At 34.0% G+C, this 66,645-nt stretch overlaps 8 protein-coding genes and 1 non-coding gene across 11 annotated transcripts in view; 6 read left to right on the top strand and 3 right to left on the bottom strand.

Moving 5' to 3' along the window:
* Nucleotides 1-10,111: 10,111 nt before the first annotated feature.
* Nucleotides 10,112-15,285, top strand: LOC124920071 (NAC domain-containing protein 60-like). Its single transcript, XM_047460476.1, has 4 exons — nt 10,112-10,292; nt 14,424-14,674; nt 14,769-14,984; nt 15,061-15,285. Exons 1-4 carry the CDS (start codon nt 10,112-10,114, stop codon nt 15,283-15,285), a joined length of 873 nt encoding a protein of 290 aa, XP_047316432.1.
* Nucleotides 15,286-24,577: 9,292 nt separating this feature from the next.
* Nucleotides 24,578-29,882, top strand: LOC124920060 (NAC domain-containing protein 89-like). The gene is made up of 3 exons (XM_047460465.1): nt 24,578-24,773; nt 28,869-29,124; nt 29,243-29,882. Exons 1-3 carry the CDS (start codon nt 24,578-24,580, stop codon nt 29,880-29,882), a joined length of 1,092 nt encoding a protein of 363 aa, XP_047316421.1.
* A 297-nt stretch (nt 29,883-30,179) lies between these two features.
* Nucleotides 30,180-31,626, top strand: LOC124921828. The gene is made up of 3 exons (XM_047462526.1): nt 30,180-30,340; nt 30,514-30,698; nt 31,430-31,626. Exons 2-3 carry the CDS (start codon nt 30,537-30,539, stop codon nt 31,589-31,591), a joined length of 324 nt encoding a protein of 107 aa, XP_047318482.1. The 5' UTR covers nt 30,180-30,340; nt 30,514-30,536; the 3' UTR covers nt 31,592-31,626.
* Nucleotides 31,627-32,159: 533 nt separating this feature from the next.
* Nucleotides 32,160-32,232, bottom strand: TRNAK-UUU. The gene has a single exon. It is a non-coding gene; the product is annotated as a tRNA-Lys (tRNA).
* A 1,467-nt stretch (nt 32,233-33,699) lies between these two features.
* Nucleotides 33,700-34,833, top strand: LOC124921506 (probable CCR4-associated factor 1 homolog 11). Of its 2 annotated transcripts, XM_047462178.1 has the most exons (2): nt 33,700-34,329; nt 34,438-34,833. In XM_047462178.1, the coding sequence occupies exons 1-2, from the start codon at nt 33,871-33,873 to the stop codon at nt 34,681-34,683; spliced, it is 705 nt and encodes a 234-aa protein (XP_047318134.1). In that variant the 5' UTR covers nt 33,700-33,870; the 3' UTR covers nt 34,684-34,833. The 2 variants fall into 2 exon arrangements, with proteins under 2 accessions (XP_047318134.1, XP_047318133.1); XM_047462177.1 differs by having other exon boundaries at nt 33,712-34,833.
* A 491-nt stretch (nt 34,834-35,324) lies between these two features.
* On the bottom strand, nt 35,325-41,150 carry LOC124922181 (transcription factor E2FB-like). Its single transcript, XM_047462917.1, has 14 exons — nt 40,598-41,150; nt 38,688-38,880; nt 38,377-38,436; nt 38,162-38,247; nt 37,944-38,032; nt 37,807-37,861; nt 36,919-36,971; nt 36,773-36,823; nt 36,596-36,644; nt 36,439-36,504; nt 36,274-36,350; nt 35,947-36,178; nt 35,726-35,792; nt 35,325-35,651 (listed from the first exon to the last, which is right to left on the bottom strand). Exons 1-14 carry the CDS (start codon nt 40,808-40,810, stop codon nt 35,524-35,526), a joined length of 1,419 nt encoding a protein of 472 aa, XP_047318873.1. The 5' UTR covers nt 40,811-41,150; the 3' UTR covers nt 35,325-35,523.
* Nucleotides 41,151-60,034: 18,884 nt separating this feature from the next.
* LOC124920189 (MA3 DOMAIN-CONTAINING TRANSLATION REGULATORY FACTOR 2) lies at nt 60,035-63,071 on the top strand. Its single transcript, XM_047460618.1, has 4 exons — nt 60,035-60,300; nt 60,615-60,821; nt 60,887-61,020; nt 61,101-63,071. The coding sequence occupies exons 3-4, from the start codon at nt 60,967-60,969 to the stop codon at nt 62,904-62,906; spliced, it is 1,860 nt and encodes a 619-aa protein (XP_047316574.1). The 5' UTR covers nt 60,035-60,300; nt 60,615-60,821; nt 60,887-60,966; the 3' UTR covers nt 62,907-63,071.
* A 151-nt stretch (nt 63,072-63,222) lies between these two features.
* LOC124920032 (embryogenesis-like protein) lies at nt 63,223-63,687 on the top strand. Its single transcript, XM_047460424.1, has one exon. It carries the CDS (start codon nt 63,223-63,225, stop codon nt 63,685-63,687), a length of 465 nt encoding a protein of 154 aa, XP_047316380.1.
* A 558-nt stretch (nt 63,688-64,245) lies between these two features.
* LOC124920187 (serine/threonine-protein kinase Nek5-like) overlaps nt 64,246-66,645 on the bottom strand; it is a 6,186-nt gene continuing 3,786 nt past the window's right edge. Inside the window, exons 13-14 of one of the 2 annotated variants that reach the window (XM_047460616.1) lie at nt 66,225-66,645; nt 64,246-66,163 (exon numbers count right to left, since the gene is read on the bottom strand). The exon at nt 66,225-66,645 is cut by the window's right edge and continues 137 nt beyond it. In XM_047460616.1, coding sequence (XP_047316572.1) covers nt 64,508-66,163; nt 66,225-66,645 — 2,077 coding nt within the window. In that variant the 3' untranslated portion in view covers nt 64,246-64,507. The remainder of the gene's footprint in view (nt 66,164-66,224) is intronic. The other variant, XM_047460617.1, reaches the window with a different exon arrangement.

Here is a 66,645-nt window from a genome sequence, read left to right as displayed (position 1 = left end):
GGTTATTAAACCCTAGATCGATAAGAGGGGTTGACTAAGTCATGCACATGAAAAAAGATATATAGTATTAGCCCTATTAATTTAGGGTCAATATCTATTCCATTGTAATCTGATTTCTTAGCCAAATTTGATTGGATCTTCAAGATTTATCTCATATTATATGGTCAATTAGTTGTTTTTATTTACTCGATGAAATTTGACTTGTTCTAGTTTACATGTTTACAAGTATATCCGTCATACAACCGAACCTTGAGCAGTTCTACTTCTCTATCCTTGACAAGAAGTATCCGGAAGAATCTCCAAGTGCGACAACTACTCAATCTGGTTATTGGAAAGCTTCGGGAAAAGAATGCAATGTAACGTATGCCTCAGAAATTATTGGTAAAAAGAGGACTTGTTTTTCTACATCGGTCAGGCACTTAGGGGGAGAAAACTGGCTGGTTCATGTATGAACTTTCTTGCATTGACATACAGGTCAGGTTTACATTGATAATTTTGAGTACTGTGATCCAGTTTTTGTCAAAATTCTTTTTTTCTTAATTTGTAAATTAACCTCAAACCAATTACAGAAGCTCTTTGTTATTTGTCGCCTGCGAAGGATCAACGGGGAGATGATAGATACAAGACTGTCACAGTTTTGGGAAGAATGGCAAATTATTGAGCAGAGTGGTGAACCGGAGGAACAATCAGTATGAGAAAGAGACGGGAGGGGATCATTTGTTCTTAGACAACAAATATTAAAAATGAAAGTAATGAATACTTGGGTCGGATAATTAATTCCGTTTATATAATTTTATTATTATTAATAATATATATATATATATATAATATATATATATATATATAATACTTAATTTTTAAAGTGTTAGGATTACTGAATGAATCTGTGGTTAATTTGAATATATATGTGAAAGTAAATGAATACTTGGGTTGGATTGTGGATTGACCTGTCAATAAACTTAAAATTAACTTAAAATGGTTAAAAATAAAATTATAAATGTTTTAGGTATGTTTCGAATTTGCAACATAACAAAATAATTACAACTTTTTAACCAAGTGTGATTGGGATGTGGTTTGTCGATGGATAATTGGCCGATATCAACTGAAAGTGGTTAAAAAAATATGAATTAAATATTTGATTGATCAAATTGAAAGTGTAAGGTCACGAGAATAGATGTTCATTCTGAAAAAAAATATGTGATGAGATATGTGAGAAAATAAGTTGTTTTACTAAAGTGATTAATATGTGGAATGAGAGCGTTTTATTTTTTATTTTAATATATTATTCGTGATTTATTAAAAATTTTAAACATTGAATACATATTATTTTTATTTAATTTATATTTTTATTTGTATGAATCACACGAGAATCTTCCTAGTATTGTATAAATAATGTCACGCGGATATTCTCTTAAACCGAATGGGACGACCAAATGGGACGAAAATGATAAATGCATTTTCCGCCCGGTATTAACTTCTTGTCTACCCCTCTTTTCTTATATCTATGTCTATTGCCAAATGAGATCAGAACTCACTTTGTTTATGCACCTAGGTAAACAAAATAAATTCGAAAAATTAATAAATTTTTGATTTTTTTTTTCACTTTTAATAAATTAGCACAACTTTATTTTTTTTTAGAGATTAACTAGACTATTAATCATGTTCTTATTTTCATTTAAGATATTTTTTTGTTAGTAAGTATGAAACTTACAAATTTGTTCTAAAATATTTTAGGTAAGATTTTTGACCCTTGAATAATTAATAATTTTTTTTTTTACATAATCTAATAAGTTATGATTGTGGATTAGAAAAATTTTGAATTATGAAAAATTAACTATTTAAATTAAAGTCTTAAATGTAAATGTAACAGGTTAATGGTTACTAAGTTTTCTCTAATATTTTTATCTGAAAATACAATATGTTATATAGAGAAGCTATTTTGTAAGGTTATATATTTTTTAAATTATGTAAAAAAAATTAATATTATTTTTCATACAAAATTATTTTATAATTAAAATTTTAATTTATGAAAATTTTATATTATAGTATTTACCAAATAAATAATAGCAGTTTTAGATTAACTGTGATTTGAACAATAAGTTCATGAACTTGTTCTAAATCTCAATTATTTAAATAAATAATAATATTATTATTATTATTATTTTTAATTTAAATTTAAATACACTATGACAGTTATTTTATTTATTAAACAAAAGACAAAGTACATTGAAAAAAATAATTTTAAATGATCATTAAAGATCAAATTTTCTATAACCCTAAGAAGTTTACTATCGGGAATCGTGCAGTAGTGGTAAGGTTAAATGCATTTTAACATTGATTTGCGTATCAGTTATCTTATCTTTTTTTAAATAAAACATTATTTTAAAATATTTTAAAAATACTTGAGAGTTTTTGAAATTGATCATGTAAAATTAATTAATTTTATTTAAATTTTAATAATTCAGAGATTTGTTATAATTAAATGATAACTTGATTTGAAATCCACTTTAAATTAATTAAACATACTTAATCTAAGAAAAAATATTTATTTGAAAATAGAGCCGTCAAATATTTTTTTAAAAATCAGTAAAACATACGTATATAAGCGTACTTTATACTAGAGTTTCCAAAAGGGGTTCGTTATTTGGTTACGCTCGGGAAAGAGATTTCGCGCTAAATCCTACGCGCCCAATCAAAGACGGTTTATTTATAAAGCATAATTATGTGGCTAGCATAAGTTTAATTTATAACATTTATTTCCTTTAATTAGTAATTTGGGCTCCTAAACAATGATACGTTTAGATTGCGTAAAAAATTGTAAAAAATTATTTAGAAGGGCGTACCTCTAATTGCGTTGATATAAGATTAAGTATAATACATGAAAATATCAGAAAAGTGTTAGAATTAAAATAAATTCTAAACGGGGCCTTAGTCAAAATATTTGTTCAGGAAATATCCCAAAAATATATTAAAATAAATTTCTGACCTTTCAGAATTATTTGAAAATGGATTGGGGTTCCAAAATTACAAAAATAATTTTGGATTTTGAAAAGTGGAACGAAACAGGCCTTATGACCTGAGTCTTAGGGCTTGGGTCTATTTTTCCCGATCTAGGTTCGGATGGGCTAGGTCTAGACCGAGAGTGGTCTAGATCGGGGCTCATGCCACTCGGTCAAGGGACTAGAGGGTTCGGCCCTGGAGTTCGGGAGGCTCAATCCTGAACTCGAATTGTTCGGTCCTAGGTCTAGGAGGCTCGGTCCCAAATCTAACTTCCTCGGTCGTGATTGCAGGTTTGTATGTTTTAATACAGATCATGAAAACATGATATGTAAGTTGTAAACAACTCATATGGATATAGGGATCATAATCCCTAACCCTAAACACGATCAATCGAGCTCTAGGTCGATCAATTTCTTAACCCGATTTCTAGAGCAAGAATTTGAGAAGTTTTGATTTAGGTTATCTAATGGCCTAATTCTTGTTCCAATAGCATTGAAATGATGTTTATAGTGGAACACAACTAAAACAAGAACATCAATCAAGCTCTGTAACAATTTTAAAATTGAAATTCAAACTTATTTTTTAGAAAAATTCAATTGGAACAAACACGATCGGGATGTTGATTTTATAATTTGGAAAACATCCTAACATGTTTACAAATATGTTAGGCAACTAATTGAATCAAAATTTTCAAGATTAAAAGCTTAAGAACACCAAATTCAAAATTTTCATATTTTCAAATCAAATTTGGGTTTTTTTTGATTAATGTGAATTGATGAATTCTCTTTCGACATAAAGCTTAGAAATCATTTAGGCCTTGTTCTCTTTGGGTATTTTACAAAATTCATCCAAAATCAATTTTCCAATCAATCACTTCTTCACAATCAAATCACTCATTTCATTAACCAAAATATTAAAATACCCTCAAATTTAAATTATCATTTTTTATTTTATTCACATATATCAATACACCCTTTAGGTCTTTTTATCAAAAATAATCATCAACTCCTCAAAATCATCAGCAATCATTACTTTTTTCTCTTTAAAAACCCCAATCCGAACAAGCCCTTAGGGATTGATTTTGACTATAGAAAAACAAAATCTAGCCCTAAAAATGATCAACCCGATCGAACATGAAAAAATCCAATTTTGAATCACAATTTGAATTTCAGATGAACTAGAAGCTTACTAGTGATTGGAGAACACTCCAATGATGTGTAGGGAAGCTTTCCCAAGTCCTAGATTGAAGATTAGATCGCTAGAGCAGTTCTTCAAAAAACTAGTCGCCGAAGTTCTTTATAGATCTCTTCAACCAGGCTATAAATTATGATGTTTGTTTTATGGATTGGAAGATTCACCTAGAGACTATTTATACCCGATCTAAGTCGGTTCCATGGACAAATTCAACTTCAATTTCTTTTCTGAAATTATTCTTAAATGTTCTTGTTTTGTCCTTACCAACCTAGGTTAGAGTAGCTTTTGAATTCCAACCTTAGGGGTAATGATGACGAGGGAGAGATGTGCTTATGGGTGGATTCTCGAAGGATAAGGACAAAAGATGGCGGATATAAGATTTCTAGAAGGTCGTCGGCGTTGATCGCAGGCTTCCGACGTTCGCGAAGAAGAACAAAACGACGCCGTTTTGTTTTAAATGAACGCTCTATTATGTTCCATTGACGGCTCGTCAACGATCGGGTGATCATGCTAACGGGGTTAGCGTCCCATTAGTTGATCCTATGTGGACCCGAGCGCGCACGTGTTTGGCTACAACCGGCATGCATGGCTCCTTCCTGGGCGCTGACTAGAATTTCTGCTGCAACATTTAAACAAAATTTCTACCACACATTATTATTATATTTTATTTTTAATACAAGGGTTATTTAAAATCGAATTTTTAACCCTTTTTCGTTTTCTTCACCAAATTAATACACAAAAATATTTTTTGACAACATAATAAAAATTATGTTAATTTATTTTATTTTTGGGTATATTGGGGTATTTATTTAATTGTTTTAAGCCATAAATTACCAAAATTAAATAATTTCAACCTCTTTTTGAGTTTATTTTGGGTAAAATAAATACAATATTTTAACCTCAAATTAATTTTAATTATTTAATTTAATTTTTCTAATTAGGATTTAATTATTACAATAATTAACCTCAATTTGATCTTAATTATCTTCTCTTTGGATTATTTTAAATTAAAAAATTCAAAATATTATTTTAATATTATTATTATAAATTGGGGTAGGTTAAATTTTCATGTTTATAATTTTGCTTATTTACGTATTATTAATTTGTTTTATACAAAATTTTGGATAATTTTAACCATCAAATTAATATTTTTATAAACAAATATATAATTTAATAAAATCCCTCAAAGAAGAAACATACCTCCGGTTAGCTTAAGCCACAAGGAAAATTTAATAAAATAAGTTTAAATCAATTCCTATTTTTTTAAAATTTTAATTTACTGTTCAATATTTATTTAATTTTTTTCTTTTATTTTTCAACCCTATTCTAAATATTTTTAAGCCCACTCTAACTCCAAATTATGATTCAGGTCCATATTTAGTCCATCCAAGCATTCTCTCCATATTTTGTATCCATGTCAACAAATTCTCCCATGTTTCAACTCTAAAATTCAACAAAAACTTGGAATAAAAATTAAAAAGTTAATGAACAAGGATAGCCTTTCAATCTCATCATTCTTCTTCTCTTTGCATTGCTTTGCACTTGTAATATTCGTTTATATTTTTATATTATTAATTATCTAATGAAGAAAAAACTTAACTCAATACTATTTAATTTGTGTAAGTTTATCTTATTACAATAAATTAAATTACTTAAAATGAAAATTACACTAGTGGAAATGTATCATTAGCGACGACATAAACCGTCGCTAAAAGTCATAATGTCGTCACTAATAAATATTGTCGGCGAACAAAATCGTCGCCATTCGTCATTAAAAGACAATGGCGATAGGCCGACGTTGATAATTAATATATCAGTGACGGCGAATGGTGAATTTCGTCAATGATAATTTTAAAATATAGCGATGACATTATGCTTACGTTGTCGCTTATGTATTGACCAATAGCGACGACATCGTCGTTTATATTTTAATTAATAACGATGAAATTCTCTCTTCGTCGTCGCTGATAGTCCTTGCTCTCAGGTTTTTGGCACATTTCTGATTCTCTTATTGTTAGTTATCAACGTCGGCATTCCCTAATACCGTCGTTGATATTGTTAATTATGATCGTCGGCATTCCCCTAATGTTGTCGCTGATAATTCTTGCTCTCGGGTTTTTGGGACATTTTTATTCTTATTAAACTTGTTTGATATTTTGTTATACTACTATTAGCAAAAAAACCATTCATAAATAAAAATCAATTCTAAATTACAAAAATCTCAAATCGTATTAATACAAAAATGTCAATCAATGTACTACTGATCGGGTGGGAGAAGGCATCCTAGACATAAGCGCCTGTAGAGCCTCTTATTCTGTGTGCATTTGTGATTGTAGAGCCTCTTGTTGTGTGCGCATCTACGCCTTTAGATCCTCTTGTTGTGCTCGCATCTCTTCCATCTCACGTCCCTGTTGTGCGCGCATCTCCTCCATCATACGTCCCTACTGCACCACCTCATCTCGCAGGGTCCTATTCTCCTCGTGCAGCGCTTGCATCTCTTGACGTTGTGACACTCGTGCTCTATTGACGCTCGAGGAAGAACTTCTCCACTGATTCGATCTGAAGTGTGTTGGACCTACTCTGGATCTCATATCGGTCACCCTCCCGTGTCCATGTGCTCCAAAAGTAGCTTCAAACACTTCAAACGACGTCATATCAAGGTTTGCTTCAAGTCGCTCGTGCATCACAGTCTACCATCACTTACAACACTATTAGTAATTTTAAATTTAGACATGCAAACTAAAATGATAGAAATGATTAAAACTTACTATGACCTGTTAAACATGTGGAGAAGCCATGGGAGTTAGATCATCACTAGTCGCTCTCATTGTATGAGTATGTAGGAAGATTTCTGCATAATTAGGGGTGTGTTCAATATCCCTCTCCTGTATAAATAATATACATATGTTAGATATTATAAAAATTAATACTCTTACTAAAACTTACTATATGTCGCTCCACTTGCAAAAATGGTCTACTACCGGTGTGGTGGGTGTATACGACTTTTGCTTTGTTACTGGAATTGGTCGTATTTTTTTCTACAATTATAAGACAGTCATAGTTGTTAGTTAATAGTCGATTAAACATATAATGAATATAAAATGACTATTATACCTAAAATGAAGTTGTGAAGTAGTGATGGTCAAGGATATAATTATAATCATCGTATTCGTTCATGAGGAGGGTTTAATTTGATTATCTCCTCGTTGCCATCATGTGGTTGGATGTAGTTCCTTTTGTTCGAATATCTCCACATATCCCATGTTTTCTTCACATGTGTCAACGTTCTATCTCTTTAGGTGTCAATGTGATAGGGTGAAGACTCGAAAAGATATTGAAAAATAACAACAGATTTTAGGATTGTGAAAGCTTCAAATTATAAGATAACACGTTAAAAAATATCAAACTCACAGAGATGAACCTCCATATATGGTCTAACTGGGCATGTGATAGATCGACTAATTTACTAGACGATGTGGCACCACCGTGGGATCCCGGACAATGGTGCAAATATGCCTTGAGTAGTAGGTGTAGTTATTGCAAGTGGGCTTACCATCCATCTCTCTAAACTCTAAGTGCATCTTCTGTCCTATTGGTAGTTTCTCGAGAACAGTGTTTTTGTTCGTCCATCGTCCTCTACTCCTCGATGAAGACCCTACAAAATAATAGTGAAACAACATTTTTAAAATTTATATAATCATTTAAATATCACGTATAAGTTGTACATGTAGTCTCGGAAATAGGGGAATCCTTCTCCGGGGTGACAGACACCTCGAGAATGGTAGAATCTGGATCATCTAGTCCCTTAATGTCCGAAAGTGATCCCATAAAGCTCGTAGGATCATCGGATTGTACGTCATTTATACGAGCTCGGAGCTCGTCTAAATGTCTCAATATGGCTCGTTTTGTAGCTTGTTTAGGTGCCATGATATCTGCAAGAAAAATAAAGTTGAAATTTTAAAGAGGTCATCCTATTTGACACAAATAAAACATGTCTAAATGATTGAATAATGGGGATTTATCTTTGTGACTTTCCATCCATGTCTAGATGACATATCTGTAACGTAAAAAACTTGTTGTTCTTGACTTGCTATTACAAACGGATCATGAATCTGAGTTCTTAATGTCTTGTTCACATTAACACTTGCAAACCCCATATTTATCTACTTTTTATCATAGTCCTTGGAATGTACATCAAACCATCTACACTTAAAAAGAATTACTCGGTTACAACCATACTAAACTTCTATAATATATGTGAGTACTCCGTAGTAATTTATCGTTTCGACTTCATTGTTGTCAATTACTAAGACACCACTATTTTGCGTGGTTAACCCTTCGTCATGCTTCTCGGTATTGAACTTGTACTCGTTTATTTTACAAGAGTTATACTTCTTAGCATAAATTGTTTGGCCACTCCCAAAAATCTTTAAACTCAAAGTTCGATCTGATTCACCAGTCAATTGGCCCACTTTCGTCTTGAAAAACTTTATGTAAAGTTTACCGCGTTCAAGATTAGAAAGATTGAGTCACCCTGTATCGGTCAACTCTTGTGTGAATTCGCAGCATATAATGAAATTTAGTTGTAATTAGTTAATTACAAAATTCATACTTAATCACTAATCAACTTATGAACTCTTACTTGTAATATTATTCGACTTCGAGACAATTTTTCAAAATGTATACATGAGCACGCTTCCGATCACCCGATTCGTATGTGTAAAGTGTTGCAATTGATAAATTTTTCATTGTCAAGAATATAGAAAATGTTAAAGTTGGTTGTATCGATATCTTTATTGACTCGTGATATTCTAAATATCGAGCACATAAATTCATAATCTCGTGCAAAATATAACTCTCACTAATTGACCATGCATTAAAGTTTTTATTTCAAAGGTACTTTTTCAAGGTATCCATATATTGTTCAATTTAATACATCCATCGATATTGGACAACCCTTAACAAAGCCTCAAAGGCCAAATTTAATATCATTGTGAATGACTAATTTTATTTAGGTATCGCATATAATTTTTAGGCATGGTGAATAACTAATTTTACTTAGGTATATTCCTAGCTATGTCGGGGGAAATTTGTTGCCGAATAAGAAAATCGATATTGAAATTCGTGTGAGGTCGTTATTATTCTATCTCAATTTTATATATTGAGAAACATTTTTAAATTTGAAGATAAATTAGATAAAAATTAGTGATCTGAACCGACTTTAAAAAAATGTTTGTAATGTCTATACAATTTTACATTGATATGGATGTGTAGATTAAGGGTAATTAAGTTTGTTTATTGTCAATAGCTTATTCAACTTGTTTACATAAACATTTGATAGTATTCAATTTGTACTCATTTATTCATTCAAGTTTATTTGTAAATGATTAATTGTGTTTGATTATAATTTTTTTTTGTCAAATTATTATACAAAATTATTATAGCAGATTATTATGCCAACACTGTACACTCCTATTAAACACGAATCAAGCACAATTAATGATGTGTCTTCTCATCTCCCTTCTCTAGAAATAATTTGTTTATTAACTTTTTTTTTTCTTTTTTTTTTTAATATCAACTAGTTATCCTAATGATGACAAAAAAAAAAAAAAAACACTTTAAATTTTATTTATGTATAATCTCATATAGACGTTAATATCAAATTCTTAGGAGGGGTGAGGGAGGTCAGTTGCGGCCGAGATTTGTGTACCGCCCTCTGCATGACAACTGTTTTGCCTCGACTGCATATTCCTCTAATGCATAGACACGTAATCACACCATCAGGGCGGCGATACCACAAGCTGCTTGTCATCATAGATATGTGTCCTTTTTTTACCCTTATAACATTATATATATACACACATACTTTTAGGGTTTACTTCTATTCTCAGTCTCTTCTTTTCTCTCTGTTGTTACCATGGCTGCGCAGACGCCTATACAGAAGCTTAAATGGTTGACATCGTTACCATCTGTTTTCACAGGTTTTAGATCCTCGCCGACTGACGGGGATTTAGTTAATTACTATCTCGACGAGAAGATCCAGGGCTCCGAGAGGAGCGTTTATGTCATTCCTGAAGTTGAGTCTAAGGCTTTGCCAGGTGAAGTTCAAAATCCAAACTTTTTCTTTCTCTCTCTCTTTCATAGATGAATAGATATATTATATATATGGAAGAACAACAGTACCTTCTTCTCATATGGTATCTTTCCTTTTCAATTTTATTCAACTATTATTGTTTATCTCTCTAAAAAATTGACCTTATTTTGTATCTAGGGCATACATATGTACCCCATTTTTATATATATATATATATATATACTCCTTCCAATCCATGTAACCCTTCTTTTTTCCTTTCTATAACTTATTAAAACTCCTTGTTTTCTTTAATTAACAGATTAATTTCTCTATTTCTCTGCAATAAATTTCTCAATTAGGTTTTGTTCAGATCTATCTGTTTACTTATGTCTAGGGCTAGTCTTCGCGTTTTCAGGTCAGATCTATATATGGAATCAAATTAATCATAGATCGAGGCTTACAGATTAATTTATCTCCTTAATCAGTAAGATCCTCTCCAAACGGACTGACTATCAACTAACCTGATTGATTTTCTTCAAGTCTTTAAGTAAGTATCTTGGAAAGGCTAGGGTTCTTAAGTACTATTCCAGACAAGGGTTCAGATTGAGCACCTTGACAAGTTTTACTTATTTTTAGTGAATGAGGTGAGGATGATCTTACTTAAGAGGAAGTCTCTTCTAATTCCTTTCCTTTAATTTGGTTCAAGATCCAGGGACTCATCCCTGCAGGAAGATATTATGGAGAGAAATTTTACTAAAGACTTGTGTTTTTGGACCTTTGATGAAGATATCAAACAAATCGATTCATATTTGAGCTATATCGAAAAATACTCTCTAATGAAATTAAATGATTCTTTGTATTTATTTGTAATTTGCTTCCACATGGAGCAGTACGGGAGACTTGAGCAGATTTGATTTCAACAAAAATTTGTGTAGTTTTATTTGTGGTAAATGAAGCTCCTAATAGTCTCCTAAATTAGTCATATTCCATGGCATGTACAAAAGTTGCAGCATCTAATTCATACTTTGGTTTAAAGTGTGACAATGGCTTGTTTTTTCAAGTTCCATTAAATATGATTATTTTCTAAAAAGAATCCAAAATCTGTAAACTTTTTCTATCATCAACGTCGACTTCCCAAAAATATGACAATCACTAGACCCACCCGACCCACCCACCTTGAGTTTTAAGTGACTAGTGGACAAATAGTACATTCCGTAATCAATTGTTCCTCTTTATACTTTTCAAAATTTTCAAACTTACAATACTCTTAAAAAGAATTGAATTCATTGTTTCTCTATCTTCAAACTTTTACAATTCAATGTCATATTCTATGGGTGTGTTCATGGGAATACTACCAAACATGTGAAATTGAAAATGTCAGTCACATACCTTTCTTGAGATATGATAATACATAGTTCAATTTATTTTACTATTCTAAGCCTAACAGTATGACTTGAGTCCCATGTTGAGTCCTTTCAAACATAATCCCTTTGAATTCGTCAAAGAAGTTTTTGTTGTTACCTATAAAAATATGATCCTTCACATAAAGACAAATAATGAATTATCATCATTATCATTATCATTTGACTTTACATAAGAGTATACTCAATTTGGCAAAAACAACAAATAGATTGATACTTACTTCTACCCATATAAGGTATTCTTCAATTTTAAAACTTTATTTTGTCCCCTTTTGTTATGAAGTCTAAGATTTGTTCAATATAAGCATCTAAAACATGTCTATTTAAGAATACCTACTTCATATCAGACTTATAAATTTCCCACTTCCTTCATGTCAAAATGAGATTAGTAATCAAATACTCTGCATGTGTGCCATGATAGTGCATACACTTCATCATAGTCTACTCCATACTTTTTATTTATTCATTTTTGTCACACTTTAACTCTAATGGTCATTTAGAAGCATAATCAGTTCTCAATATAGTTCTTAGATTTCAAGTACATTCATTACCTGGGCTGTTTCTATCTTTTGTCTTTAGGCATAATCAAAAGTTATGACTTGCATATACAAAAAATGTACAATTCAATAGTATCAAAATAACTTATCATGTAAACTCTTCATTGTTTTGTTATCTTTATCAACATTACATAGAGATTATTGGTGTAGTTAAATCTTGAGTTAATAATACAAACTCTACATTTTCTCTATTAAAACAAGGAAGAAAGAACTCATAATCTATTTCTTGTTTTATATCCCAATTCCATGTACTTAATCTACAGAATTTAATTGGGTTGTCGAGTTAATTAAAATTAGTAGGAAATATCTCACATCAAGCAAGACCCATGTCAAGTCTTTAGGGTAAAGTCATCATTAAAAGTGAGGAGTAGGATGTAGCTTGTACTAATTCAAGGGGATGGTTGCTCTTGATGTAACTTATTTAGGAAAACTGTTATATCTTTTCTAAGTAGTCATATTTCAAATGGATTAATTCAAGGGGATGGTTGCTCTTGATGGATTAATTGGGACATCACTTTAACCATCACTTCCTCATTCATAAGTTTAAGAGCATAAAAGTTCAAATGGTCATCTGATTATGTGCCAAAAACATGTTCAAAGATGATATATTTTTACCTAATTATTCATTCTTTCTCTTTGTCTTTTTCCTTACCCATGCCCATGCCCGTTATATGTTTTTTTTTCATATCTCTTCTTAATTTTTGTTTTGTGAACTTAGAGTGAAAACTCCAAATATTTTATGTTCTAAAACAAAGATATTGTGATTCCTCAATTACACATAACATATAATTTAATTTTGGGTGTTAAAAATCAAATAATCCTTTTCATGACACATACATCTTCATATATTTTCATTATAAACATCCTTCACCCAAACAATATTTTGATATCAAAACGAAATTCTTCATTTTCAAGGATTTGAAAACACCACAGGAATTGGAGAATCAAATTATTCACTTTGACAACAAAACCAAAAGATTTTGCTAAATTCTTCCAAAACATCTTTTGAGGTGCTACTGTAGGCTTCTCAAACATGGAATCATCCAAACAAGGATGATGGTAAGGGCTTGTTAATCCATATTTTTTTGTCTTTCAAAACATTTTTTTCTCATTTAGATGCAAAGAAGTTTAATTTAACTTTGCACAACCATACCCCAAACAAATCGAGTTCTTTAAGTAGAGTAAGTTAGTAGGTTAATGAGTTAGTAGTTTATACATAGGGGATTATGTAATATTTGTAGTAATTAATAAATGAAATAGTTATTGTATATGGATTATCTCTCTCAAAGGCTTAAGTCATTCTTGTCTTATCTAAAATTCTTCTAAAAACCCTAGATATCTAAGTTGGTATGTGACATCATTTTGAACTGCAAAATACATTCTAAATACATATTAATTAATTTATTTCAACAAATCAATGATAGGTGTGCTTTTAATTAAGATGGTCTCTTTTGCAGGTGATCTACTATCAATTTCACCTATATATAAGGAAAAGATTTAAAGAATTTCCTTCTGTCAGAATTTGTCTTAATGTTAATCAACTTTTGGCTAGAAGTTTATGGTTGATTACTAAGTTTGAAAAGACAAATATATTGATCAAATTCAAGTATTTGGCAGATTTTGTTTCTGATTTGGTCGTTTAGGTCATGATTATATGAATTGTGATAATGAATCTCTTAATCTAGGAAAGCTAGATTATGGAAAGTTAGTTGAAGAGATTTCAAAGGAGGAAAGACATGTATTCCAAGGGTGGAAGAGATTGACACTAATCAACACACTATTTTAAACACAAGTATTCTTCTATGAACTGTTTGGGTTTGGGACTTTCCATGACAAATCAAGCATAGAGTTGGTATGATTGTCAGACATTTGTAGTTTGATAGATAGATGGTTGGAATAGTATCCAGTTGATATTAATTTTGATCTGATATGAAATAGTTAAAGGTTATTAAACCCTAGATCGATAAGAGGGGTTGACGGTTTAGAAGTCATGCACATGCAAAAAAGATATATCGTATTAGCCCTATTAATTTAGGGTCAATATTTATTCCATTGTCATCTGATTTCTTAGCCAAATTTGATTGGATCTTCTTCAAGTTTTATCTCATATTATATGGTCAATTAGTTGAGTTTATTTACTGGATGAAATTTGACTAGTTCTAGTTTACATGTTTACAGGTATATCCGTCATACAATCGAACCTTGAGCAGTTCTACTTCTCTACCCTTGATAAGAAGTATCCGGAAGAATCTCTAAGTGCGACAACTAATCAATCTGGTTATTGGAAAGCTTCGGGAAAAGAATGCAATGTAACGTATGCCTCCGAAATTATTGGTAAAAAGAGGACTCTGTTTTTCTACGTCGGTCAGGCACCAGGGGGGGAGAAAACTGGCTGGTTCATGTATGAACTTTCTTCCATTGAAAAACAGGTCAGGTTTACTTTGATAATTTTGAGTACTGTGATCCAATTTTTGTCAAATTTCTTTTTTGTTAATTTGTAAATTAACCTCAAACCAATTACAGAAGCCCTTTGTTATTTGTCGCCTGCGAAGGAGCAACGGGGAGATGATAGATACAAGACTGTCACAGTTTGGGGAAGAATGGAAAATTATTGAGCATAGTGGTGAACCGGAGGAGCAAAATCAGAATGAGAAAGAGACGGAAGGGGGTCATTTGTTCTTAGACAACATTAACATCGACCATACTTCAAACCAACTAGCTTCAAACACGGCAGAAAATGTAAGCTAGAGCAAAAATATAAGTATATCAGTTTCTTGCTTCAACTTTTCTTAATTTATATTTTTTCACAAAGCAGAGCCCTGCGAGTAGTAGCAAAAGCCCAAAAAGGAAAAATTCCGCATCACATTCAAAAAGATCGGATGGTTGGAACTTTGATATGACGAATGTGCCCGATGAGGTTAGATGGTTACTAGCTGATGCAAAAAATGACAAGTGGTGTGCATCTATTGACGATGAAATTGTACCAAAATCAACAACTCTTGCTTGGCAAGCTTATTGTTTCAATGCCGCTAACCAATAGAGGTGAGTTCAAACTACTCTAAAATCTTCTATCAATGTTTTTTTGTTTTTACTCCATTGGACCACCATCATATTAGACTTTCTTCCTATAATCTTTCTTAGTTCAATAATGAATCCTTACAAGACTTAATGTCTTAATTTCTCTTGTAATTTGATTTTCTTAAGATTGACAAAGTTGGGTGTTTATTTATTATTTGTTTGATTTGGATAGTGATATATTGCATCTGAATTGTTTTTAACATGGTTTTTTCTTATTATTATTAAAATGAATTTGATTGTTTAAGCTTCTTGTCAAACCCTCTATACTTACATATATGTCTATTGTATATATAGTCAAACCAGATCTCTCATTTTGTTTGTGCTCATACATAAGTCACAAAAATGAAAGCCAATTTTGGGATTATCCTTATTTAGAAATAATTTATAAGCTTTTGAATTTTATTTTTTATTTTTTACAAGATTAGCACTAAATGATATTTTGAATGAGAATTGAATAAGTTAAAAGACATATTTTTTAAGATATTTTATGTAAGACACTTGCCCTTGAATAATTAATAAATGTTTGGACATAATCTAATAAGTCAGGTATTGATTTTAAAACTTTTCTATGTATGTTTTTTTCTAAATTAGACAGTACGTAGCATGCAAATGAGGATTTGAGTTGAAAAAATAACTATTTAGGTTAATAATGAAAAAAATACTTATATAGTATATGTTATATTTTCTAATCTTGTTGTGTGGATGATTTGAATTATATGATTGATGAAAATAAATTAAAAAAAAAATTGTATATTAATAAGTCTTGTGCTGATTGGATTATTTAAATAATCTTTCAATGAATTGCCGTTTTATGCTTATTTTAATATATGAATTAAGTTGTATGAATGTCCTATTTTTAAAGAAAATAATATTTGTTTATTATATACTAATATTTTTTTTTAATGTATTTTCACCTAAAATAATTTTATTTTCAAAACTTTAACAGGAACATGATTATTAAATAATTCTAATCGTAAGAAGGCTTTAAAGAAACGTAGCAACAAATAATAATATTGACAACAATTATATCCACTAATAACTAATTCAATATGTCAATAATATTAATATCAACTTATAACTAAAAAATAGGTTTAATCTTTAATTTTTCAAGTTTAAAATATTATAAATGTTTTTTTAAGTATATATATATGGTTTAGATCAAAGTTGTTCTTCTGAAAATATGCTAGTTATATAGAGAAGTTATTGTAAGGTTATATATTCTTTAAAAATGATGTAAAAAATTAAATATTTTTTTATACAAAATTATTATATAATTAAAATATAAATTTATAAAAATTTTAAATTATAGTTATGCCAGATAAGAACCGTTTAATATTCAATGTGCTTTGACAAATTGGTTTATTAGCTTTATTTGTTATGAACTTATTCTAAATCTCAACTATTTAAACAAATTATATTAAATATTAATTTAAATTTAAATAAACTATTCATATGACCATTAAAATAAAATAAGACAATCATTTTATTTATTAAACAAAATTCAAAGTACAATATACTGAAAACACTACTCGTTTGGTTAAGTGTTATCAATTTATTTTATACAAAGTCTTGGACTATTTAACTCAAACTAATATTTTCATATAAAACTATATAATTTAATAAAACCCCTTCAAGCATTCCCTGAAAACTTGGAATAAAAATTGAAAACAAAGAATTTTATAATATTTCTTCTTCTTTCTCATTATTATAATTTTTATTTTTATTTTTTTGATTATTTAATAAAAAAAACTTAACTCGTAATATTTTCTGTTTTTTTTTTATATTCTATATATTACAATAAATTAAATTACTTAAAGTTAAAAACAATAAAAACATATAAATGAAATAACATTTATTCATTATAATTATTAATAAATTAGTCAAATAATAAAAGAAGATTCAGCCAGTTTTTATTTTATTTTTATTTGTTCGCAATTATTGGTTACCTACCTTCAAAAAAATCTATTCAATAATTTATCACAAAAAAAGTTAAATCAATTAAATAATAAATATCATTGGAGAAATGTGTCAAAGTATTTTATTTATCATTATTTTATCAAAATATCGTGTTATGTAGTTTTAATTTGGAATTAAGTGTAAAAAATATTGAAAATAAAGATAAAACAAAGTGTAGGGTCAAAATTGAACAAAAATAAGTTTCTGGACTGTTTAGTTAGAGCATTGGTTAATTTGTCCCGTGGTAGAAGAGAATGGCTAAACATAATTTTATTATATTAGTGATTACCTACACCTCTTAGGGCCTCATCGGTCCAAGAACCCGGGCGCTGCTAACCGGGTTCCAATCGAATAGAGCGTAGAGACAACAAGTTTAGCCGACAACTTCCGTCGTGGAAGGAACGTTCTGTTTTGTCGAGTAAAGATGGTCACCTTTGTATTCAATATTACAAAATACTAGGAAAAATTGAATGAAAATAAGGTTTATTTGTTTGGAGCAGAGACCAATAGGAAAGGCAAGGGCTTAAATATGCTTCAGCTGCACTATAATTAAAAGAATAAAAGAACTAAAGTTGTTCTAATTTTTTTTGGGTAGTTTTTTCCTTGTCCAAATCAAGCGTTTTAGAGTTTAATAATTTGTCTAGATCTTGTTGGGTTTTGGGCTCATATTTTATTAGAGTTTATATATTGTAATGGACTTTAAACTTTATTGGGCTTAGGAGTAGTAGTTTAGTTTTTTTGGCTTTTGATGTATTCATATAAATAGAGACATTGTAACATAGGGTTACTTAAACCATTATTTCATATAAAATCAATAGAATGGATGACTCCCCGAGGATGTAGACATTGTTGGTCGAACCTCGTTATATCTTGTGTTCTTTACTATTTTTACCACTTTATTTATATATCTTCTTTTATCGTGTGTTTAGATTAGATTTTTTCTCAACAAGTGGTATCAGAGCATGTTTTGAGAATATTTATCATAATCTATTTATGAAGATATGATAGAAACTCTAACCTCCATTGAAGAAGTTGTTGGATATTTGTGATTTTGTTGAAAATTGTTGGTTATTCGAGAAAACGACATTAGTTGCAGAAGAATTAGTTGTTGTGAAGATTTGAGTCGAAATATTCAGTTGTTAAGGAGATGTAAACGGTCGTTAAATTATTTATTAGTTTTGGGTGACACTATCTTGAGAAGAAGAGAGAAGAAGACAGTGGATCTTTTTTTATTCTCGAAGGCGCTAATGAGTGCAGATGATGAAAACTCGTCATGCAGATAGTAACACCGGAATGAAGAATACGAGTTATATGTTTTTGACTTATTTTAATTTGGGACATGTGTTCTATTAAAATATAAAATATATATATATATTATAGTTTGATATAATATATATAGGGAGAGAAAAAATCCAACAAGAATCTTTGAAGCGGTCAACAACTAAGACTTTTTCTTTTAGTCTCGTTTAATTTCACAAAATAGGTTTTACAAGTCTATTTGATTTCAATTTTCGCAAGTAAAGTCTTGTTAGATTTTAATCAAGTTCTTAAAACATTGTTTTCTTTGATCTTGGATTTGTATTGAGACTTATTTAACTTAAATTTATCAAAGATGGAGATTTGTGATTTATCTCATAAGAGATTTGATATTCGTCAATATGGAGATTGAAAATTGAAGTTGAAAAAAAAGGTGGAGTGCTTATTCGATATTGCAGATTGTGGAAGACAGTTGATGTAACATGTAAAAGGTTTTCTAATTAAAGCGGGTGACTTTAATGTTTGTTTGTAAGTGTGTGGTTTTGATATGTGTGTATAAGAGCCGGATTTGGATTTGCATCAAACATTGTGAGTAGGTTTTGATTGGAAATCCCTGGTAAGTGTTGGTGCGAATTTGTCAAGTGGGTGTTAATGCCTCAAGGGTTCTACAAAGAATGATAATTTCTAAGGTATGAGTTGATGGTGCACTAATTATATACATGGTTTGTTATATTCTTTATATGTAGGATTTGGCTAGAAGAATGTGGAAAACAAACGATACATCTTCATGCTTGTAGAAAATTAGTTGGAAGTTTTATAACCGATTGTTGTCTTGACACATGACTTGAAGAAATTTTCGGGTAAAATGAGTTTGGAGAGATTTTTCTTTGGAAAAGGTTATTAAAAGAGTCAAAAAAAAGATGTAGAGAGAAAATCTAGCAGTAGATTTTCGCCTATATTCGTACATGGTTTATCAAACTGATGATCGGAGATTCAAACGGAGTCCGATTGAGATGAGATTTTTGTCGAGAGGTTGGTAACTCGTTCCTCTACATTTTCAACGGTCGGTTCAAGGTTTGAACGTCTCGAAGTTTGATTTTCTGGGGCTTAAAATTTTTGTCTAGTTTAAGTTTTATTGGACTTGTTTGAGACCAAAAAGTTTGTATCTTTGTAGTTATGACCTTTTATCTCATTGGAAGAGCTAATCAAGATGAAAACAGTGGTGAAATTATGTGTTTTATACTTGACAAAAACATGATCGAGTGTTGAAAGTTGTTATCAAAATGGTGTTTACCGATGACAACATTGTCGACATGTTGATAGAGCAATCATTTAGGCCAAATTGCAAGATTACATTGAGTTGCCAGGTGATTAATGATTGACACAATTCCAGTTAACACAAAATATAAATGAAAGACTATGAAGAGGAGAAGACTAGTGAAAAACACTTATAAGTTGAGGTGGAGACATCTTGAGAGTAACTCTCAAACGAACCAAGAAGGAATCATTACATTATCTTTTAATGTGAGAAGATAAATAAAACCTTGAGTAAGATTCCTAGTCATGAAAAAGGAGCTAAATGGGAGACTCAGTTAATTCGAAGGTGATGATTTTGTTACTTCTTTTGTTCAATCTTAATAGTCTATACATTGTGGATCATAATTTAGATGAATGAGATGATTGATTTGTCATCTTATTGAGGAGATGATTGAGACCCTGAATGGGATTCCTAGTCATGAAAAAGGGGATAGATGGGAGGTTCGATCAATTCAAATGAAAGAATATTCAATTTCTTTTAGAGAAACTATAGATGATCATTTGAAACATTGGTGAAGACAATTGAAGAGAGATAGTGAATCTTGAAAGGCTATTCTTAAATTGCTAGTCGTTTTTGGATTAAAAAAAACTAGTAGATTGCAAATTAATTTGTTCAAGGATAAGTGTGAGGCTCAAGTTTGTTGAGTATGCAACGTTCAATGCAATATGAGTGACACATGTTTTGTCAAATCTTGAGCTTGAGAAAAGAGATGTCAAGATAACCTAATTTATTTTTTATGAAGTAGATGATAAAAGTTCATCTTGGGTCTTTTCTCTTTCGATCAATATCTTATTTTGAGGAAGTAGACGGTGGAAGTTTGTTTTGAGTGTCCTTAGTTTTCGATAGATATCTGATTTTTGAAAAAGTAGACGATGAAAGTTCTTCTTGGGTTTAATCGGTATTTTGGTTTTAGTCATTTGATGGACTTGAAAAATAAGTCACTTCGTTTGTGGCAAGCAAATGTAAAGATTATTTTGACATAATAAAGAATTATTAATTCTAGTTTCCGCATATGTCAATGGGTATGAACAAATATTCGAAAGAGTTGTTGAATGTCTTTCGTCGTTGAAATAATGTGGTTACCCAAATTTACTTTGTGTTATAAACTCTATGATTTTATCTTATAAGGACTTTTGAGCAGAAGTGAAGGTATAATGATTTATCTCGTGAATGGCTCGAGCAATGAAGATTGATGTGTGACTCATAACCTTTTGATGGCGCGATATACGTGATGGTGGAGATTGTCATTCTTCTAAGGGCTCTTAAATTGAAGTAGATGTACGAAAAGTTATCTCATGAATGGCTCGAGAAAATGTGAAGATTAAAATGTTGAACCCACTTATTTCTTGATGGCTTGACTTTTGTCAATGTGGAAATTGATGGGTACGACTCATGTATTTTTTAAGGGACGTGAAATTCGTCAATGTGGAGATTGTTGAATTTATTATTTATTCATCACATCTCAATAAGCGCGATATTCGCCAAAGGTGGAGATTTTTTGCTCATATTTTATTAGAGTTTATATATTGTAATGGACTTTAATTCTTTATTGGGTTTAAGAGTAGTAGTTTAATCTTTTTAGTTTTTTATGTACTCCTATAAATAGAGACATTATAACCTAGGGTTACTTGGACCATTATTTCATGGAAAATCAATAGAATTGACGACTTCCCAAGGATGTAGGCATTGTTGGTCGAACCTCGTTATATCTTGTATTTTTTATTATTCTTTACCACTTCATTTCTATATATGTTTTTTATCGTATGTTTAGATTAGATCTTTTTTAACAGATCTGGAATAAAAGTTGCACCCTGGATTTGAAGGATCCTAATTATTCAATAAATGAATTGATTGGTTGAGTAATGAGCGAGTTATCTCTTTATGATATTTTTGGATCTTAGGATTTCTGACAATGAATCCTAAGATCCAAACTTTACTTTTTAAATAATTGTCGAATTTTTAAAAACTTTACTTTTTAAAAATTCGACAATTATTTAAAAAGTAAAGTTTTGACATGAATGGTAGATGTTTCGTGCCTTATTTTGCTCTTGAATCGAGAAAAGAAGACGAGGAGCCAAAATAAAAGGCTTGACTCGAGTTCGCTTGAAAACAGTTTTGTCGAAAGACATACTTAGATTTTTTAAAGTTCCCACCTAATTTACTTTTTAAAAAATTAGTAAACAAGACAATTTTCAAAAATTCGTTTCAATACTCCTATGATGATGGATAAGGAAGATTTATTAGGCTTAAACCTCACTTTAAGTTTCACGTGATTCTCTAATTTCCTTCAATCTCATACCTCCTATGCCTTTCGCTGTCACTTCTTCAACTTCGGCCAACTACAATCCTCAAATATCCTCATGGATGGAGACATTCTCTTCGTCAATCGATATTCTCTATTCTAGATCTTTAAGCTCTACATGTTCTTATCCAAATCATAGATCAGTTGTGGGCGGCGACGATGATTAGGACGACGAAGATGAAGAAGGCGACGTCGACGGTTCTAGTCGATGAACCAGATCCAACAGATACAAATAAAACTCTACCACTTCCAGCTCCCGGGATCCGTAATAGCCTCCCCTCCTTTCGCCTTATCCTCCTACTTCTATAGCCTTTGCAAGAAATCAAGTATTCTTCTTCATCATCTTTACCATCGCACACTTCAGATCTGTGCATATAGTAATACAATTTAGAGATCTATATACAAATTAGAAAATAAATACACTACATAAATTAAGAATAACAGAGAAGACAGAATGAAGAGAAAGAAGAGAGAATGAGAGAGGAAGAAAGAGATCAAGTTGGGCGGCTGTAATTTGGGCAAAATTTACGTTTTTACCGAGAGTAAACCTCTGCTCTTGGTTATACTCATAATTTTTACCGAGAATAACTCTTTGCTCTCTCTGATATTAATATCGCCGAGAGCATTCTTTCGCACTCGGCGATCATTCTCGATTATTGTGCATTTTTTACTAGTGTTCATATAATGCATTAAAAATTTTAAGAATTTTTCAAATACTTTAAAAATATATTCGACTTTTTTAGTGTCATAAGAAGGCTCCAATGCTTTGAAATTCTCAACGAGAATTTTCTTACACTCGTGGATTCCTTTTCTACTTTGATCTATAGTCTCGTTTTCAATCAATAAACATGTACATTTTTTACTTCACGTTTGTGTTCTTTTCGTGCTTAGAACGCATTTGTATCTCTTTTATCTCAAGCTTGTCTAAACCTAATGAACATGTAAAGTCGTCTCTAAACAATGAATAGGGTTAACCCATTATTTAGATGTAGGTTAATTAGGATAATTATAGGAGCAAAAGAGTCTTGAACTCAGAGCACACGTGTTAAAATCCTTTCAAACATCAAACGACCAACTATTTTTTAGTAGAGACGGATTAGATTTAGACTTGTTTAGACTTAATAATTTTTTTTGTCTTATTGAAAATTAAAATAAGAGAAAAAACATAGAGATAATTATATTGTCGTTGGGTGCGAAAAAAATGTTACAAGCTCGATGATTTAAGTCGATGGGAAAAAGTTGATTTTGTGAGAAACGTGTTATGAATTTTGAAGTGATAATTTCATTGCATAATTTTTATCATATAGAGTTTGGAGACATTATGAATGACGATTTTATTTGGGTATATTTCTATGTCGGGAGTAATTTGTTGCCGAATAAAAAAACCGATATTGAAAACCTTGAGAAGTTGTTCTCAATTTAATATATCTCAAATATCTTTTTTATGGGTATGTTGTATATTTTTTATAATTTAAAATAAATTAGTTAAAAAATAGTGTTATCTAAACCAACTTTGAAAAATGTTATTATATTTTCAATTTTACACTTTATTTTTTGATTGGTAGATTAATGTGCATCTTCTCATCTACCTCCTCTACAAATCATTTGTTTATAGAATTTTCTTTGTAATTATTTTTAAAATGATCAATTAGTTAGCCTAGTTACGATCAATATATATTTAATGATATAAATACATTTTTTTTATCAAGATTTATTGAATCAAAGTGTTATCAAGGGATCATAATTAAAGATATTGAATATCAAATTCTCAAAATACAGTTAACATCTTATTAGATTTAAGTTATTTAAAATTAATATCAAAATTTTATAATCCTTTCATTAATCACAACATTTAATTAAATAATATAATAAAACAGTAAAATATATATTCTTTTAACTATATAATTACCTCAAATAACCCACAAACAAACAAGTCCTGAAGTGGTTTCAATATTATTTTGTTTTTTTTTTTGCTTAATTTGTATATATACATAATAAAATAAAATGGGTATATATAATAGTAGTAGTCGGAAAGCAACAAATCGAACCGACTGGATGCATGGGGGTTTGGGGTTTGGAAGTAAGCGGAAACCCTTAAAGAAGAGGGAGGGAGGGAGGGAGGTTTTAGTTTAACGTTTGATAACTGCTAATATGAGATTTAGATTAAGGAAATCCGGTCAGTTTACGCCGAGATTAGTCTGCCGCCCTCTGCATGACAACTGTTATGCCTCGACTGCATATTCCTCTAATGCATAGACACGTAATCACTCCACTATCAGGGCGGCGATACCACAAGATGCTTGTCATCGTAGGTATGTGTCCTTTTTTACCCTTATAACATTATATATATACACACATATTCTAGGGTTTATCATCTATTCTCAGTTTCTTTCATTTCTCTCTCTGTTGTTAGTTGTTACCATGGCTGCGCAAACGCCTATACAGAAGCTTAAATGGTTGGTACCCTTACCATCTATTTTCCCAGGTTTTAGATTCTCGCCGACTGACGGGGAACTGGTTCATTACTATCTCAACAAGAAGATCCAGGGCTTGGAGAGGAGCGTTTATGTCATTCCTGAGATTGACTTTAACAAATTCGAACCCTGGGATTTGCCAGGTGAAGTTCAAGATCTAAACTTTTTCTTTCTCTCTCTCTTTCATATAGATATGAATAAATAAATCATATATATATACATGGAAGAAGAACAGTACCTTCTCATATGGCTATATTTCCTTTTCAATTTTATTCAACTCATCCATAAGTCCGTACTGCTTTTTGAACAAGATATTCATATTTATTCAACTTATTCTTCTTTCCCTCTCTCTAAAAATTTGACCTTATTGTGTGCCTAGGGCTTACATATGTACCGGGTACATATATGTGTGTAATTTCTCCTTCCAATCCATGTAACCCTTCTCTTTTCCCTTCTATAACCTATTAAAACTTGTAGTTTTCTTTAATTAGCAAATTAATTTCTCTATTTAGGTTTTGTTATCTCAGGATCTATATGTTTTACTTATGTTTAAGGCTAGTCTTCGCGTTTTCAGGTCAGATCTATATAGATCGAGGCTTACAAATTAATTTGTCTCCTTAATTAGTAAGATCCTCTCCAAACCGACTAACTAATAACCTGATTGATTTTCTTGAAGCCTTAATTTAAGTAAGTATCTTTGAAAGGCTAGGGTTCTTTAGTACTATTCAAGACAAGGGTTCAGATTGAGCACCTTGAAAAGGTTTACCTATTCTCAGTGAGGATTATCATACTTTAGAGAAAGTCTCTTCTAATTCCTCTCTTTTAATTTGGGTCAAGATGTATGGACTCGATCATTGCGGGAAGGTTGATCATGTTGAAGAAGAAAGGATGGGAAGATATTATGGAGAGAAAATTTCACTAAAAACTTGTGTTTTGGTGAAAGATATCAAACAAATTGATTCATATTTGAGCTATCACAATATGCCCTCTAATGAAATGAAAGGATACTTTATATTTATGTTTAATTTGCTTCTATCATGCATACATGGAGCATTACTGGAGACTTGAGCAGATTTGATTTCAACAAAAATCTGTGTAGCTTCATTTGTGGTAAATGAAGCTCCTCTAATAGTCTCCTTATTTAGTCACATGCCATGGCATGTAGATAAGTTGCATCCACATATTCTATTTCATACTTTGGTTTAAAGTGTGACAATGGCTTGTTTTTTCAAGTCCATTAAATATTATTATTTTCTAAGAATCCAAAATCTGTAAATTTTTATATCATAAATGTCTTCACAAAAATATCACAATCACTAGATCCATCCACCTTGAGTATTAAGTGACTAGTGGACAAAGTAGTACATTCCATAATCAATTGTACCTTCTTATACTTTTCAAAATTTTTAAACTTACAGAACTATTTAAAAAAATTGAACTCATTGTTTCTCTATACATCTTCAAAATTTTACAATTCAATGTCATATTCTATGAGTGTGCTCATGGGAATATAACCGATCATGTGAAATTGAAAATGTTATTCACATACCTTTCTTGAGATATGATAATACCTACTTTAATTTGTTTTACTTCTAAGCCTAAATAGTATAACTTGAGTCCCATGTTGGTCCATTCAAACATATTCCCTTTGAATTAGTCAAAACAGATTTAGTTTTTACCTATGAAAAATATAAAATCCTTCACATAAAGACAAATAATCAAAATGTCATTATTATCATTTGACTTTACATAAAGAGTATACTCACTTAGGGAAAAAACTAATAGATTGGTACTTTCTTCTACCCATATAAGGTATTCTTCAATCTTAGAACTTTATTTCTAAGATTCAAGACTAGCGTAGCTACTTCACATCAAAGTTATAAATTTCCCACTTCCTTCAAGGCATAATGAGATTAGTAATTAGTCTTCATCTGAGTCAAATGTGCATAGACTTCATCATAGTCTACTCCATATTCTTGATTATAACATTTTACAATAAGCATTTTTTTTATTAGTTTTGTATTGTGCACTTTAACTCTAATGGTTTTATGTTCATTTAGAAGTAGAATTAGTTCTCAATATAGTTCTTAAATTTCAAATACATTTATCTCATGTTTTTTGAGCTGTCTCTATCTCCTATCTTTATGCATATTCAATATATAGTTATGATTTACATATACAAGAAAGGTACAATTCAATTGTATCAAAATAACTTCATGTAAACTCTTCATTTTTTTTGTCTTTCCATTGATTTATCTTGGGATGATTTGTGTAGTTATATCTTGAGTTAATATCACAATCTCATCATTTTTTCTATTAAAATAAGGAAGAAATAACTCATAATCTTTTTCTTGTTTTATATCCCAATTCCATGCACTTGACCTACATAATTTAATTGGGTTGTCGGTTACTTAAAATTAGTAGGAAATAACTCACATCAAGCAAGACCCATGTCAAGCCTTTAGGGTAAAGTCATCATTAAATAGTGAGGATGGTACTAATCCAAGAGGATGGTTGCTCTTGATGTAGCTTATTTGGGAAAACTTTGTCATATGTTTTCTGAGGAGTCATATTTCACATTATTGATTGTGATGGATTAATTGGGACATCTCTTTCACTGTCACTTTCTCATTCATAAGTTTGAGAGTATCAAAGCTCAAATAGTCATCTAATTACGTGCCAAAACCATGTTAAAGATAGGTTTTTTACCTAATTATTTCTTCTTTCTCTTTGTTAGGGTTTCCTTGCCCATGCCTGTTTTCTGTTTTTATTCTTCATCATGCCCTCCAATTATTTTGTGTTCTAAAACCAAGATATTGTGATTCATCAATTACACATAACATATAATTGAATTTTGGGTGTTAAAATCAAACAATCTTTTTCATGACACATACATCTTCTATTTTATCTTCATATATTTTCATTTGGTTAAACCACCTTAATTACCCAAACAATATTTCGATATCAAACAAAATTCTTCGGATTTGAAAACACCACATAGGGATTGGGGTATCAGATTATTCACTTTGTCAATACATCCAAAAAATTTTGCTAAAATCTTCCAAAACTTCTTTTGAGGTGGTACTGTAGGCTTCTCAAACATGGAATCATCCAAACAAGGATGATGGTAAGGGCTTGTTACTCCTTTTTTTTGTCTTTTGAAACGTTTTATTCTCATTGAAAACAAATCAAGACCTTTAAGTAGAGTAAGTTAGTGGGTTAATGAGTTAGTAGCTTGTAAATAGGAGATTATATATGTAATATTTGTAGTAATTAATAAATGAAATAGTTATTGTATATGGATTATCTCTCTCAAAGACTTAGGTCATTCTTGTCTTATCTAAAATTCTTCTAAAAACCCTAGATATCTAAGTTGGTATGTGTTGCATCATTTTGAAACTGCATGCAAAAGACATTCTAAAATGTTAAATACAAATTAATTTATTTCAACAAATCAATTGTAAGTAATTTCAAGAATTTACTTCTGTCAAAATTAGTTCTTAATATTAATCAACATGTGTCTAGAAGTTTATGGTTAATTACTAAGGTCGAAAAGACAAATGTATTGATTAAATTCAAGTATATGGAAGATTTTTTTTCTGTTTTGGTTCTTTAGGTCATATGATTATATGAATTGTGATAATGGCTCTCTTAATCTAGGAAAGCTAGATTATGGAAAGTTAGTTGAGGAGATCTCAAAGGAGGGGAAGACATATATTCTAAGATTCTAAGAGTACTTGAAGAGATTTACACTAATCAACCCACCCTTTGAAACAAATATTTTCTTATGAACTGTTAGGGTTTGGGACTTTCCATAACAAATCAAGCTTAGGGCCCCCTAGTAGATTTGGTATGATTGTCAGGAATTTGTAGTTTGATAGATAGTTGTTGGAATAGAATCCAATTGATATTTGTTTTAATTTGATATGAAATAGGGAAAGGTTATTAATCCCTAGATCGATGAGAAGGGTTGATTGTTTAGAAGTCATGCACATGCAAAAATATGTATGGTTTAGAATATAGTATTAGCCTATAAATTTAGGGTCAATATAAATTCCCTAATCTTCTCAAAGGTTCTTAATTATGAAAGTACTCCTTAGAAGTCACAGTCCATTGTCATCTAATTCTTAGCCAAATTTGATTGGATCTTCAAGTTTTATCTTGTATTATATGTTTAATTAGTTGTTTTTGTTTCATGGATGAAATTTGACTAGTTCTAGTTTACATGCTGTTCACAGATATGACTGTCATGCAATCGAACCTTGAGTGGTTCTTCTTCACTACCCGTGGTAATAGCTATCTGAAAGGATCTCAAAGTGCGAGAACAACGCAATGTGGCTATTGGAAAACATTGGGAAAGGAAAGCAATGTGAAATATGCCTCCAAAATTATTGGTAAAAAGAGTACTTTGTTTTTCTATATCGGCCATCCACCAAGAGGGCAGAAAACTGGGTGGTTCATGCATGAATTCTCTTCCGTTGACAAACAGGTCAGGTTTATTTTGATAATTTTGAGTACTGTGATCCAATGTTTTGTCAAATTTGTGTTTAATAATTTGTAAATTAACCTCAAACCAATTACAGAAGCACTCGGTTATTTGTCGCGTGCGAAGGACCAATGGAGAGATGATAGATACAAGGCTGCCACACTTTGGGGAAGAATGGAGAATTAATGAGCACCCAAAACTACCTTTAGCTCTTGTGCAAAAACTTGCTCTTAGTAATAATAATAATATTACTAATAAAGGTAAAGGATTTATGATGATACATAATTCTGAATCAGAGCCAGAAGAAGCAGTTCATCAGATAGTTGCTGTAGAGAATCCCATGTCTAAATCCAAGCAAGTTGCTTACTATGATGATGATGATGAATTCTGTTTTGACAATGTAATGACAGATGATTTCATGAATCTTTTTAATGATGAGTCTTCACTGATGCCTAACACAAACAGCTTGCCATTTGCATCTTATGCAAATGAGTTTGAAGGAATTATTAATGGGAAAATGGAGTCCATGGGAACTTTCCAAATTCCTTCACAGGATGCAGCAGCCATAGTTGATAATTGGTATGACCTTGAAGGATGGCCGAGTGTTGAACCAGAGCAGCAGAAACAGTATCAGAAAAAGACAGGAGGTGGAGGAGGGGATAATATGTTCCTAGACAACATGAACATCAACACCAATATCGATTATGGCTTTGGATCTATGATGGTGGTAATTCTTTTTGTTTTTGTTTTAGGAAGAAGTCTATAACATCACTATATACAACTTAACTAAATTAATAAAACATAAAAATTGATTTGGGGGGTGTTTTAGAATCTTTATGGGTTTCTTCCAAAAATAATATTTTTGATAAAAAAAAAATTATGTAACTTGTGATTTGTGTTGAGATAAATTAGTAAAGTAAAAATTGCTAGGTAATAGTTTGTATTTAATTTGGAATATGGGGTTTGTTCCCATTGCAAAGTTTGGTGAGTTTTGTGTTTATTTGGATTGGTCTTTGATAATTTTATCAAAGTCAAAACAAGGCCTTATTAATAATATTAATATTAATCAGGAGGAGGAGAAGGATCTGATGATGATGAATTCAGAAATTACAAATAATCAACTTTTCTCAGACCTGTCTCCGATCATCACAAGCACTTCCGTCCTTCCCGATCAACTCTGCGAGCCACTGGATTTCACCTTTGAAGACCTCCTCTGATCGCCTGGTAGGTGTTATATACTCTTCTATTTTCCCCCTTCCCTAGAATAGAATCATTGATCCGATTCATTCTGCTACTTCAAAATTTGAGTTTGTTTTAGGGTTTTCCTTCCTAAGATTCCATTTTGTTGTTAGGGTTTATGATGAATTGGTCCAATTTTGAGATCTATTTTGTTACAGGTGCGGTGAGGGGAGAGACTTTCATGATGTCAAGACCTATGCTACTTGTGTTTCTTTTAATTATTATGATAGTAACTTCACAGTTTGAATGGAAGCAACCACTTGTCAATGATATTGAGGCAACACCTAGTTTGTCTCAGAAACAATTGCAAATCACTAAGAGGGAAGAAGCTGTTAAGGAGAAGGTGGGAAAAATATAACGTTTTGTATAATAATCTACTGTTTGTGTTTGCTGTGATTTGCTTTGCTTTGCTTTGCTGCAGTACTTTGAATTGTGTTGTAGATATATGTGTTATGTTGTTGGTTTGAGTGTGATGAAAAAGTTTTTGTGCTTGAAACTACAAACTGATAAGCACCATGATGTTTAATGTATGTTTATTTTTGTGTGAGTAATCCTGCTTGTTTTACATTATCCAATTGACAAGTGATTCGTGCAGAACAACTCTAGGAAGTTTGATACATTCTTGAATTTCCTTTTAGGACTATGATTTCCATGATATGATTGCTTTCTTATGGTGTTTATGTGCTTTTTACTCAACTTTTCGGACATGAAATTGATTGCCAGAAAGTATGAAAATTTATTGATCTATTTAAACTATGAAACATCTATTTCATAATACTCAATCCACTTTGTTGGCTGAATTTCATCAAACTGGTATGTTAAGAAATTTGAATACTGTTATTTGAAATTAATACTGTCTTTTTGGTCTATCATCTTGTCCTTATGGTTCAGACTATGTTAATTGTGACTACCCATATAATTCAACACAATTTGATGAAACTGGTGTAAAAATGGTTTTGATTGAATGTTATTTGAATTGATTATGAACAGAATCAGGCAAAGTTAAATCTCATGTATGTAATTTGTTCATAAAACTTTTGGACTAAATTGAGTGCAGCAATATTATTGTTGCAGATCATCTTATCTCAAGAAAAGAATATTCAAAGGCTGAATGAGCTTGTGAGGAATCTTAGGGAACAACTGCTACAATGTAGAAGCGATAACAACAACGAGACCACAAACACTTTGACTGGCAGTGTTATAGAACTTGAGCGGCAGCAGATACTAGAAGACTAAATTCTGATTAACGTTTTTGAAGAACCTGACTAAATTCTGATTAACGTTTTTGAAGAACCTGATCAACTCTAATAGTTTCGCTCATTTTCATGTCTTATTTCTATCCTAAGGATTTTATGGATGATGTACTTTTGTTTCACTTGCGAAACCGTGTATAGCTGTTAGTTGTATAATTAGGTATTTTATTAGCTGCGCAGAGTCGAATCATGCTTGATGTCGAGTTACTGTAATAACTATTCACCTGAAGAAATCATTGTAATTTGTCAATTTAATCATTTTTACGTTTTTGTATATGATTTCAGATGAGAAACTGAGCTAAAAATTCCTAAATTTGTATTATTAAGTTTAGCTTTCAAATAATCTTTGTACTTGTATGTTTTTTAAGCCATTTTTTAAATGGGATCATTGTATAATGTTAAAATTGATTTTAGAGTAGAAGATTAATATTTTCTATATGTTTTGTATTTATAGAAAATTTCACAAAATTGACAGTAATTCATTACTTTGCAATACAATTTTACAAAGAAAAATTAGTAAAAAAAAAGTTAAAAAATAAATAAAAATAAATCGCCGTCTGTGGGAATCGAACCCACGACCACATGGTTAAAAGCCATGCGCTCTACCAGCTGAGCTAAGACGGCTTCTGTTGTAACATTTAATATTAAATAATATAATCATTTCTCTTACAGCTTATCTTTAGTTTATTTAAAACTTTTTTAAATATAAAGACTTAATTTTTAGTCCTTAATCTTCAATTTCTAAAAGAGACCCTCAATTTTAGTCCTTAATCTTCAATTAATTATATACATTCTATTATTTTTTAATATGAATTGAATCACAACCCTCAATTTAAATAATGTAAAGTGTGCCATGAAATTAAGGATAGTCTAACTTAAATGAAATAGTGTATTATTAGTTCTTGTAAGTTTGAAAGTTAAGACTATCCAAACAAATGTTTTTGTTTTTGTTTTTTTACTATCCAAACAATTTTATTCACAATTTATATTTGTTTGTAGTTGCTTTACTTTATTTTACATTACTTTACCTTTTTATTTTATATAGTAAGACTACTTTAAAGTATAGCTGCTTATAATTCAATGAGGGCAGGCTTTCAAGTTTGGAATTCTAGCTGAAAAACAAAATTTAATTTTAATTTTTTGTTATTTAAAACATATAATAATTTTATATTTAAATTAATAAAAAATAATTTATACTAGTTATTAAATACTTTAATTTTTAATATCAATAAGGTCGTGAGTTTAAATCTTATATAAAATCTTTTTAATTTTTTTAAATGGACTGGGAAGGTCGGCCTAGTGTCCGATCTTGAATTCAATTTAAGACTTTCTATGATCTCTAATATATTATTATTTTTATTTAAGTTACTTTAATAAAGTATTGGTTTTATGATTTAATATTTGGTTTAGTATTTGATTATTTATATTAAAATAGAATGAAAATTAAATTAAATTAATGGCTTAATTGCTATTTTAAACTCAAATTTTAGTGGTTTTAACATCTTATTTTTGTTTTTATAATTAATTTATCATTTTAAATTAAATGATATTTAGAGACCGTTTTTGAAACTAACCTATTTTAACTTTTCAAAGTTAGTTTGAGTAATTAGATAAATAAATAATTTGAGACCAAATTAGAAATGTTTTGAATAAACATAGATTGTATTTATTTTTTAAAAAAATCATAACAATATAGTTTATATACCTTAAGTGAGAATAATTTAAATTTTCAAAATAAAAAAAAAATTGTTATTTTTGTTTTTAATAAAGTAATAAATTAATTAAAAAAAATATTACTGTTAAAGGAAGGGTGACGGATGGATTAATTTGGTGAGAAATGCTTAAATGTCTACCAATACTAATAGTCCAAGTTCAATTTTACAGCTATTTTCACTAATAAAGAATTTAATAAAGAAGAAAAAATAATAAAGAAAAAGAATAATTTTATTGTTGGGAAGACCGTCATCAAAAGTCATAACCTTTTTCAGTCAAACACGTCGGTCGCTTATCAGACCACCGCCGCCGGCTGTCGGACCCACCACCGATCAATCTCTCTCTATAATGCCAGCTTTCTCTCACTAAAATAATTAAATATGTACACGTTTCCCACTCTCCATCCACATTCATTCATTTTCCAGGCAATTACTCACATCTGAATCATCAATTAAATATCAAACATTATAACTTCCACCCACCCATCTACCATCTTTCTTAAATTTCCATCAAAAACACCATTCAAACAAAACAAAACAAGAACCCATCATGTCAAACCCTAAAATACTCATCCGAGAGGTCTGGTCCAATAACTTGGACTCAGAATTTGACCTAATCCGAACCCTAATCGATCGCTACCCATACATTTCAATGGACACAGAATTCCCCGGCGTCATCTTCCGCCGCCCTGTATCCGACCACCGCTTATCTACCTCCGATGATAACTACAACCTATTGAAATCAAACGTCGACGTTTTAAACATCATACAGCTCGGCCTCACTCTTTCCGACGCTGATGGTAACTTACCAGAACTCAGCACCGGGGAAAAACTCATCTGGGAATTCAATTTTCAAGATTTCGATTTGGAACGCGATCCTCATGCCCTCGATTCCATCGAGCTTCTTCGCCGTCAAGGTATCGACTTTGACCGGAATAAGAAGGAGGGAATCGAATCGGGTCGGTTTGGGGAGCTGATGATGTCGTCGGGTCTGGTTTGTAATGATGTGGTTAGCTGGGTGACTTTTCACAGTGCTTATGATTTTGGTTATTTGGTGAAGATTCTTAGTCAGAAGGAATTGCCGGTTGATAATGAAGGGTTTATGGAAATTGTGAAGGTTTTTTTTGGGGAGAGAGTTTACGATGTTAAACATTTGATGCGTTATTGTCGGAGTTTGTACGGTGGTTTGGAACGGGTGGCTCGGAGTCTTGATGTGGTTCGGGCGGTGGGGAAATGTCATCAGGCTGGTTCGGATAGCTTGCTGACGTGGCATGCGTTTCAGAAGATGAGAGATATTTACTTTGTCGGAGAAGAAGGGCCGGAGAAACACGCCGGCGTCTTGTACGGCTTAGAGGTTTTATGAACAGACAGACAGACCTAATTCTGTTTAAGTTAATTATTTGCTAATTAATAATAATAATAATTAAGATGGTGGGTATCATCTATTTAATCTTTTTTTTTTATGAGGAATTGTAAATGTATTTCAAATAAATTCTTTATTGACTTATTTATATTTCTAAGATATATCATTGACTTGATTAGCATTAAATAAGTTTTTATATTGAAAATGTTTTTCTTTTAAATTTATTCTTTGCAAATACAATTTATGATGACATTTCTCAATTAAATTATTTTTATTAAATAATTTTAAAACAAATATGGTCACAAGGGTTGAGCAACACACTTAACTAGGGTTTCTAAAATGATTTTAAAATTTATAAAAAATCAATTTTTTTATTTTATTTTTTACCTAAAAGTAATTCATTTAATCCAATTAAATTTTCATACTAAAATTAAATCAATTTCACTTTTTAAAAATAAATATAACAAAATACTAATTTCTTTCTATAAAAATCTTCTTAAAACCTCACTATCATTTAACTATAGTTTGTGCTTAAAAGAACAAATTCTCAGAATTTAATTCACTTAAAAACATTTTAAAGTGAATGAAAATCAGGTTAATTTCTTAAAATAAAAAAAAAAAATTAAAAAAAAAAACTTCCTAAAAGAAAATGGACCTAGGGGATAAATTTATTTGAATAAGAAAAAATCCCAAGATTTAGTTTTACATTACTTAAGGAGTACAGCTAAGTTACAATGGCCATAGAACTATCTTCTTCTAAGTGTTTACATCTAATAAATGAAATAAATTGGACCTTGAAGTCTAACTTTACATTTTCACCATCAATAAAACCTTCCAGTCTCATCTAACCGATGGATTTGGATTTGGATTTGGCTGTGGAGTTTGAGGAGATAGTGCACCCATGTTTGCAACAACTGGGTATTGTTCATCATCCAGTCTACCCAAGTAACCCAATTCAAGACCAGCCGCTGTAACCAAACCAAAATACTCTTTAGTGACCATATTTCATAAGCTAACCATCAAATAATACAAATTTGCATACCCTCTGTTGACCACATGTCTGTCATACTAACATCCGGATCCGATAAAAGCCAGTAATCTGCATCACTCTGCAATGTATGTACATAGATTGATTGCTCAAACACAGAACCATCCATTTGAAAACACTTCATGTTTGTTTTTGTATGTGTACATGTATCGGATCTGAATTTGTTTTTATAAAGTAAATTAAGTCAGGGATATAACATTTGGCAGACAACTTACGTCAACTTCTGGGACGATTTTCATGATCCCACCCACAAAGTCGTTTGAGGGATTTAGTTCTGAGCACATCCTGTTAGATTCTTGTTCCCGTGTTTTAATTTCTTCTCTTCTGCTATCTTCTGATGTTGCCACTGCTGCATCTGCATTCTTATTGAACCCTGATGTTGAGGGAAGACAACTAGGGGGTGATGGCTCAACCTCATTCATTTCTTCAAACTTCTCTTCGAATTGACTTAGACAAACATATAGAATATAAACATCAACACTGAAGAGAAGAACCCTAAGGAACAATAAGAAGCACAATTTTCTTTTGTTAAGAGTACCTACCTAACTAGGTAAACATCTATTGGGCCCATGGTGCTCCTGAGCACTATTCTATATCTTCTTTGAGGATAGTCGGTCTGCTAAATGCAGCAACAGAAATTTTTATCTTTTATTATGAAAAAAGAAAAAAATATGTTCTGTTTTTAGGAGACTAATATTCCAGCTTACCTCATCAGGATCAGGGACTTCCAGTGTGGTCCCATGTGGAGCTTTAACAGCGATTAGGGTTTCATTCTGATAAAATATACAGGTAGTGGTTAGCTTATGAAATTTAGAGCAGTATGAAGGGAGATAATGAGAAATATATTAACAAAAAGAAAATTACATGGAAGCATGGTAGGCCCTTGATATCATCTTCAGTAACGAAAAGCCACCTAAAGAACAAATCCATAAACTGATTATAAACTGGAGCATGAAATATAAGTCATAGAAATACACCAATCAGATCAATTAACTAGAAAAATGGAAATTGGATTCATGGCATGAAAAAGAAATATCTTACTTCTGTTTGTCTTCATTTTCACTCAGTTCTGTTAGTCTTTCCTGCATTTCTCTGTAAGATTTCAAAAGGAACATGCATAAGCAAAAACTTTTCGGTTGCTAAAAGCCATTATATGATTTCAAGTAGAAGAGACATTATTGACGCACCTTATTTGCTCATCTATCATTCGCTCCTTAATGGAAAGGTTTTCAACTTCGGCCTGAAAAATATAAGAAGCAAACATAAGAAGAGTCAGATCCTAAACAAAGAGTATGGTTCTCAAAAGTTTAATTGTTAATATGATAACGTGGTTCTATAGATTAAGGAGATGTTTGCTAAGATAACTTAACCTAAATGATTAAGTGCTTAGATTCAACACAAATTAAGAAGAAAAAAATCTGGCTTGATTGGGTAACTCAGAAATCTAGTAAGAGCATCTTAAAGACAAAATCCCTATAAATTAATCAAATCACGTCTCTCTCTATAAGGGTAAAATAGTCTTCAAGTACTTTCCGACATTAGTTCTACATTTCATCAAATCATCTTACATACCAAGTATTGAACATTTACAAATTTCATTTGGTTTATTCAGCAATTATCTTTCACGAACTTTAGTCATTCGGCACTTAAGATTCAGCATCTATTCATTTTGCAATTTTATCAAACATACCATAAGAAACAGCTAAGCCCCACAAGATGGTTGAGTTTGCCAAGATCTTGATGTTTTTCCACATTATCTAAGACATGGTATGATATGGTAATACATTTCCTAGGACTTTTCTAGATTTCTGTGAAAAAAAGAAGGATAAAATGCAAAAATATCTACAAATGAAGATGAACATTATGTGTAAGAAGATCATCTAATACAATGATTTACTACTAGATCTCTTAATATCCCCAATATTCCCTCAAGATGCATCTTATAAAGGAGATACAACTAGTTGCCTTGAAAGGGGAGGTGCAAATAATGAAGCAATGGGAACTCTAACAAAATCATTTTCTGTATCAGTATGATCAGAGCATCAAACATTCTGCTGTTTTATCATTCCAGTTACCTGTAAAGCGGAAGCATTTTCATCAGCATCCCCAGGTCTTGACACATCGAGTCCCCTGATAAGTCAACTACTTGTTTAGTAATATCTCCAATAAACACTTTTTGAAAGATCAACAATATTTTTTAGCATTTCCTTACTTCCACTGAATATTATTCTTAAGCTTCTTCTCTATAAGACCAATTCCTTCAAGAACATTTGTTATATCATATATTCGCCTCTTTTGTACCTACAACCAACAAATGTTGCATCATCAAAATCATTATACAATAGTAACAAACCCTCTGGCCAGGGTACAGTATAACAGAAATTATAGCATAGTAGACTTGATGTGCATACAAGGATCATTACAATTCACCTCTAGAATATCAGCAGCTCTATTCAGATCAAGAATACCATCCTCAGCATGTTTTATCAGATTGATGAACTTTTTTGTCAAGAGTCCTAAAGAAGAAAACAAGCTTATCAAGAAGACACAAAATAATAAACGGGAATATATATATATTGGCTGGAAAGAAAGAAGAGGGTTTAGACGGAATCAAGAACGAAATGAATGGAAAAAAAATCACCTACCCAGAGAGCTATCATAACGGCAGGGACCCACTGTCGTGGCATTGTGGCCTGAAGGAGTGCCTAAAAACCAAAATCACTTCTTCAGTTTGTTTCATTAATGTTTGCATTACTCTTCCACACAAGGAGCGTAATGAAAAAAACACCCTTTAAAGAAAAAACTAAAAAAATAATATCAGTAGTAAAAACTGGTTTCTTGGAAGAAATCCATGATATGGACATGGGGGTGGGGCATCACCTCTTAGTAAATAAAAAATAGAAAGTTGAATCCCAACAAAGATTCTCAAATTAGGTAGCAAACTTATGACACTCACCTATATCGGGTGCTGGAGTTTGAGGCCTTGATCTGTTTGACTTTGGTGCCTTGGGCAACTTCTGGATTTTGTTACCTTTAACTGACACAGGTGTTTTGAGATGAGTTATATCAGCGTCCGAGTATCTTGCAATGGAGTTACCATGGTAAGACTCAGCTTCTGGTCCTGCTATTGCTGTTTTGCGTTTTACTGGCTGCAAAGCATTTATTAAGATTCAGTATGATCAATGAAAAATTTAACAATCTCTTCAAAAAGGTTCTCCTGAAGGATTATTTGACACAAAATACTTCCAGTATTGAAGGACAATACACTGATGTAAATATGGCTCCTACCCTTGCTAAAATGGTAAGCAAATCATGGAACACATGCATACCAAAAGTATGGAATAAATTGCATAGCATTCTAACATTGTAGATGGAAATAGGATGCACAATCTTCATCCCAAATAGACCTAATAGTCTTGACAAGTTTTAAAGACCACTTAATACAACACCTACACGATGAACAAGTATGATATGAGCTCTTCAACTTGTACAATGAACACTTGCTTCTTTAGAAATATAGATTCTGCAATGTCTCAATATATAAGTCATATGCATCAGTGGGGGTAATGATAGGAAGCTTTTGACAAAGAAGTGATCAGTAACCAGAAAGTTGGAAACAATACAAATGTAGAGGAATAAGTTTTGTAGCTTGTTATGTTATAAAGTTATTTAATTAGACTTATTAGAAACTACTTGATTTTATTAGCTTTATTCAATCTTCCAAAAGAAAAAGTCTAATCATTCATATTGTAAAATCAAAAGAGATTAATTTCTTAGAGCACAATGCAGAGCTTGAGCATAGGAACATCCATGCACATGGAAGAGGAATCCCTTTGAGTTGAAAGCCCAATACTAATAAAATGCATATAAAGAATCTTCAGAGAGGTTTTGCATGCCATAAGATAATGACGAGATTTGCAATAACATTTTTTTAAAGTCCCATGAAAGCAAAACCTTCACCAGAAGGATAAACTATAAAGCATAGTATTTATATAGCTTAAATTTTTAATAAGGTCTTTAAAGGCCAGAAAAATCCCTAGTCACAAAGTATTATTGTGTCATGCTAATCATTGATCATGGACAACATATACCCAAATCTTGAATAGGCTTATAGTCAGCCTCACATTTGATCAATGTATCCAAATCAACTTTCCATTGCTGGTGGGGACTATCCAAATTCCAATTATCAAACCAACCTCCATTTTCATGTAGTAAAGGAGATTTATGACAGCTAGAATATAACACAATAGTTTTAAAGAAAGCTTCAGAGAAGCATAAGGCTTCAGTCCAAAACAGCACAATAGTTTTAAGGAATGCAAATGGCATCAAACTGGATATCTGGAAATAACATTTGGTCTTTCTACAGAATTAGATGATAAACAAGACTCTCAGGTCTAGACTAGAGCTTACATTTCTCCAGCTCAACCGAGGCTGGAGCATCCATCAGGTAAATAAAAAATGAGAAGAGAATAATAAAGTTAGGTTATTATACAGCTCATTGTAAAGAGGCTTCAGCTTCACCCATCACTCATCTCAAAGATGTAATTTCCTTCACTAGTGCAGTTAATAAGCTCCAGTAGTCCCAGTAAAACTAAAACCCTACTCAAGGCTCAACAAAAAAATGTGCCAATTAAACTGAAATTCCAGTTTCCATTACCAGCAATGTCAACACAAGTTAAATTATTAAAATGAAGCACTGGAAAAGGACCCATTAAACATTGCAGCAATCCCACCTCCAGTAACCAAAATTGAACAAATCATCAAATAATATACTGGTTTTGAAGCACATAACCAAGAGATCCCAACAAAAAAACCGTCACTTGTAGACTGTCTACTAGAAATCAGATCCAAACCTAACATACTCACCGGTGATTTAACAACAATGGTCTCCGTTTCTTTTAACCGGTTGTCATCAGTCGAACGAGAGAAAGTATGATAGTCAGCAAACGGCGGCTTTGTTGACGCAAACGGCAGTTGATGCTTAAGAGACGACTGCATCTGCTGCTGTTGCTGCTTCTGCCTCTGTTCCTGAGAAACGATCGCCTCCGTTGCCTGATGGGTAGCTCGAGAAGTGGCCATCGCAATTCGGGTCGAGTTCAAAATCTGGAATTTTCCCTTAATTGAAACAGGGAAATCGATCAAAACTGTTCTTTTTAAAGGTGGGTGGGTGGGAAAAGTCTAGATAGAAGAAGATGAGAAAAGGGTTGAATCAGTGAATCTGAAGAAGCTGATTCAACTGAGAGGATGAAGATGAAAAGGGTAGAATCCAAAAACAGATCTGATTGAAGCAAACGAAGAAGATGATGATGATGATGATGATGAGAGAGAAGTGCAGAAATAAATGAAAGCAGGAAGACGAGGGAGGGAAGGGAAGAAGAGAACTGAGAAAGGGAATTTGGTTCGGATAGAGATGTGGAGGGAAGCACTACTTTTTTTTTTTTATCTTCTATTTCCAAATTATATTAATTTTAATTATAAAAATAATAAATGTATTTTAATCATTTTATATATTTTTAATGATTTTTACAAAGATTCTTACTAATCTTAATTGTTAATTTTTTGAAAACTTATTTTATTTTTAATTTGATAATAAATTATTAAAATTTCACTTTTTTTATTCTCTTCACACTTAAAAGGGTCAATTATAATTTTCCTTATCTAATTAGGACATAATCACTTTTCTTTTTTAATTTAACAATTTTATAAAATGATTGTGATGTAATTGCTAGAATTTATCATTTTGAGAGTAACATTATTTATAGAAATTTAAATATGTTAATTTTTTTTTACCATAATTTATTTAATAATGTATCACAACAAAATATATGTTGAACTTTTTCATTTAAATTACAGTATTTTTTTTATTGGAAGTTTTTAATTTAGCAATTTTATAAAATGTTTATAATTGTAATTGCTACAAAATACTAATTTATTACTGCTTTGAGAGAGTAATATTATTTATTAAAAAATGTAACACAACAAAAACATTGTCATTAATTTTTATTTAAATTAAAAATAGTTTTTAAGGCTGAGACATAGTTATTTCTATTGAAAGTTTTTTTTTTTTAATGTAAATTTGAATATTTTGTGTTGTTTTTTATATAATAAAATAATAATAATTATTATTTTTGTGAATTATTTTTTTGGAAGGGTATCATTTTAGAGCCTAAAAATGCGTTGACAAAGCCAATCGGGGCATTTTGAATCGGCTATTTGGCGCCTTTTAAGCGGGTGGGTCCCACTCCGACCTAGTGCTTTTTATTTTTTATTTTTTTATTTTAATTTTAATTTTAATTTTTAATTTCACATGCAAAACACCGAAACCTCTAAACGTGTTTCCTTTTGACTGATACGAAGAATAGAACGGCAATGTGGGGACCACAAGTTTTGTGGATTTTATTGCCGGGTGGACCCAACATCGAGACACTTATCACTTGGAACCTGTTTGATGTTATGTTTTTATTAATTATAAAATGTATAAATAAGTTTAGTTAGATTTATATAACATTTTTTTTAATTTAACAATGTTTCTAAAAAAACTAGTTTCATATTTATTTATTTTTATTTTAAGTTAAAAAAAATTATTATTCCATCAATTAATTATAATTATTAAATAACAATTTATTATTTAAAATATATTTAATTTATTTTTATTTCAATATTTTAAAAACATTATAATAATCTTATCAAATTCTTAAATAACTTATTTTATTTAATAATTATCTTTAAAAAAATTAAAAAATTCAATATTAATAAAAAAAAATGACAATAAATAAAAAAAATTATTGATTCTTATTTTAAAAAGTAAGAATTATTAGAAAAAATTAATTTAAAAATAGAAAAACATCTTTAAAAAAAATTTTAAAAAAAAATTATGTATATTAAAAATGAAAAAATATTTTTAAACCAACAAAAAAAAAGTGTCAATAAAGATAAAAAAATAAAAAGTTAACAGAAATAAAAAATAAGAAAAATGTTTTCAATAAATTATCGAACTCGTAAATTCTCGAAAAAAACGATTAATTCTCCGACAGACTCTCCTGACTTTCTTGATCGAATATAAGAAAGTGTCAAAATAATAGTATTACAAATTATACGAATCAGACGAATACGATAATTAAAAGTTCAACAATTTCTTTCAAACCAAATAATACACCAAAAAATAATTTGGAAGATAACCCAAGTATGTATGTCTGCCATGTCAGTCACATCAATCCAAAACAATCTTACTCCTTAAATCAAAAACCGGTTCATACACTCCATCTAACCGACTCCTTGTTAATCTCATCAAAACTAAGTCGCATACGTTGCTTCAGACTGAAACAGACATTTCCGCTCTTGAACCCGGTTCAAGAGTCTGTGACAGTTTGCGAAGTGCTGAGAACGGTCATAGTCTCTAACCGGACTATCACCAAAGTGTGTGTTGTTGTAAGCGACCTCCCTTCCCAAAACCGGAAACACCCCGGTTCTCCAAGGGCGTCCCCGATCCTAACAAGTGGTATTAGAGCGAGGTTCTTAGCACTCAAGCAACCGAAGAAGATGGGAAGCATGACCCACATCGACAAGTCACCAATGCTAAACAGTGAAGCGTTTAGCAGTTGGAAGAAACAGATGTATCTACATCTGATCACGCTAGATGATGAGATGAGCCGAGTTCTGAAAGAAGGGCCAATCAAGATCAACAAGGAGTTAGACGAATGGACAACTGAAGATCGAAGACGGAGTAACCTGGACAACCACTGCATTAGGCACATCTATAAGGCTATAGACGATAATACCTTGAACAAGATATCAGCCTGTGATAATACAAAGGAAGCCTGAGAAACGATCATTCAGATTCATGAAGGAAACGAAAGAACAAAGGAGAACAAAATCTTGGTGGCTACACAGAAATATAAAAATATCAGGATGAAACCGGGGGAAAATATGAAGAAATTCAGTAACCGGTTCACTAGCGTGGTCAACGAGCTTCAGACACTCGAAAAGAAATACAACAACCGAGAAGTAATCATTAAAGCCTTAAGATCACTGCCGAGCACATGGGATATCAAAACCATGGTGATGAGAGAATCAAGCAACCTCGGGCAGATGAAGTTGCATGACGTGTTTGAGGATCTGAAAGCCTACGAGTTCGAGAGTAAATCTCGGATCGAAGATGAAGCATCCACGTCAACCGCAACCAGAGCTTTGGTTACATCGGTGGAACTGGCGGTCCAAGTATCAACCTTTCCGGCTCTAGTCAAGAACGCTGATCAGATCAGTGAAGATGTGATGGCGATGCTAGCTTAGAAATTTGGGAGATTCATGAAGAAGAACCAGCCACCATCTAACAACAACTTTAGTTATAATTATGTAGATAAATCCAATAAAAGATGTTATAACTATGACGGTTTTGGACATTTCAGGTCAGAATGTAGGAAACCGAGAAGAGACGACAGAAAACCGGAAGGCAACAACTACCAAGGTAACCGGTACCAGGGTAACAACTACCAAGGGAACAACTATCGGAGAAATGACAACCAACGGAACGACTACCGAAGAAACGATGACCAGCAAGCCGATGAAGGGAAGGAAATACAGAAAGCACTCATTGCATCTGACGGTGGAAGCGAATGGGTGTACTCCGACAACGAAGATAATGAAGAAAGAGTGACATTCTTCATGGCAAACGACGAAGAGGTATTTGATTTCTCTTCTGATGAGTTCACTAAGGAAGATTTGATTTCTGCACTCAACGAAATGGTCGCTGAGTTCAGAAACATATCTGCATACATACCGAATCCGGTAGAACCTAAAACCGTAGAGTCAAGTGGTATCGCTGATAAGTCATGCGAAACCGCAATGTATGAACCGGATGAACTATCCTTAGATAATGAGGAGACAGTTCAACCGGTAACTGAAATCGATGAACGAGCACTGTATGTTACAGCTGCGTGGGAGAGATCTCGTCAAGCCGTAAAACAGATGTGTAATTATAAAAGACACCCTAAGTGTAGATTTGGTATTGGTTATGAACAAAACAAACAAAACGAATCAAAACAACCTAACGGGATGAAACTCACAAAAGACAATCTTCCATTCATAAGATTTGTCAAGAGTTCAGCAACCGAAAATGATGAAGCGCGTGATCTAAAACCGGAAAAAGAACTTAAATATGTAAGCCTGACTGAATCTATAAAACTGGCTTCATCCTGAGAGAAGGAAAGCCAACCGGAAAGAAAATAAACAAAATAAAACAAGTAAATCTAGGTCTCAAAGACACTCATCACCACAACATAAGGCATTCGTGAGCAATGATCAAGAAGTTAAATCAAACTCTATAAGAACAGATATCGGGAAAGTGATCCGACTTATTCAAGTCTGGATCCCGAAGGGACTAATCAACCATGGACCCAACTAAATGTGGGTACCAAAAAGGTATAAATAACTTTCTTTTGCATGTTAGGAGAAGCAACTGGTTAAAGAACACAGAATGGTATCTGGACAGTGGATGCTCAAGACACATGACCGGCAACGATGAACTACTAACCGACATCAAGTATGAAACCGGAGCAGTCATAACATTCGGTGACAACTCGAAAGGTAAAACCGTGGGCAAGGGTAAGATTGTCCATGGTAACCTATCCATAAATAATGTATTACTGGTAGAACAATTGCATTTTAACCTAATAAGTATAAGTCAAATGTGCGATGTAGGTTATAAAGTTGAATTTCATAAGAATGCATGTTTAGTTAAGAATCATCAAAATGACATTCTTTTGACCGGCAACCGAATGAGAAATATTTACAAAGTTGATTGGAAAACTGATTTTGAAAAACTTGTATGCATGATAGCTGGAAATGATCCAAACTGGCTTTGGCATAAACGGCTAAACCATTTGAATTTCAAAACAATTAACTTTATATGCTCTAAGGAATTAGTTCACGGTTTTCCAAATGTTAAGTTTTCAAAAGATAAGGTATGTGCTGCATGTCAAATGGGTAAACAAATAAAGTCATCTTTCAAAAGTAAAGGAAATTATCAATCTGAACGGTGTTTAGAACTTTTGCATATGGATCTGTTTGGTCCGGTTAAAGTAACTAGTCTAGGAGGCATGCATTACACTATGGTAGTTATTGATGACTATTCTAAGTTTACTTAGGTAACATTTCTAGCCTCTAAAAATCAAGCAACTCAAAACCTGATCAAATTGATTTTGAGAATACAAAATGAGAAATCTATTCGAGTAAACAAAATCAGAAGTGATAGAGGAACTGAGTTTATAAATAGCAGATTAACTACTTTTCTTGATGATTTCGGTATTAGACATGAGTTGTCTAGTGCTAGAACTCCTCAACAAAACGGCCTGACTGAGAGAAGAAACTGAACTCTCAAGGAAGCCGCAAGGTCAATGATAGCCGATTCGGGTATCGCTCAAAAGTTTTAGGCTGAGGCTATCAATACCGCATGTTACACCAAAAACCGATCTTTAGTAACTAAACGTTTTTCCAAAACTCCTTTTGAAATATACTATGATCGGATTCCAAACATACGGTATTTTCGAATTTTTGGTAGTAAATGTTTTGTTCACAACAACGACAAAAATTATTTGACCGCTTTTGATGCTAAATCCGATGAGGGAATAATGTTGGGATATTCAGCTGTGAGTAAACCTTATAGGATATATAATACTAGGACTTTAACAACTGAAGAAACAACCCACGTTGTTTTTGATGAATCGGTTGAACGAAACACTGCTTTACCCTTCGACATTCACAACAGAATGGAAAATTTCAATATCTATTCTGATGATGAAGATAATGTTCCCGTTTTTAGACGATTTGTCAATGACCAAGCGGTTGATGCTGAACCTCAGCCTGCTCAAGCTGCTTTACCGCAGAAAGTTGACTCTTCAGTTTCGACTGAAGAAATTGGTCGGTCTGACTCTGTTCAGCCTACCGATCAGTCTAACCTTGATCAGCCAACCGAAAGTTTGATAGACACGTCTCGGATAAACCTCAGAAGAAACAGAAATCATCCTCTTGAACTAGTAATACGTAACATATCCTCACCCGTCCCAACTAGGCAACAAAATTTGGAACACTATGAAAACTCCACTTTCATATCACAAATTGAGCCGAAAAAGGTGGATGAAGCATTATCAGATCCCGATTGGATCCTAACAATGCAAGAGGAATTAAACGAGTTTGAGAGAAATAAAGTCTGGTACCTAGTCCCTAGACCGAAAAATAAACCGGTTATAGGAACACGATGGGTATTCAGAAATAAACTCAATGAAGACGGTTTAGTTACGAGGAACAAAGCTCGGTCAGTGGCTCAAGGCTACAAACAGGAAGAATGTGTTGATTTTGAAGAATCATTTGCCCCTGTAGCTAGACTTGAGGCCATTAGAATATTTTTAGCATATGCAGCTTTCAAAAACTTCAAAGTTTTTCAAATGGATGTTAAAAGCGCTTTTCTAAACGGTAATGTAAATGAGGAGGTATATGTTAATCAACCTCCAGGTTTCAAAAATCCATAACACGAAAATCATGTTTACCGGCTGAACAAAGCCCTTTACGGTTTGAAACAGGCTCCAAGAGCCTGGTACGATACGTTAACACAATTCTTATTTGATCACAAATTTACAATAAGTTCAGTCGATAAAACACTTTTCAAATTTGAGAGAAAGGAACACATATTACTTGTTCAAATATATGTCGATGATATTATCTTTGGATCAACCGATCCAAAACTATGTGATAAATTCTCAAAAATGATGACTGACAAATTTCAAATGAGTATGATGGGAGAACTGAGTTTCTTCCTAGGACTTCAGGTTAAGCAGATTGAAGCCGGAACGTTCATAAGTCAACCAAAGTACACAGCCGAACTACTGAAGAAGTTTGGAATGGATACATGCGCCGAGGCGGCTACACCAATGAGTCCTTCCGTAAAGTTAGACAAAGATGAGGATGGTCAAGCCGTTGACATCACAGCATATCGGGGAATGATTGGATCATTGCTTTACCTAACATCCAGCCGACCGGACATCCTGTTTGCGGTTGGAGTATGCGGGAGATTCCAAGCCAATCCAAAGCAATCACATTACACTACGGCCAAAAGAATATTAAAATATCTAAAGGGAACTCAAGACGTGGGACTTTGGTATCCAAAAGACTCAAGCTTCAATCTCATAAGCTACTCAGACGCGGATTACGCAGGATGCAAAATCGATAGAAAGAGTACAAGTGGAACCTGCCAATTCCTGGGTGACCGGCTAGTTACTTGGAGCAGCAAGAAACAGACCTCAGTTGCAACAACAACCGCAGAGGCAGAGTATATAGCAGCCGGAAGCTTCTGTGCACAACTCCTCTGGATCCAACAGCAACTAAGGGACTTTGGCGTAGTAGCTGAGAAATCACCAATATTTTGTGAAAACACCAGCGCGATAACGATTACATACAATCCGGTGTTGCACTTAAGAACGAAGCACATTGATATAAGACACCATTTCATCCGGGAGCATGTTCAGGAGAAACACATCCGGTTGGAATATGTCTCAACTGAGCAACAAGTAGCAGACATCTTCACCAAACCGCTACAGGAAGCTAAGTTTTCTCATTTCAGAAATATTCTAGGAATTACTGATGTTAAGCAACTTATACCATGATCATGCATACTACTTACATACACAATTATGAAAAACTGGGATATGTGTTCAGGGAGAAGCTCTCGCTTCTCAAACCATATTCAAATAGGCCATTGAAAATTCAAGAATGCTAATTGGGAGGAAGTCTCCGGTTATGCCTGATCACTTCATGATGTCGAACCACATGTATATTTACTAGGCGGTTGAAATGACCTGGTAAAAGTGGATATAATTAATCCAAAGCTGAACAAATGATTGATATGTCTCAACATTTTTTCACAATCGGAATAAAATATCCAACTAAAACCGGTCATGGAAAACCGATTAGTACAAATACACTCTAGTTTCGATAAATTGAACTTTTCCGGTTAACTTAGGATAGCTAACCGCGTTTTCATGCATACCTTGAGAAATGAAGCCTGTAATTAATAAAATAGTTTACCTCAATCGAGATGACGACATGTGTCCATCATCAAGAGAGGGAGACTCACATCTTGTCAACAGATTTTTGTCATCATGAATATCTTAGTAATAATTACATTTGCATTGGAAATAAACATTATACACTTCAACAAGTTAAAGCCTATTAACTAATTGATGACATCACTAAGCATGCTTAACCTATTGATCTAGTCGAACCCCTGACTATATAAACCACCCTCAAATCCTCACAACTTTTCACAAAATCTACTATTCACAAAAACTATCTTGAGATCAAATTACCTCAAGAACATGAACTCCGACCCACTAGCAAAGAAAATTCTTTTGGCTGATTTCAACTCGATTTATCAATACGAAGATCACGATGTCAAAGAAATGTTCTTAGCCGTTGAAAGAAGCGGGCTAAGAGGATTTCTGGAAAACAGATTCATCCTCGACTACCTAGTAGTCGATGAATTCTTCCAGACTGCAAAGGAAGTGCATCGAGACATAATCGTTGCACGAGTTTACGGTCAGTCCTTTCTATTCAGCGAGACGGATTTCGCTGAATACTGCGGTTTGCCCACTAAAGGGGTAACCGATCTAACCTACTCTCCGGTGACCATTGAAGAAATGTGTCATCGGTTCTCCAACTCTGACATCCCGGTTAGACCCTAGGGTGCTAAAAGCCAACTCTCTCACAAGTACCAACTTATTTGTGAGATTCTGGGAAAATCCGTTCTGGGCAGAGAGAAGAGCTACTACTACACCCAGAGACTCTTCGAGATGATGATTGCTGTTACGGTTGGGACACCGGTAAACTGGTCCTGGATCATCTTCAGCAACCTGAAGAAGATGGTTCTCTCAAACAAAACCGGCTATGCTCTTTAGCTAAGCGATTTTTGTGCCAGTCTGGATATCCACTCCGGGCCCTTCGTCACTCTCCATCCGAAGCATGTGCTCACAAAGGAGAGAATCCAAGAGCTGATCGACCGGTGGGAAGCAGCTAAGGCCAAGAGGAATCAAGCGGCCGAGTCATCAAATGTTTAAATTCTTTCTCATCTTCTTTATCATTTCCTAAACCGGTAATTTTGTTGTACTACCGGTTTAGTACTTTGCATTAATGAAAAACATTTCTTTCCTTTTTGATGAAAATCAAAGAAATCCTAAAGTAAGTAACCAACATTAAATGCGCCGTATCAAACCACAAATCTTGGAAACAGAAATATTCGCTTTCAAGAAGCATGCCTGATCCGAAAAGACTAAACATACCCTTATCCTCTTGAAAATTGACAAGGCATTTATGACCAGACATAAACGGTCTGATTTTTCAAAATATTCTCATTTAATGCATCCAACCGCTCACGCTATAAAAGGGGACCTAATCCTTCCTCTTTAAACACGCTTCCAATACTCTTCTCTCTCTAAGCTTGAAAGTTCAAGAACTCTGTTCGATTCTCAATCTCATTCTTATCCAAAATGAATGTTGAACTAAGAAACTCAATCATTGTCAACTTCCAAGAAATAAGAAATGGCCGGTTTCACGAAAGCATTTTCCAACCGATCGTAGAATCGGGGCTACAAGAATTTCTTGAAGGATCAGACACCATCCTCGAAGAGGAGGTGTACGAGTTCTTCAACAACGGGCATATTCTTAATGATGGCAGCATTCGGACCATCATTGACGGGAAATTTCTTCGGCTTACCGAAGAACACTTTGCTCTATTCTTCGACCTTCCAACCGAAGGATTCTCAGACTTCCCAACGCCGTTCTTTCCGGCTAAGGAAGACTTTGCCTATATCTTCTCCTCCTCCATCGAACCGGTCGCCGACCACGGGAAGAAGGACAAACTCGCTCCTCAATACCAAGTCTTTCATGACTTGGTTCAGCGGTCTATCATGGGCCGAATGCCCAACCAAAACTATAACCGGAAGGCTTTCGACATCATGATAGCCATCATCCGAAAATCGCCCATCAACTGGGCTTCCTACCTCTTCAACAATTTGAAACAGCTCATCACCGCTCCAAGGGGAATGATCGGTTTCGCTCCACAAATCACTCGATTCTTGGAGGATCATCGCCGCAACCTCGGGCCCGGTGTTCCTGTCGGACTGGCCAACACTCTGACTCTATCCATGCTAGATAGATGGATATCGAGGATTGAGGAACGGACACCCGATAACACCGTGAGCAAATGGCTTATCAGAATGATCGAGGGGGATTGGATCGATCTAGTTTAATCTATCTGTACTTTCCAGTTTTCTGTTCATTTTATTGTACGACCGAAAAACCAATTCATTACTCTATGTTTAGGACTCATTTATAAAATTTCCCATTTTTTGAAGTCTCCAGTTCTTCACATTACATTTCTTTCCGGTTTTGACCTGAATAAACAAAAGACTTCATGTTAAACGAAACTTCCGGTTAACAAGCTTCTGGTAAATCAAAATCTCAAACAAAACTGAAAAAGTTTGAAAAACTTACCGCCCACGGTTTTACCGCCCACGGTTTTACTGCGCACAAAAATTACCGCCCATTGTATTCTCCGCATTTACCGCCGAAGGTTACTACAGTAACTTTTGGAGGGAAAGTTGGCGCCAAAAACATAACTAAGTGACGGTTCATCTTCCAACCGTTCAAAACCACCTCCTATATAAGTTCAAAACAGTTCATTATCCACACAAGCTTTCTCTCTCTAAAATTTTAAAATCCTAAAAATCTCTCTGCCTTCCGATCATCGTTGTTCTTCATCCTCTTCATTCACAAAATCATCATGGCTCTAGTAAAAGCACCCTTTCAATACATGTTGTAGGTCGATTTCAGCGACATCGACGAACACGCTGCTGAAGAAAACAAGGCAGTGCTGCAATCGCTAAGGGATTCGAGATTAGAAACATATTTTTCTGGTCCATTCATCGTGCACCCGACGGAAGTTATGGAGTTTCTGGCGACGACAACTCTAACGAAGAGGACGGTCTCCGCCACCGTGGATGGAAAAATAGTTAACATCACGGAGGAGCTCTTTTCTAAAGCACTCGGTTTGCCAAATACCGGGCTGGACTTCAAAACAAGCCTAACAGACGCAGAATCCAACGCGGTCCGGTTGGTGATATCGGCTGACGACAAGGATCTGGTGACTCACTCAAGCCGGAAGAACAAACTCAAGCCGGAGTTCAAATGGCTGCTGAACATAGTCTCAAGATCACTTCAGGGTAGAGGAGGAAAGTTCGATAACCTGGCCAAGCTGAAGTTGAAGATGATGATGGCAATTGTCCGCGGTGACAAGATAGACTGGGGAACCGTTTTGTTTGAATAGTTCTGCGAAATGGTAGTGAAGAAGGATGGTCGGGTTCAGACCTTTGCAATGTAAATAGTAAAGATTCTTAAGTTCCTTAATGTGGAACTTGGTGAAGGTGAACCGCTTCCATCCGCCAATGTTCTTAACTCTAAGCAAATGGGCAAGAAGACTGCCAAAGCGGCTAGGCCGAAGTCCTCCAAAACAAAGTCATCAAAAGGAACCAGCTCATCCGCACCGGCTGGTGAAAGTTCAAAACAAGAAGATCCCAAGGGAAGGCGGTTCAAGTCGAGGCCTCTCAGAAGAAAAAGGGAAGGAAGAAGACGTCCGCGAAGAAGAGCTCCAACAAACCGGCAGACTCCGAGAAAACTCTTTCCTCGGATCATTCACCAAAAAGAACCGCAGACGTCTCTCAGCCCATTCCCATCAACACAGTTCATCCAATCCAAGTCGACTCTCCATCATCAAGGCAAGACGAACCCTCGGGGAGCCAAGAAACCGAGTCAGCATTGGAGGAGGCAGAAGAGGTGAGTATTCATTCTGAAAACTCCAAGTCCCCGAACAAGAAACTCGATGAGATAATGGTTGAAGTAGGTTTAAGAACCTTAGAGGTTATAGTGGACGCGGTCCAAAACACTGTTATTGAAACCGAAGACGACGTGACAAGTCTTCTTAAGCCAGCTGATCAGGTTGAGATACCCGGTCAGAGTGAAACTCATCCGGTCGAAGAAACGGCCAAAATTGAGAACATCATCTCTCCGGCTCAGGAGGGAAATATTGAAGAAAAAGAACCATCCGGCTCGGTGGGGAACAAATCCGTTCCAACCGAAACAACGCTCCGATCGGCCCAAGACGGGCCAGACGATTCAACAATCACACCTGAAGGTCCAATTCAGGTTAACAAAGGGAAAGAGGTTTTACTTGAGGATTCTGCGGCAAAGGGAGCAAATGCTTTGCAAACCGGTCCACAACCCGAGATTGTAACCGAAGCCGAGGTCCCCATTTCAGAAGAAGAAGAGGAGATGTTTCAGCAGTTTCTCCTGGATATGAACAAAGATGCTGGAGAGATGACCTCATCATACCACTTATGGGTCAAGCTACGTTGTGAAACAAAGTTATCAGACATGATCCCCGATATGAGCGACAACAAACATTGGGATAAACTGTTGGAATTAGAAGAAGAGACTCTCAAGCTAGCAGGTACCAACGTCATTCAAGCCGCATTCAACAAAACTTTGGCGATTCATGAATACGCTCGGTTACATGCAGTAGAAGATGCCTTGAGGGAGGCAGAAGGGGCAACTTTAACTCCAATAGAATCAAGAATGTTTGAGCGGTTTCACTCGGTGCGTGATAAACTCATTCAAAGTGTTGACCGGCTCGAAGTATAGTGGAAGGACAAGTGCAAACATGTCTTAACTCATGCCGATCTCTACCAAAGCAAACCCTTCTTTGTTACCAGAGAGTCCTCCATGACAGCAGAAAACCGGAGCAGCGATCCTCCACAGACTGATAAGACTCCGGATCTTGAGCAAGTAAAGGAAGTAGTGGTTGATACAATCATCTCTTGTCTTCACAAGTACATCATTGCTACCGATGAGAAGATTGCAACCGTTGAAACCAATTTGACAGAAACTATCTGGGGATCCATTCAATCCGAAATTGCCAACACCACTCAAACATCAATCAAGTCGATGATAGATGAAACCGTGCAAACATCAATCAAGTCAATGATCGCCGAATCCGTTCAAACCGCAACCGCTCCTTTGATCGACATGATGCAGGCTATGGCCGCTCAGATTGAGGAGCTGTCCAAACTTCAAGTCAACAAAACTCAAGCGCAGATCAGTTCTGATGTCGAAACTGCAAAGAAACTTCAAGACGAAGAAAAGGAGAGGGAACGGTTGAGGAAGGAAATTGAGGACAAAGATCTTGAGTTTGCGAAGCAATGCGATGAGGAAGAAAAACTCGCTCTAAAAGAATCCACACCGACTCAACCCTCGCACTCTATGAAGACAAGGAATAAGAACAAACGGAAAGCGGTTGCGGCCGTAATGAAGCTGGCAGAACGAAGCGGTCTAAGAGAGATTCAACTGGTCGGACTAAACGAAGAACCTCTTGACGAAGAAGAAGAAGAGGATCTCAAACAACTCAACCGGCGAAAGAAGAAAGCAGTCGAAATTCCAAGTACCAGGCCGATTGTTGCTCCACCGTCTCGCCCACCAAGACCAGTAAGTGGCGGTTTTGGATTTGGCAAACGAACTCCCGGCAACTCAAGTGTATGGACCGGATGACAATTCGACGCTGAACGAAGAGAGAGGGAATGGAAGGCAAGGAAAGAAGAAGAAATGAGGCGGAAGGAGAAAGAAAATGAAAAGGGGGGACCATCCAATCCTTAGTTTCTTTTCTTTCTTAAGAACAATTTATATGTGTTTGGTTTTATTTCAGAACTCAGTCACTTTTTATCATACTCTAAAGTACTTAGTTCACTAAACATCCTTTGAAAAATCAAAACATGTTTTTCAAATTTTTCTTAAACAGAAAAACATCAAATATGGAAAAATCGTTAAACAGACTTTTCAAACCGGCCAGGCATTACAAGTTTTGAATATTTATTCTAAATAATCAAAAAGGGAGAAATTGATAGAAAAATTAAGTAAGTTAATTTTCAAACCAGCCATACATTACAAGTTTTGAATATTTACTCTAAATAATCAAAAAGGGAGAAATTGATAAAAAAAAGTTAAGAAAAGTTAATTTTGGAACCGGCCAGAAAAACTAAACAACTATTAACTTCTATGGGCAGGAAACAAATCGAACTGCATAAACCGGCTGGAGCCTCACAAATCGGCTGAAAAACACTTCAAAGAAATCCAGTTCCAAGTGATCAAGTCAAGATCAAGAGGAACCTGTTTCAACATTCTCAAGGGACCGGCTAACAAAGAAAAGTCTACATCCCAGTCGGACTATACTATGTAAGAGTCAACCGGAAACTAAAAGCTACAGAGATGACGTAATATGACGAAATAGACGTGTCTCGGAGAAATAAAAGAAGATAAGATCCGATCAGAAGCATGCGAGAAAAACAATGATGATTTACTGATCCGACTTCGACAACCGGAGGGTGCATGCCTGACACGTGTTCGAATCTGCAAACCGGCTACGTCATCTTTACCTAAGGAGCATCTGCATGCTTGCCAAGTGTTAGGAAGATGAAACGTGCAAGCAACCTCTCTACACTGGCGTGACTTTGAATTAACCAATCCCACAGTGAGAGAAGAAAATGACCGTTGAGATCATCTTCACTATAAAAGGAAGACGAAGCGACCTCATTAATGACAAGGTTACGAAAATCTTAGAGAGATAAAGAAATCTCACGCGCGATCCAAAACCGTTGTGTCATTTACCGAAAGCTATTATTGTGTTGTGTTATTGTATTACATCAAGAGTGAGTTGGTGTAACCGGCGAGTAGCGAGTTAGGCTCGACCAACTGTGTAACCGTTGTAACTTTGAAAGTTAGTGGAGATCCTTCTCATAACCTGAGAAGAAGGGGTGACGTAGGAGGGTTTGCTCCGAACATCCATAAAAAATCTTGTCTCGTGTTATTTCCTTTATTTCCTGCTTACTCACTTAACCTAACCACAAACCAAAACAATCTTACTCCTTAAATCAAAAACCGGTTCATACACTCCATCTAACCGACTCCTTGTTAATCTCATCAAAACTAAGTCGCATACGTTGCTTCAGACTGAAACAGACATTTCCTCCCTTAAACCCGGTTCAAGAGTCTGTGACAGTTTACGAAGTGCTGAGAACGGTCATAGTCTTTAACCGGACTATCACCAAAGTGTGTGTTGTTGTAAGCGGCCTCCCTTCCCAAAACCGGAAACACCCCGATCCTCCAAGGGAGTCTCCGATCCTAATAGTGATGTTAGCAAGCCAATATACAATGTTAGGCTGGTTGTCAAAAGGTTTTGGCCAAAGACATGTAATCGATTATCATGAGATTTTCTTACCGGTAGTGAAGATGACTTCTATTCGGGTGGTGTTAGGTCTAGCTGGTTGTCAAAGGTTTTGGCCAAAGACATGGAATCGATTATCATGAGATTTTCTCACCGGTAGTGAAGATAACTTCTATCTGGGTGGTGTTAGGTCTAGCTGCTTATATGGATCTTGAGGTTGAACAGCTTGATGTCAAGACTAAATTTCTCCATGGTGATTTGAATGAAGATGTTTATATGGAGCAACCTGAAAGTTACAATAAGAAAGGTGAGGAAAGCAAGGTGTGCAAACTTATCAAAAGTCTATACGGTTTGAAGCAAGCACCAAGGTAGTGGTATCTTAAGTTTGAGTTGTTCATGACCATCCATGAGTATAAGAAGACGTCTATAGATCACTGTGACTTTGTGCAAAAGTTTGTTTCTAATGATTTTATTATATTTCTCCTATAAGTTGATGACATGATGATTGTAGGGAGAGACAAGCTCAAGATTGCCAAGTTGAAAAAAGATTTGCTAAGTCTTTTGAGATGAAAGACTTGGGTCAAGCAAGACAAATTCTTAGAATGCAGGTCATTCGTGATCGGGTGAAGAAAAGACTATGGTTGTCTCAAGATAGATATATTGAGAAGATTCTAAAACGATTCTGTATGGACAAGGCAAAACTAGTTGTTTGTCCATTGACTTCAAACTTGAAAATAAACAAGACAATGTCTCCCAAGGAGGAAGAGGAAAGACAAGAAATGTGCAGTGTTCCATATGCTTCAACAATAGGCAGTCTGATGTATGCGATGATCTGTACAAGACCAGATGTAGCTCATGCGGTTGGAGTAGTTAGTCGTTTCCTTTTAAATCTCGGTAAGACACACTAGAAAGCGGTTAAGTGTCTAATGAGATATCTTCGAGGGACCTACAAATACGCTTTGTGTTATGGTACTGGAAAACCACATGTTAAAAGGTTTTCTGATTCAGATAAGAGTGGTGATATTGACACAATGAGATCAACTTCAGGATATTTGTTTACCTTTGGAAGAGGAGCTATATCATGGCAGTCTCGTCTACAGAAATGTGTTGTTTTGTCTACTACAAAAGCTGAATATATTTCCATTATTAAATGTTGTAAAGAAATGAGATGGATGAAGGAATTATTGAAGGAAATAAGTATAACACTAGACAGGTTCGTGGTGTTTAGTGACTCACAAAGTGCTATACATATGAGCAAGAATCCAAATTTTCATTCACGTTCAAAACACATCCAAAGAAGGTACCATTGGATCCGTGAAGTGCTCGAGAAAAAGGAGTCATACTTGGAGTTGGAGAAAGTGCATACATATGAGAACGGGTCAGATATGATAACAAAGGACTTGCCAAGAGACAAGCATGATATATGTTGTGTCAAAGCCGGAATAGTTATGGCAGGAGCGTCACGATGATGAATGTTTATAGCAACATTCTCCCATGGCTCGGAAGGGGGAGAATTGTTGAGGTGTTCCTTGTCATTGCGGACGGGTTTTAAATTTCAGGTAAACGGGTTAGGGTTTTCTGTTATGAAAACGGGTTAGAGTATAATTATTTTTTTTGGATATTTTTCTCATAACATAGTAAGGTTAAGAGATAGTTAATAGATCTTGATTTTTTCTACTTCCTTCTTATTCTTTGGCTGATCTAAAGAGAGGTTAGGAGAGCTTTTGATTGTGGAGGATTCCAATTATTCCTAGTGTAATCACTTCTTTCATTTGAGAGCAAAGCATGTAAGTTTCTACTATTGACATTTCTTTGATTTAGTGAAACTTATCCTTCCCGTGGACGTAAGTCGATTTTGACCGAACCACGTATTGCGTTGTGCTATTTCAGTTCTTGGTAATCTGTTTTTCGTCATAAATGATTTAGAAACTAATTTATTACAGGTTTGATTTCTAAGAAGATCTGTAGTTTTATTGTTGCAAAACCCAACAAGTATATAGGTAAGTAATGTTTTTTAACCTTTCGATATTACTAATTTTATTACTTATTACAGATATGTTTATTCTTTTTCAATCTCTATAATCTTTTCAGTTTTTTAATCGAGTAATGGGATACCCGTCGAGATCGGGTACCCGACAAATCGAGGAAGGGGATAGAAATAGAGAAACCCGTCAGAGTCAAGGTTAGGTAATATAATGAAAACCGGGTTCAAGATGAGTACTTCACTACCTGACGAGTATGGTACCCATTGCCGTCTCTAGTAGCAATGTCCCAAATGAAAAATATTTATATTATATCAACGCATAACGTCTTGTACAGACTGTGACATTTGCTTGTGTCCTACCAAAAATAAAACTCTATTATGAGACGAAGTCTCCATAATATTTAATCTTTTTCTATATATATTTCGACTAACGAAACCACTAGACCGACGATCAAACATGTCATTAACTGTGTCATTTCTACATATAGCAATGAAAGTAAGCTCATGATAGTCGTAGCTATACTTTTGACACTACATTCAATATCGTTCCAAAATCTAATCGAAGAATCATCCTCACAATTAATCTACACTGCTCACAAAAGTTTTTCCACATACAATAAATTTCATTCCAAATGTTACACCCCGCTGGATAATTAGACATTTTGGTGAACCAACTAAACAAATCATTATTATATTTACATTTGATTATCGATACCCAAAGACTATTCGACTTCATTGCAAATATACTACACTATTTTGATAGAAGAGACTTATTAAAAATAAGATCTCAAATATCTAGACATTCTTGATATTTAAAACATTAACCTTATCCCAACTAAGTTGGATGTCAATTTTAAACTGTCCCGCAGTAACAAAATCAAATTGTCCCGATTCTGCTTCGAACACTATAAACACAATTAAATATATAAAATCACTAATATATTTATTTATTCATTATATTTTATAAAAGTGATAAATTTATTTCCTTATAATAATATAAAATTTTAATATACTACAATATATTATATTAAAATATTCATTTATATAATTTTAAATTAAAAACATTTTATTTTAAAAAAAATATTTTATAAACGGTACCCGCGGAGATTTTCTGAAACCAAATGGGGGTGGTATAATTAAAAACCCCAAAATAAAAATGGGGCGAAAATGGTATTAAAAAAACCCCGAAATAAAAATGGGACAGGGATGGTAAATGTATTCCCCATCCCAAACCGACTCATATTGTCATCCATAATCACAACTAACTAGATGACAAAACGATGAGTTATAAGATCTCCATAGAAATTTACACATTAATTTATTAATTTTCATTGTTACACTATTAGGGAGAATGAATAATGATATTACATATGTGTGAATAGATGTTGACAACACACTCTTAATGAGGATTAAGCGACTCTCTTTCAAGATTATTTAATTGTTTATATATTCAATTTTAGTGATAATCGGGTCTCAAGAGAATTTGAATAATAATTTAGTACTTAATGACATACCAATATATATTGACGAAAGACCACTAATTCTGAACTCAAACACATATGTACTTCACTTATTAAGATTAACTTGAATATCATAATATACACCGAATAATCATAAAATATTTTGAAGGTGTTTTAGCCACCTGAAAAATATATAATTGAATTTGATGATCTAAAATCAATTCAAGTAAATATTAAAAATAAATACATAATTGTAATTTGAGAAGTTTTCATTAAAAATAAATACATGGGATTATAATAAAAATGATTTTTTCCTTTCAGAAATTAATACTACAAATAACAAAAGAGTCTGATTATAATTTTGTGTTTGTTTGTTAAATAAGATGGGTAGACAAGTTGTTTGTTGGACATATTAATCTATTATATAATATTTTTATGTAAATAAAATTATAATGTTGTTTTAGAAAAAAATAATTGAAATTAATATACAATTTCAACTCTCTTTCTCTCACACGCACAAGCTCACACACAGTGGGATCTTTCTTTCTTTCTTTCTTTTTACAGAGGGGAGAGGGGGAGGGACGGTTACATATGTTCCCGCTTCAAAAGGCACAAGCAGCGCGAACTCTCGTCGTCTCTCGTCCGACGATGGCCAAATCTCTCGCATCTTCCCCCATTGATTCTACACTCACCATTCCAATCCGTTAATACTAAAAATCATCTTTTCATGAACAAATTTCCATAAACCACGTTATACTCAGGAAGGAAGGAAGAAGAAGAAGAGGAGGAACAAAGGTCAAAATTCATTCCTTCGGTATGTACAATATCTATTATCTATTCTCTGTATATTCGGATTTTAGAAGAATATCTCTTTCTCTGCGCCTTCTTTTTGTCTTCTTCTTCTTCCTCTTTACAGTTGTTACCGTCTTCCTTCTTAAATCGGATTTTAATATGTGTTTTCCTTCTGTTCTACTACTGCTCTGGTAATAAATAAATAAAACATATTATAATGCAAATCATTTCTCTTTAGTTAGATCAAGGATCAATCAATCGTTTCCTTTGCTTTGGTTTTCACGTTCTTGCTCCTCTCTCTTATTATGCATTCATTCATGGTGGGTGTGTTCACAGGTTAACTAACTGGATCATGTCCTGATGATAACGTGGTATTGACTTGACTAGTAGTGTGGATCGCATTTGTTATTTTAGAAACTTGCAGATCCATCACCTGTTTGTGTGCCCCATCATTCATTACTGATCAACACAACACAGCACACAAAAAAAGATCCCCCAAGCTCCCCACCCACCCCCAAAGGCTTCTTCTTCAATCACTCCAAGGTCCCCCCCAAATCTTTATCCATTTCTTTTTATCTGCCTAGACTAAACAACTTTCATTTGTTCAGGTGGTTCAGGCGGTAAAAGGGACTTGGGGAGGAGGTCGTCTTTTAGATACATACATACAGAAGAAAGAAAGAAAGAAGCTATGTCTTCATCAAATGATCTTAATGACCCAAACCATACTAGTAGTAATCATGAGGTATGAACAAACAAACAAACATCTAAGGAGCTTATATTTTGTTCCGGACAATTTTTATTCTATGATATTTTGTCTTTCAGGAAAACAAACCATCAAGCCCAACAAGCCCAACAATGCCAGATTCTCCATTTCCAGAGTACAGAAAGAAGATTTCGGTGATTGTCGAAGAATATTTCGAAACTGATGACATTCTCGCGGCTGCAATTGAGCTAAGAGAACTTCGAATGCCAACCTACAATTACTACTTCGTTAAGAAGTTGGTTTCCATGGCCATGGATAGGCATGACAAGGAGAAGGAAATGGCTGCTGTTTTGTTATCCTCACTTTATGCAGATGTCATTGATCCTCCACAGGTTTACAAAGGATTCTGTAAATTGGTTGAAACTGCAGATGACTTGATTGTGGATATACCGGACACGGTCGACATCCTTGCTTCCTTCATAGCTCGAGCAGTGATTGACGATATACTCCCTCCCTCTTTCCTAACAAAAGAAATCGTTTTCCTATCCAAGGAATCCAAAGGAGTGGATGTCATTCAGAGAGCCGGAAAAGGGTATCTGTCCGGCCCACACCATGCAGAAAAGATCGAAAGACGTTGGGGTGGCAACAAGACCAAAACCGTAGAGAATGTCAAGAGCCAGATAACCAATTTGCTGATGGAGTACATAGTAAGCGGCGATAAGAAGGAGGCTTTCAGATGCATAAAGGATCTAAACGTCCCGTTTTTCCACCACGAGATCGTTAAGCGTGCCCTTATAATAGCGATGGAGAAGCGACAGGCAGAGGACCAACTGCTGGATTTACTAAAACTAGCTGCTGAAGAAGGTTTGTTGAATTCGAGTCAGGTTTCGAAAGGGTTCAGCCGAATTATCGACCATGTCGACGACTTATCGCTGGACATACCGAATGCCAAGGAGATATTCCAGTCGCTGATATGGAAAGCTGCGTCGGAAGGTTGGCTGAGCGCTTCGTCTTTGAAGTCACTTCCAATATCCCAACCCGAAACGAAGTCGTCGTCAGAGGACAGCGTAACGAAGGAATTCAAGACGAAAGCACAGTCCTTCATCAAAGAGTATTTCCTAACCGGGGACATTCTCGAGGTGTGCCAATGTCTGGAATCCGAACACACATCCCCGAAACTCAACGCTATTTTCGTCAAGAGATTAATAACGATAGCAATGGATAGGAAGAATCGCGAGAAAGAAATGGCGTCTGTGTTCCTATCCTCTCTATGCATTCCCCCGGACGACATGGTGAGCGGGTTCTTAATGCTGATCGAAGCTGCAGACGACGCAGCATTGGATATTCCTGTGATCGCGGAGGATTTAGCTATGTTTCTGGCGAGGGCGGTTGTGGACGAGGTGATAACGCCTCAGCATCTGGAGGAGATAGAGAGTCAATGTGTTGGTGCGGAGTCGTTGGGGAACAGGATAATTCCGATGGCGAAATCGTTGCTGAACGCGAGGTTATCGGGGGAGAGAATATTGAGGTGTTGGGGTGGTGGAGGGAGTAGTAAGAATGGATGGGCTGTTGAGGATGTGAAGGATAAGATAGAGAAGTTGCTTGAGGAGTTTGAAGCTGGTGGAGATATAAAAGAGGCTTGTAGATGTATAAAGGAGTTAGGGATGGCTTTTTTTCATCATGAGGTGGTGAAGAAATCTTTGGTTATGATTTTGGAGAAGAAGAATGACAAGTTGTGGCTGTTGTTGAAGGAGTGTTTTAGCAGGGGTTTGATTACTACTAACCAGATGATGAAAGGGTTTGGGAGAATGGATGAAGCTATTGATGATTTAGCTTTGGATGTTCCTGGTGCTGAACAACAGTTTTTGTCTTATGTTCAAAGAGCTAAGGATGAAGGCTGGTTGGATCAATCCTTTAATAATTAAGGATCTGTCTTCTTCTTCTTCTTATTCCTTATTGCTCTCTATATACAAACAAACAAACAAACAAACATGTACTCATATAATATACTCTCTATGAGCATGCTTATACTTTGTTGTTTTGTTGACATGCTCTCTTATCAAAGATATATTATTTCTTCTTTTGCCAAATCACTTCCATATGTTAGTTTTTCTCTTAATTCTATGAAATTTGAGTCCAAATATCTAAATGGGCCGGAGATATGTAAATGGGCCTCCACAGTCAATATATAAGGGTTTCATAGAAATCCCATGATCTCGATTCATTCCTCGGCAAGAAAAAATGGTGCGAAATCTGAAGTCAATTCTTTCGAGGAGCTCTTATCAATTTCAACAGCGTCTTCAAACACAGACATTTTCTTCTTCTAATGGAACCTCAATTTCATCAAACTTGTCTTCACCTCAGCGACCAAGGAAATTTCAACATTTTATCTCGAACAAGTTCGGGATCTCGGATTTCGTAAGGAGCTATAGTAACAATAATAGCGTGGACACCTCTGAGGAAGTGAACAATATTAACCTCAAATTTGCGGAGGCTAGAGACGACATAGAAACGGCTTTAGATTCGAAGGAAACTGTTTATTTCAACGAGGAAGCGGAATGCGCTCGCGACTCTGTGAAAGAAGTTTTGGACATGTTCGAAGGTCTTCTGGAGAAAGTTCCAGAAGTAGAAAGAAATGCGTTAAGGAGATCTATGGGATTAAAAATGGAGCAATTGAAGGCCGAACTTGCTCAATTGAACGAATGATGATTAGTAAGAGGTATTTTTTCAACCTTAGATACATTTTCCAACATAACAGGACAGAGAAATTTTCTTCCTGTTCTTGAATTTGATTTTGTGTAATGTGTAGTGTAGTTTTAACCTAGGTTGAAGAACATGTTTTTAAGATGATAGTCCTCTTATGCAGGCAAGCAGGGGTCCTTGTAAGCTTTTGGAATTCAAGAGAACACCTGAACCAAAGTTAGACCCTCCATTCTTCCAGATGTTCCAGAGAATGCTTCTTTTACACAAACCATACAAGATTTGTGTAAGGTTTTTTTTAATATTAAACTAGTAACATAATCAAAATGCAAATAGACTGCATTTTGGATATTATGAAAAAGACATGTTCTTCCATAAGGAGGCACTATGCCTTGAAGAAACCCTTTTCGAGTATCTTCTGTAATTTCCAACTGTTTTTGAGTTGGAAACAAAGTTTGTCTTATTGTATGGATTGACATATTTGCTCAACAAGTTTCTGATGTTATTGCTACTGCATATAACATATAGTATTGCAGATAATAAGAATAATAGGACAATTGAATGAATAATCAACCAGGGAAACAATTGCATATAAAAGATTCTTCACTAGTTACTGAATCTGTGTGATATAACACTATGTACAGAATAATACTTAAATTGAAAGAATTGGAATCAAAATGAAATATAAGGGTTCTCTTTTTTTAACACTCAAATGTGAAGGAACTTAAAATTAGTCATAGTTTTGCGGCCATAAGAGGGGAAATGTGAATAAACAAGAAGGGGGGAAGTGGAAAACATACCAGTTGGTTGTGGGGTGTGGTGGTGGTTATGAAGTCCGAGTTGAGTCGTCAAGCATCATTCCTTTCAAACTTCTTGCCAACCAGATAGCAGTCTCCCTGGGGGATACCTTATCTTTTCCAAATGGTCTCAACACAACTGCAAGCTCTTCCAGTCTGCTATGCTGGAGCAAATCGGCTGACAATTCTAATAGTCCTTCAAGTGCCTCTGCTCTCTGCCTGAACGATGACACGTCTAATGTCTCATTTGCAGTTGCTGTTGGTGCCGTTTCACCTTCATTTCTCGATACCTTAGCTTGTTTTGTTGGTTCAGAAGCATCAACTTCCTTTATGCTGTAGTTATTATCAGGAACAAGGTGGTCAGGTTTTAGACTTGTAGTAGTAGTAGTAGAATCTGAACTCAATGGATTTCCTGGGCTTTTTATCTCCTCTACTACTTCATTTATCAGACTCCCCACATTCTTCACCTCTCTGTCTGTGGTGGTTTCAGTAATTGTCTCCTCTTTATTACCAACTCGGAAGCTGCTATGCCTGATAACATGTATCACATCATCAAAAGCTGTTGGTAGCTGAGCAGCGGCGGCAGCAGGTGGTGGTGATTTTTCTATTATTGGATTTTGCACGACAGTACAAGAGGAATTGTTGTGACTAGGAGAAGAAATGTTTTCCACTACTGATGATAACAGTTCCTTTACAGTGTACTTATCATCACCACTGGACGACGACGTAGAAGAAGATATCAGGCTCATATAACCTGGTTTGTTAAGATTTTTACTTAATTCTTCAACATGGTGGTTCAAACGTTCTTCAGGCCTAGCACATGGCCCGTTTGAAGAATTGCCAACCTTGTTAACAGAAAAGTCTGATGAATTATGGGTTGGAAATTCTAAATTCCCTTTACTAACACCATCCTGATCAACCACTACATTTTCGGATGACTTAAGTAAAACTTCCATAGCTCCAGTTCCTAGCATGCATTCAGAGTCATGATCCTTGACCACTGATATTATTTCACAACTCTTGCCATTAGAATCGAGCAACTCTTCTGTAAGCTGGTTTTGAACCTCCAAAGGCTCTCTCAGGTTCTGTTTCTCTGAACAAGCGTGAATATTTAGAGGAGGAGCCTCAGATTCATTAGTTAAACAAGGGGATTTTATATCATGTCTCACACTCTCTCTACCATTACTATTATGCACCTCATCATCTTTCACCAGGCAAGGATTGGAAAAGCTAGTTGATTTTCTGATTTCCATCTGAGTTACTACTGTCTCAAGATCAGGATGTAATTCATTGTCCTGGTATTCAGTAATAAAAGAACCCGTTGCATCATCCGAGAGCTCAAATGCTTGAAATGACATGGAAGATGAGACAGAGTTGCTGCTATCCGTTTGAATTCCTTTGGATGCTCCTGCAACGGCTTTGTGAGCTTTTGGTATGCTTTCATTTGACCAAGCAGTAGCTGCCATCTCTCCCAAGTTCTTCACGGGACTGGGAGAATCTGCACCCATCTGCTTCATCCTTTCAGGAAATGAAGGACGTCTGATCAGGCTAGGTGGCGTTTTTTGTCTTGACTTTAGAGTAAGCCCGTCATCAGTTGCATGACTTACTGGACCAGAAGGTGGGGGGGTGCCATGTCTTGGTCGGGCCTTGGGAGAAGAGTCAATTAAAGCTACCTGCAAGTATTGCTATTGCTCAAAATGAAAAGCTTGACAAACTGAATTAACAATAAAGAAAATGTAATAATACCTGATGCTTCAGAGAATGTGTTCCCTGGATCCGCTTTACAGAATCAGAGCCAGTCTTTGCAGTTGCAGGGGCAGAAGGTGGTGCTTCTATGTTAGTTTTGGGCACTTTAGGAGAAGGTTCAACGTTTGGTCTGTGGTTCCCAGTACCTCCAGCCTTGAGACGATTGCCCCTCATCGGAGAACTGTTTTCTCTTGTTTTTCCCTCTTTCAGAGCGATCATGATGCTTTTAATACTCTTAGGATGTCCGGACTCAGCATTAGATCTTTGTTCATGGAACTGTTTCTGGTCTTGTTCGTTTGATTTGTCACAACCAACGTCATTGTCAATAGAACCCAGATCCGTATCTGTGCCTTTATCTTCAGATATTGCTGATGGGTGGTTGTTATTTTTCTCATTTGATACTAAGCTTTCTTTATCACTA

The sequence above is a fragment of the Impatiens glandulifera genome, chromosome 1, assembly GCF_907164915.1.
Source record: "Impatiens glandulifera chromosome 1, dImpGla2.1, whole genome shotgun sequence".
Taxonomy (NCBI): domain Eukaryota; kingdom Viridiplantae; phylum Streptophyta; class Magnoliopsida; order Ericales; family Balsaminaceae; genus Impatiens; species Impatiens glandulifera.
This window is presented reverse-complemented; position numbering and strand designations above follow the sequence as displayed.

Bases quoted from the DNA above. Each gene is read 5' to 3' on its own strand.
- LOC124920189 (XM_047460618.1), top strand. From the start codon at position 60,967: ATGTCTTCATCAAATGATCTTAATGACCCAAACCATACTAGTAGTAAT. The intron at 61,021-61,100 runs GTATGAACAAAC...TTTGTCTTTCAG, and splicing joins ATACTAGTAGTAATCATGAG to GAAAACAAACCATCAAGCCC.
- LOC124921506 (XM_047462177.1), top strand. From the start codon at position 33,871: ATGTCAAACCCTAAAATACTCATCCGAGAGGTCTGGTCCAATAACTTG.
- LOC124920071 (XM_047460476.1), top strand. From the start codon at position 10,112: ATGGCTGCGCAGACGCCTATACAGAAGCTTAAATGGTTGACATCGTTA. The intron at 10,293-14,423 runs GTGAAGTTCAAA...ACATGTTTACAG, and splicing joins TGAGTCTAAGGCTTTGCCAG to GTATATCCGTCATACAATCG. The intron at 14,985-15,060 runs GTAAGCTAGAGC...TTCACAAAGCAG, and splicing joins CTTCAAACACGGCAGAAAAT to AGCCCTGCGAGTAGTAGCAA.
- LOC124920060 (XM_047460465.1), top strand. From the start codon at position 24,578: ATGGCTGCGCAAACGCCTATACAGAAGCTTAAATGGTTGGTACCCTTA. The intron at 24,774-28,868 runs GTGAAGTTCAAG...TGCTGTTCACAG, and splicing joins CGAACCCTGGGATTTGCCAG to ATATGACTGTCATGCAATCG. The intron at 29,125-29,242 runs GTTTATTTTGAT...TCGCGTGCGAAG, and splicing joins TCCGTTGACAAACAGGTCAG to GACCAATGGAGAGATGATAG.
- LOC124920032 (XM_047460424.1), top strand. From the start codon at position 63,223: ATGGTGCGAAATCTGAAGTCAATTCTTTCGAGGAGCTCTTATCAATTT.
- LOC124921828 (XM_047462526.1), top strand. From the start codon at position 30,537: ATGATGTCAAGACCTATGCTACTTGTGTTTCTTTTAATTATTATGATA. The intron at 30,699-31,429 runs GTGGGAAAAATA...TTATTGTTGCAG, and splicing joins AAGAAGCTGTTAAGGAGAAG to ATCATCTTATCTCAAGAAAA.
- LOC124922181 (XM_047462917.1), bottom strand. From the start codon at position 40,810: ATGGCCACTTCTCGAGCTACCCATCAGGCAACGGAGGCGATCGTTTCT. The intron at 38,881-40,597 runs GTGAGTATGTTA...AATGCTTTGCAG, and splicing joins CCATTGTTGTTAAATCACCG to CCAGTAAAACGCAAAACAGC. The intron at 36,824-36,918 runs GTGCGTCAATAA...GAAATCTTACAG, and splicing joins ATGATAGATGAGCAAATAAG to AGAAATGCAGGAAAGACTAA.